Source organism: Natator depressus, chromosome 20 (assembly GCF_965152275.1).
Source record: "Natator depressus isolate rNatDep1 chromosome 20, rNatDep2.hap1, whole genome shotgun sequence".
Lineage (NCBI taxonomy): Eukaryota > Metazoa > Chordata > Testudines > Cheloniidae > Natator > Natator depressus.
In genome coordinates, this window is record NC_134253.1 from 10,458 (window position 1) to 82,178 (window position 71,721).

At 45.3% G+C, this 71,721-nt stretch overlaps 2 protein-coding genes across 3 annotated transcripts; one reads left to right on the forward strand and one right to left on the reverse strand.

Annotated features, from left to right (window-relative positions):
• Positions 1-5,442: 5,442 nt before the first annotated feature.
• AQP6 (aquaporin 6) lies at positions 5,443-12,032 on the forward strand. Its single transcript, XM_074934931.1, has 4 exons — positions 5,443-5,820; positions 7,054-7,212; positions 7,800-7,880; positions 11,668-12,032. Exons 1-4 carry the CDS (start codon positions 5,458-5,460, stop codon positions 11,863-11,865), a joined length of 801 nt encoding a protein of 266 aa, XP_074791032.1. The 5' UTR covers positions 5,443-5,457; the 3' UTR covers positions 11,866-12,032.
• A 6,059-nt stretch (positions 12,033-18,091) lies between these two features.
• On the reverse strand, positions 18,092-42,584 carry RACGAP1 (Rac GTPase activating protein 1). 2 transcript variants are annotated; one of them, XM_074934804.1, is made up of 17 exons: positions 42,474-42,584; positions 37,177-37,265; positions 35,951-36,153; positions 34,653-34,789; positions 33,909-33,978; positions 32,238-32,291; positions 31,273-31,350; positions 30,814-30,931; positions 29,310-29,440; positions 28,154-28,318; positions 27,064-27,159; positions 26,585-26,783; positions 22,910-23,015; positions 22,567-22,699; positions 22,239-22,374; positions 20,915-21,023; positions 18,092-19,442 (listed from the first exon to the last, which is right to left on the reverse strand). In XM_074934804.1, exons 2-17 carry the CDS (start codon positions 37,259-37,261, stop codon positions 19,367-19,369), a joined length of 1,896 nt encoding a protein of 631 aa, XP_074790905.1. In that variant the 5' UTR covers positions 37,262-37,265; positions 42,474-42,584; the 3' UTR covers positions 18,092-19,366. The 2 variants fall into 2 exon arrangements, with proteins under 2 accessions (XP_074790905.1, XP_074790906.1); XM_074934805.1 differs by having other exon boundaries at positions 37,177-37,261; positions 42,474-42,537.
• Between the last annotated feature and the right edge of the window lie 29,137 nt (positions 42,585-71,721).

A 71,721-nucleotide genomic window follows, 5' to 3' on the forward strand; every position in this document is an offset into this window, starting at 1 on the left:
CCCTTAACCCCCCCCCCCCAATCTCCACCCAGGTCGGGAGGTAAAACTCTGCAGATAAACTTTTGAACTCTGGGGCTGCCCTGACCAGGGACAGAGACTTTTGGGTTGTTGGACTTTTGGGACTTTGGGTGATTTTGGGTTGCTGGACTCAAGAACTAAAGGGAAAGGACATGCCCCAATTTGCTTGGGGTGGGTTTTTTGCTCATGGGTTGTTATGAATCCTGTTGGTGGTGTTTCCCCAACATAATGCCACATTGTTCTCTCTTTTCAGAGTAACAGCCGTGTTAGTCTGTTCTCTCTGTTGTTAAAAGGTTTTTTGTTACACTCAGACTATGTACTTGTGAGAGGGGAAGTATTGCCTCTTGGAGGCGCCCAGCGGGGGTGGTATATATTTGTCCCAGGTCACTGGGTGGGGGCTCGAGCCGGTTTTGCATTGTGTTATTGGAATGGAACCCCTAGATACGGAACCCAGCCCTTGTTGCTGCCAACTCTGACAGGCAGAAGGGTTACATGAAATTTCACCAACTTTAAAAAATGTTTTCAAAGGATTTTATATCCTACTAAGGTACTGATTTTGCTGGAGGGTTCTCTTAAAACTAGTTCATCAGATAGCTAGACAAAGAGTTTCTCTTTCTTTACTTCTGACTATCTGGAAGGAAAGGGTGGTTGTTCCTTAAAGGAACCTCTTCAATGGGGGGAGGGGGGTGAAGGGAGAAAGAGGTGGACAGGAAGACTTTGGAAGCAAGTTTTTTTTTTTTTTACTATAGTAATTAGAATGTGTATTTTAGATAAGGGTGGTCTTTTGAAGGATTTGTGTTTTTAAAAAAAAAAGTCTGAAGAGGCAAGCATTTAAGGCTAAAGAGGATTGTGCATCTAAAAATCTATACAGGGATTTTTTAGAGATGTGACTTTATAATCTTCACCGACACACTAATAAAATATTTTTAAAGCAAATTTTAAACTAAGGTCCTGTAGACTGACATGTTCTGAGTAAATATTAAAGTAATGCACAACTGTTTTTGTCAGTAAATTCAGAAACTGACAGTATATACCTGGGGTTTGGCAAATGCCTGTTAAATGGCTTCATTACCCCTTGAATGGCTCTTTAACAGTTTCAGTGTTGTGCTAATAAGTCTGGCAGGCTGCCACAAGTACTCCTTTTCTTTTCACTTTTAACTACTAGACCCCCTCCTGAGGAAAAAGAAAAAAGAAAAGGAGTACTTGTGGCACCTTAGAGACTCAAATAAACTGGTTAGTCTCTAAGGTGCCACAAGTACTCCTTTTCTTTTTTCTTTTTACGAATACAGACTAACACGGCTGTTACTCTGAAACCTCCTGAGGAAGACTCACCAGGTTGCAGCAGCCAGCTGAGGGAGCCTGCAGGAAAGGATAGAAAGTGAGATGGGTGGACACTAAGACCCAGTGGTGCCCCAAATTTTCAGGTGCCCTATGTAGCTGCGTATGCCTAAAGACAGCTCTGCCTACCCCTCACCCCATCCTAACCCTAATCTTAATCCCTATCCCGACCCTTTCCCTCAACCCGAAATTGCACCTGAAACCTCAGAATGCATATTTTATACAATGGTTATTAGACTAGGGTGTAGGATTTGCATACATGGGTATGTCACAGGGAAGTTGTCAACCAATGAACGGCAAGTGTGAGGCTGGAAGACAAAACTAATTGCATCAGCCATTTAGTATCAAATTGTTTAGGACTGTGGGAAATGGTAGCAGAAGGTATAAAAGTATAAATATTTATCCCAGTTCCACCTGCCTTTCCCTTTTCTCCAACTCTTCCCCCACCCATAAAGGTCATTTGTTTAAACCTCTGCCTGTGAGTGATTACAGACTTGCTTGGCAAAGGCACCCAGAGCAAGTTCCCATATTAGTGAGTAGGGGACTCAAGCCAAAATTAAAGAGAATCTCGGACTGACCTTTGTTACTGTTGGGATGTTAGCAGAAGGATTAGCTCGCCCCGCCCCTTAAAAATATCTCACTTGAGTAGATGGAGCAGTGAAAACAGGGAATGCTGGAGAGGGGAAACCCAAACACAGCAGCACTAGGTTTAGCACAGGAGGACCAGGAAGCAAAACTGACCAAACTAGTTTCAGGGTTTGGTTTGCTTCCTTGTTCTCTTGTGATGAAAGCTGTGCTTACATTTTTCACACTTCAAATGGTTTCATTTCTCCTTACCACTACCACCCACCACTTCTACTTATAGATATTTCCCAAAGTTCAGGCAGGTTTGATGCTAAGTTTTGATTCTGCTTTATATATGCAGAAAAGGTTGCAGCATTGTAGCCACAATGATGCCAGTGGTGCAGTAGTGCCAGGACCCACAAGATTATGGGAACCCAACCAACTGGAACAGCACTTCGCCTGGTGTCACTATGCTACTCACTCAAATTTGGCCCCACCACCTCTATTATGATAGGGGGCAGTGGAGCTAAATTTGCCTTAGTGGATTTGCAAGCTGGGGCATGGAGTCACAGTGCCACTCAAATTTGGCCCAGCTGCCCTTAATTATGATGAAGTGTCCAGGCCAAACTTGAGTGGCACTGCAAGCCTGTGTATTAGGTGACAATGCCATTCATTGCTCAAATCTGGGGGCTGGCCATGGGCATGTGCAGAACCTCTGGATAGCTAGGAGCAGGAGGAACTGCCCAAGTTCAGGATGAGAGCAAAGTGCTGGGTGTGGGGTGAGTGGGGGATGAGTGGCCAGGAAAATCCCAGGGTTGGTGGCTGAGGAGCTGGTGGAATGAGTTCTGGCTGTGCTTTGGGGAGTGAGGGTTTGGGGGAGAGGGTGTTATTGGGGGGGGGGGTGAATGAGTTGTGGGAAAACAGAGGATGTTGGGACAGGGGGTAGGCTGGGGGCTGGGATGTTGGGGTGCCTGGGGGCTTTTGAGGACTATGACCTGGAATTGCGATGGGGTCCCTAACCTATTCTTAAAAAGAAAAGGAGTACTTGTGGCACCTTAGAAACTAACCAATTTATTTGAGCATGAGCTTTCGTGAGCTACAGCTCACTGTAGCTCACGAAAGCTCATGCTCAAATAAATTGGTTAGTCTCTAAGGTGCCACAAGTACTCCTTTTCTTTTGCGAATACAGACTAACACAGCTGTTACTCTGTAACCTATTCTTGCATCAGTGCACTTTGGGGCCTTATTACACCTGTGATTCTGAGAAATAACCATGCCAATTCTTGAGGGTGGGTGATATGACTCAGAAAATAGAAATGCCAAGTTTGAGGATGTAATGGATTAGTCTGGTTAGGTGACGCTGAAGACAAATGTCTTACAAACTTTATTATGTTATTACTTAAAACCAAACGGAATTTTTTTTCAAAGTTTCTCATCAGGTCTTTCCTGATCACTACAGCCCTACCAAATTCACATCCATTCTTGTCAATTTCACAGCCAGAGGGTTTTTCAGTTGGTCAATTTCATGATTTCTGATGTTTATATCTGAAATTTCACTGTGCTGTAACTGTGGAGGTCCTGACCCCAAATGGGATCATGAGGGGGGTTGCAAAGTTGCCACCCTCACTTCTGTGCTACCTTTAGAGCTAGGCTCTGAAGGTAGCACCCTCCCAGCTTCATGCAGTTAGAGGCGCTTCCTGGAGGTGGGTAGGATCTCCCCCATGCTGCAGGGAGTGTCCCAGCCAGGGGCTCCTAGCTATTAGTCCAGGCCAGGGACAGATTAAGGCAGGGGCCCCTGCCCAATTTGGGGGGCCCCCAGGAAAAATGGGTGCCCCAGTCCCAGAGAAGCCCCAGGGCAGAAGCCCCTACTGGGTCACCCTGAGACCTGACAGGAGCTGCAAGGGAAGAAGCCCCAAGCCCAAGCTGCCCGTGCTCCGGCTGCAGCCACCAGGAGGAAGCCCTGGGTTTGGTGCCGGAGCCGTGGTAGGAGCTGCAAAGGCAGGGTGGGGGGGAGGATGCAAAGGCCAGAGCCCAGGCTGCCCCAGCTGCAGGAGGAAGCTGGACCTGGAGCTGTGGCAGGAGTCGCAGGGGTAAATGGAAGGCCGGAGCCCAGCTCCTGGGCTGCTGCAGCACAGAAGTGAGGGGATACCACCTTCATTTCTGCGCTGCTTCCGGAGGTGGGTCTGATCTCCCCACCAAGAGTAGCCATGCAGGAGAAGGACAATTCGTGTCCCTCCCCAGCATGACTGGACTAGTAGTTAGGATTCCCGGGCTCCCAGCAGCAGGGGAGATCAGATTTTATGGGGCAGGGTTGATTTCACAGTCTGACATGTTTTTCATGGCTGTGAAATTGGTAGGGCCCTACTGATCACTAGCTCCATATTCCATCAAAGGCATCATGGGAGTTGCAATCTCTGTGTTCTGAACCTCCAGAATGGTGCTCCCCACCAGTTCCCAAGCATTGTGGGAGTTGCAATCTCCAGCTTGCAATCTTCCCCTCCCCCAACCTCCTGCAGCTACCTCATCCTGCTCCCCCCCATTCCCTGGGTCACCCCACAACCCCCCAGGCCCCCAAATTCTCCTGGGCTCCCCAGTGCCTCCCAACCAACCAGGCACCCCCTCCTGAGTCCCGTCCCAGCCCCTCCCAGTCCTCCTTGCTCCCCCAGCCCAGGAATACCCACACAGCCCAAGGGAACTCCACCCTCCCAATCACCCCATCCTGAACATCCCCAGGCCCCTCCATCTCCCTCTCTCCTGCTATTCTTATGCCCCTCACTGCTCCACCACTCCAACTTGCCTGAGTCCATCCTTAATCCCCTCAACCACATCATCCTACCTCACTGCCCCATACCTTCCTGGTCAGCCTGCTTCTTAATGCCCCACCTAGGCACACCCCCCCCACCATATTTCCCTCAGGGTTCCCCCAGCCTCCTGCCCCACCATGAACCTCCACTTATAAAATCTCCCACCTACTTGAGCCCCCCCATTCCCAGGCAACCCATTTCAAGCCCTCCCCAATATCCACAAGGTTCCCCCATCCATATGGTCCCTCCCACCCCAGCTCCTCCACTCCCTCACCCCAGTCCCCACTATCTTCTCCTCTGACTGTCCATTCCCAAACCCCACAAACCCTGTGGTGGCGGTTGGGGGAGGGTGTGCACTGGTCTTGGTCTGTGTGTGAAATTCCAGGGTCCCCATAGGAGTTCGTCTGCCCTGCCTATATTACACTAAGATGACAACTGAGCAATGGAACACACACTCATTTCTGAGGTTCAGAAACTGGGTTAAGTCTAGTACTGGGAGCTAAGACCCTGGGACAGTGGGGAGTGGGGTGAGGCAGGAGCATTGATGTGTACTGAACTGGGTAGGTCTAACACACTCCTTCACTAAAGAATTTCCAGGTTCTGGATTTCCTGGTCCTGCCCAAGTTTACAAACTTACTTATTTACATAGTGTTTCCTCAAATATTCTCCAGTAAAAAGGAGCTCCAGCATTAGAAACTCCCTCTGTCCCTCTCACTGTTGGGCTCATGAGAGGATGTGGAAGGAGGTGCTGTCTGTGACCTTTTATCGGGCTGTTTTCTCTGAGTTCCTAGCCACCTCCATCTACGTCTTCTTTGGCCTGGGCTCAGCCCTCCGCTGGCCCTCAGCCCTCCCCACCATCTTACAGATCTCTATTACCTTCAACTTGGCTGCAGCTACTGTGGTCCAGATTGCCTGGCATGTCAGTGGTGCTCATATCAACCCAGCTGTGACTATGGCCTTCCTGTTTGGCTCTCGTATCTCTTTGGCAAGAGCTGCTTGCTATATGGTTGCCCAGCTGGCCGGAGGCATCGCTGGAGCAGCCACGCTGTATGGAGTGACGCCTGCAGAGGTCCAAGGAAGCTTAGCCATTAACACGGTGAGTTCTTCACCCCTCTTTTTGATAGTGTTGATGAAAGTGAATGACCATTAACATTGCTGTGAGCCAGACATGTGCAAGCTTCCCAACCACACCTCTTCCGGTCCCCTCACTCTTTACCTATGCGGCCCCCCCTGCTAGTCCAGGCTTGGGTTAATATGTAGCTATATGTAGTGACAGATAGCAATGTCAATGCCCCTCAATCCTGACCTGAACCCCGCTGCAGGAGGAGAAACTGCCAACCATGCTGAATTATGTTGTAATTCTAAATTAGGAGGCCAGTGCTGTGGTAGGTATGAATTGAGGGGGATTTGTGATAAAAATCACTGCCATCTGCTCAAGATGGAAACACAAATGGGCTGATCTTTACAGTGAAACCTGCCAAGTGACCAGCTAGAAATGAATGCTCAGTACAGGCAGGTTTTTAGATACAGGTCAAACAAAACTATACTAGATACCTCGTGGATCTGTGCCTATTTAAGTCAAGCCAAAAAAGTGGCTAGTGGAAGTGCTTACCCTTAGTAAAGGTTTGTGCATGTACTAAGCATTTATTACTGTGACTATCGCACTTTTACAGATGAGAAGTGAGGCTCAGAACGAGGAAGAGACTCACCCAAGATATCAGAACAACTTAATGGACTCCACAGATAGGACCTACAGCTGAGCATTCCTGCTGTTTACATATGTTTCAAATAATTTCCACGCATTCCCAGCTAAGTGGATTTTAGTTGCATGAGTACTTGCCTTCCTCTCTGCTTTTTCATGCTCCCAGCAATATAGTACCTAAGCCATAAGGAACAGATTTGCAAAAGAGCTCTGCACCCTAGAGCCCCCATGGTTCTCAATTGATGTGCATGTGTAGAATTCTCCATTGTTCTCAATGAGAGCTGCTGGATGCTGAGCCATTCTGAAAATCTGTCCCCAATAGCCTACAAAAACTGGTTACTACTGTTCCAAAATCTGCTGTCGATGCCTGATCTGTACATTCTGTGCTTATCACTCCTACACTCGGTCAGTTGGTACTGCATGGCTCCAAAATTAAGGATACAAACCATGAAAGATCCCCTTACCCCCATTGTTATACTTAAGTCTCCCAGGAGCTTGTGTTACTGCAGATGCCTGCTTTTGAGGTGGATTGTGTGAGGCAGCAGCATTACCTAGTGTGGCTGGTGGGCAGAAGTCGATGGGCTGCTGTGGTCTCCTAAGAAGTCCCTTTGCCATCCCTTTCCCCAGGTGCGGAGCAACATCACTTCTGGACAAGCAGTTGCTGTTGAGCTCATTCTCACCTTTCAGCTGGTTCTTTGTTATTTTGCTTCCACCGACAGACACAGAAATGCCAACTCCCCAGCCCCATTCATTGGCCTATCCGTTGGTCTGGGACACCTGATTGGGGTAAGCTTGTTAGGCACTGCATAAAACATGGAGAGGTTTGTACCTGTTTCATGGTGTCTGTGTATATAATGTCTTCTGCAATTTCCACAGTATGCATCCGATGAAGTGAGCTGTAGCTCACGGAAGCTCATGCTCAAATAAATTGGTTAGTCTCTAAGGTGCCACAAGTCCTCCTTTTCTTTTTGCGAATACAGACTAACACGGCTGTTACTCTGATACCTAATGGAGTGCATGCTTTTTATTTGTTTCTAATCAACCAATTCTGAACACCCAAGCAGCGCTTTTGGGAGGCAGGAGGAGGGCAGGAGTGCTGGCTGTGGGGAAAGCTTATTGTTATGCCAGGCCCAGTCTCTCCCCGTACAAGATGCTTGCTGTGGGAGGAACTCCCAACTAGGCCAATCCAGGCTTCTCCCATCATACAGCAATAATGACTAAACTATAAATTAGTAGAGAGATTTGTAAATGTCTAACTGCCTAAACTACAACCAGAAAGATATGACAAATCAAACATGAGGTTCATTTGGACTTCATTCATCTTTAGACCATGTCATTCTCCTAATACTTTCTTCCCCATTTCTGTTTACTAGATCTACTTCACTGGCTGCTCCATGAATCCTGCAAGATCCTTTGGCCCTGCTGTCATAGTCAATAAGTTTACTGTTCACTGGGTAATATCATTATGTCCTTTCCCTTTCTGTCCCAGGGGTCTCTACCATCTCCAAAATACCTTGGGTGAGATGTTGAAATTTGGCCTTATTGCACCCCAGGTTTCTAGGAGCTCCTTATATCAATGTACTGAGACCCAACAGTGAGTAACATGGGTTGAGCTTTATCAATTATGTCTGCACTGAATGTGATCAATCCAGCACTTACTAAATCCCCAACTCCTTCCCCAGCAGGCACTGGGCTCAGTGTAAAGTCTGGGAAGGACACATAGGAGTCAGTCTCCTCTTTAGGTTTCGGAGTAGCAGCTGTGTTAGTCTGTATCCGCAAAAAGAAAAGGAGTACTTGTGACATAAGCTTTCGTGAGCTACAGCTCACTTCATTGGATGTAGCTCACGAAAGGTTATGCTCAAATAAATTTGTTAGTCTCTAAGGTGCCACAAGTACTCCTTTTCTTTCTCTTCTTTAGATGTTCCAAAGACCTGGAAGGGAAGGTCCCCAGGAGTCTGAGTTAGCTGGGTGTACCACTTTGCAGGCAGGGACCAAGTTGTCTTCATCTTCTTGTAATCAGTCAGTGTTTCACTGTTAAGGGGCTAGCTACACCTTTTTCCCCCCTCCCACTATCTGGTCTGTGAGTTCACCATGTTGGGTGTTAGGCCTCTTGCCCTCACTTCTCTTGGGGTGAAAGCTTGTGATTCTTCTACTCTTAACTCAGGGTCCCTTGTATACCAACTGCGTGTTGCCACATAGGGCTAGTTCAGTTTAATCACCTGCTTGTGCCTCCCTTCAGGAACCCATGATCAGTGACATTGACCAACAGGCCTCTTAAAACAAAGTTGTTTTTTTATTAGCAGTTGGAAGAAACATAAGAACAGCCATACTGGGTCAGACCTATGGTCCATCTAGCCCAGTATCCTGTATCTGACAATGTCCAATGCCAGGTGCTCCAGATGGAATGAACAGAACAAGTAATCAAGTGATCCATCCCCTGTTGCCCATTCCCAGCTTCAGGCAAACAGAGGCTAGGGACACCATCCCTGCCCATCCTGTCTAGTAGTCATTGATGGACCTATCCTCCATAAATGTATCTAGTTCTTTTTTTTTGAACCCTGTTATAGTCTTGGCCTTCACAATATCCTCTGGCAAAGAGTTCCACAGATTAACTGTGCATTGTTAGTAAGAAATACTTTCTTTTGTTTGTTTTTAAACCTGATGCCTATTAATGTCATTTGGTGATGCCTAGTTCTCGTTTACTTTTGCCACACCCATCATGATTTTATAGGCCTCTATCATATCCCCCCAGTAGTCGAAGGTAAATAGTGATACTGGAAAGGGCTCCAGTTCCACTGCCTCCACAGTTCTTGGCACCAGTTAGCTAGCCCCCTCACCCCCAGCTATAGCTGCCAGTGTCTTGGCACCATCTTTAGTTTGTGTCAAGGGCTTCTTCCTCCAACTAGAGTGCTTCCTATTGAATGTTCCAAGCTGTTCTTGTTTTCAGTATGGGGGGGGCACTTCTCCATTTTGACTGGGAAGGAAAAGGGGATGGAGCCAGGAGTCTTTGCAACAAGGTTTTCGGTACTGAGGTTGACATGGTCAGTGTGATGGATTCCCCATGGGGTGCCACCTGGAACTGGGGTACCACTGAGCCCTCTGACCCACCAGCCTGGGCTTCTTCTCACACTGTGCTGCTGTGACAAGCTGCAAAGCCCTCCAAGCTTGCACTTTCACCAGCATTTATACAGGTAGGGACACACCCAGCTGCAGTTACATGCAGGCTCTCTAACCACCAGCCTAGGACCCCAGAGCAGTACCATCCTTCCCTGGTCAAAATCTGGCCAGTATATGGGTTTAACAGCTGGTCTGCCTCTCCCTCAATGTGAAGAGGACCATGCACGCTTGTGGTATCCAAGATGAGATTTTTTTTTTTTTCCCCCAGACTCCTTAGTCAAATGCACACTGGTTTGGATTAAAACATAAAATAAGTTTAAGTGTTTATAAGTGATAGCAAACAGATTAAAGCAGATTAACTAGTAAACTCAGTTTGTGGTTCTGTTTATTTAACATACTAGATAAGTAGGATATGAATTAGCAAATTCTCACCGTGAGTGATAAACAGGCTGTCAGATTCTTAAGGCACAAGCTGCCTTTGCTTTGCAGCTTGGGTTTCCCAGGTTTTCATATACAGGTTGTATAGTCTGTTAGTCTATAAGGAGGTGCCACAGGACTCTTTGCCACTTTTACAGATCCAGACTAACATGGCTGCCCTGCTGATACTATATACAAGCTGAAAGAAAAGGAGTATTTGTGGCAACTTAGAGACTAACAAATTTGAGCATAAGCTTTTGTGAGCTGAATGCATCCGATGAAGTGAGCTGTAGCTCACGAAAGCTTTTGCTCAAATAAATTTTAGTCTCTAAGGTGCCACAAGTACTCCTTTTTCTTTTTGTGAATACAGACTAACACAGCTGCTACTCTGAAACCTGTCATATACAGGCTGGGTTCTCTGCTGTCAGGACCTCAGTTGTGTACTAAATGCAGGTACTTTGAGGACAGTGGGGTATACATTCACTAAATATTGTACTTGAGGTCCATATTTTTGAGATTTGCCTGTTGGGAACCCACCTGGGCAGACCAGAGACAATGAAAGTGTGGGAGGGTCACTCTGATGACAATGCATATTTACTGAGGTGGGGTAAGAGGCCCTCACAAAAACTGAGGAGCAAAAGCAGAGCTATTATATGTTGCTGTGTTATTGTGGGACTTTTTTGTGATAAGGCATCTGAGGGGATCATAAGTTTAATTCTAGCCAAAAAGGCTATGGGGAGGTAAGGGGTGTGATTCTAGACAGTGATTTCACATGGCAATAGAAAACAGAGCCGAGCAGCAGCTCTAGTTACCTGAGCAACAGGCAGAGTAAAGCAACCCTTGGATTCACCCACAGGGTACAGTCTGTGGCAGAATAACAGCAAAGTGAGAGCGGTTGCATGCACCAGGCTGGGAGCAGAGGAACTCGCACCAACCCTGTGTGTCAGAGTAGGTGTTAAAAGTGTAAATATTTATCCCAACCTGCCTTTCCGTTTTCTCCAATCACTCCCCCACATAAAGGTCATTGGTTTAAACCTTTGTGCTTGTGAGTACAGATTTGCCTGGCAAAGACACCCAGAGTGATTATGGATGCCTAGAATATTGGGTTGGGGGCTCAAACCAAAACTGAAGAGAGCCCTAAAATAAGGACCCAGGCTTTGTCACTGCTGGTACATTGCAGAAGGGTTACAAACCCCATGGCCTTTGAATCCACCATAACTAGCAGTTGGCACAAAACACCTCACTCCACTATACAGAGGGGCATAAAAGGCCCCTCCTGTCTGTCTAACCTGTCTTTTTTTTAATTAATTTATTGGGAGGAAATGGCCACCCCCTCAAAAAAAAAAATCAATAAAAGTGAAGATGCAACTTCACAAGTTTAAAACGTTAGAATTCTGTCAGCCACAATGAAGGTGCAGTCTTGCTATCACAGGTGGTAAGAGGGAACTGAAGGAAGGGCAGGCTTGCTTCACCTTTTAATCCTTTGCACAGGAGCATGAGGAGGCAAAAGGTGCATTCGCAGCCTTGCCAGACATTGAAAGTTTTCAAGCTTATACACATTGAGCTCCATACTGACACACATTCAAAGAATGTAAGTTATTTGGGGCTACAATCATTGCCTAGCACAATGGAGTCCTGGCTTCTAGGCACTATCACGATACAATTAATAATAATATGCTATTTGTCTCCCTCTCCCTATCTCTGCAGATTTTCTGGGTGGGCCCTATGACAGGCGCGATCCTTGCTTCTCTGATGTATAATGTACTTCTCTATCCTGACCTGAAGAGTATCTCGCAGAGGCTGGCAATTCTAAAAGGCACCTTTGACATGGAGGCAGAAGATAAGGAGGAAGCAAAGCAGAACAGGCAGCCTGTGTCATTGATAAATGTCATACAAAGGGTTTAATCACACAGCATCCCAGAGATAAGTGGGTATCTTCTGAATAGGCCTGCATTCTAGAGTTGGCCAGGTACCATCCCATGAGCTGGCAGAGCACGATATTTAATGGTATCTGGTGGGTGCAGGATCATGGTAGGAAGAGACCTAAGCACAGACAACTTGTGCCTTCTGAGGGGGAGGATGTAAAGGGGATCACATGATCGCCCCCCTGTCTCCTCCTGGAGAAACTTCCAGCCATCTCCCTGTTCCAGGGCAGCCAATCCTGCCAGCTCCTGTGGGGGCTGGGGCCACAGCAGCGGGGAGCACATGCCTTTGGAGAGGCCAGGGAATCTGCTCCCAGCACCTTCCCCAGTGACCCCTGAGCCCAGTCCAGGGACTGCTGCGCTCTCCCCACCTCACCAGAGTTACCTGGGGTAGGGGGACACTCTGTCCTTCTCCTGCTCTGCCTCTCCCCCACCCCAGCACATTCATCCACTGTCCCTGGCAGCAGGGCATGGGCGGGGAGTGGGACAAAGCTGCTTCTCACATGGCTGAAGATGGCTGCTCAGGGTCACTGCTCTGTGCAGTGGCTGCCTAAGAGAGCCTGGCTGGGGAGGTGGTGGCTGCAGGTCTGCTCCTCGCTCTGTCAAGATTTTCTAAAAAATATGGCAGGGTGAATTTGGTTGCTTAGGAAATTTAAAAGCTAGTCAGGGAATGCTACTGAGTAGTTCTATTTAGGACCTCAGGCACCATTTGAACCAGGTGTTCCTCTCCCCAATAATGAAAGGCCAATGGAGCGCACTGTATTTATGAAGGCTGGGCTCTAAGCCCTATTGGTTTAATAGAGAAACCCACTGCCATCATAATAAAGAATAAGACTGGTCCCTTTCCTGAGCTTGTGACTCTTGAATTTACCCTGGGTATTTCATCTTCCTGAGAAACTTGAAATCCATCATAAATACAGTTTGTTGAGCAGTGAACCCACTTTATGTCACTCACTGCATCAGGCTGTGGATACATTTTACAATGCACACTTCAGTCACATACTGAGCATCTTTAATGAAGGCTCTAAGATGCCATAATGAGCTAACTACCTATAACTATTAGCAATATAATTGATCAATAATTTAGTAAATAAGATTAATGTATCAACTGAACACCCTCCTCCCTGCCAAATCCTGCTCCAACATGCATGGGGCTCAGTTTAACACCTAAGGTGGATTCTCAAGAGTTAGTGGCTTTTTTGTATGATCATGTCCCCATGACATTACAGTCAATATGGGAGTTTTGAAAGCTTATCCAGGCATTTCACTTATTCATGGGAGCCATACTAAACCAAGAAATTTCCTAGCCCTTCTCCTCCAAGGCTGTTCTTCTAATAGCCATGAAACAGGGAGCAAATGTCTGTCAAGAGCCCTTGATGGTTTCTCTTCTACAGGGCTGCTCAAGCCAGCAGAGTCCAAAAGCCATTGAATGATATTCCATTTGCTGGCAGTTTACATTTCCTTTGTTTGTTTTTCTTGGAATCAGTTCTGTATTTATAACTTTGTAAGTAAATTATTTTGCAAAAGGCTTTTCAGAGTTCTTTACACTGCCCCTAAAAACCTGACTACTAATGTGATCAGACCACTTGTTATGCCAGAGGATAGATGAGAGAGCTAGAAAGTGTATAGGTGCATCCCCTTACCACCAGCAGGCCTAGATCTACAAAAGGACTTGGGAGCCTAGAAAAACACTGGCATAATGAGATCCACAAAACCTGAGTTGGGTGCCTGGCCCCCTGCACAATGACTGGGGGAAGAGAAGCACCTAAGAATGGGATTCACAAAAGCCACCATGCAAAGCGAGGCACTCCGTACATGAGCCAATGGGAGATGCCAACACACAGGAGGATTTGTCCTAAACCTCACTCCTGTCATGAAGTTAGGCACACAAGATGCAAGTACATGTGACTGGATTGCCAGATGTCCAGTTTTCAACCAGAATGCCTGGTCAAAAAGGGACCCTGGCAGCTCCAGTCAGCACCGCCATCCGGGCCATTAAAAGTCCGGTTGGTGGTGTAGCAGGAAGCTGGGCTAAGGCAGGCTCCCTACCTGACTTGGCCCCATGTTGCTCCCGGAAGTGGCTGCCAGGTCCCTACAGCCCCTAGGTGCTTGGCAGCCAGGGACTGGGAGGCTCTGCACACTGTCCCCCACCCCAAATACTGGTTCTACAGCTCCCATTGGTCACAGGGGCTGGAAACCTAAACCAATAGGAGTTGTGGGGGGGAGGGTGCCTGAACCCCCTCCTGCACCCCAAGCCCCTCATCCCCAGCCCCATCAGAGTCTGCACTCCCAGAGCCCATACCCCCTCCCACACTCCAACCCCCTGCCCCAGCCTGGAGCCCTCTTGCACCCCAAACTGCTCATCGTGAGCCTGCATCCCTAGCCTGCAGAGCCCATACCCCCTCCCACACCCAAACCCTCTGCTCCAGCATGGTGGAAGTGAGTGAGGGTGGGGGGGAGAGAGAGCAACAGGGGTGGGGGAGGGCTTGGAGAAAGGGTGGGGTGTGAGCAGGGCCTCAGAGAAGGAGCAGGGCTGTTCAGTTGTGTGTGATTAGAAAGTTGGCAACCCTAAGCAGCAACAACTACTCGCCGTGTACAACCACAACGCTTTCAAAAATGTGCTTGGCTCACTCTCTTCTGTGAGTTGTCGTTTACCTCTTCCAGCTGGGGCCAAGCAAGCTGAGGACTACAACTCCCAGAATGCCCAGCAGGCTATTGCAGCTGCTGTGTGATTCAGCCAGCCCAGCTAGAGTCTGAGGGTTGGGTAACAGCTGCTCCGATCCATGCGAGCATGTACTGCAGATGCCCTGTGGCATCCGAGCTGTGATCCGCAGATATTCACACCCATGGATTTGCAGAGCTCTACGTACACCATCCTCCCTGACGCTTAAAAAGCTTAGCTCCCATTCCTTTGTTCTAACCTCTCTAGACTACCTTCCTTCCCCTTGGATCATGCTTGCCCATAGCTGTATATTTTACAAACCAAGTAGCGAAACTGCCCCTATGAAACTGGCTCATTTGATTTGTTTTATCGATTGATCGCTAGCAGAGAAACAGATGACATAAGCAAAAATTGCTCCTCTCACAATTCTCAATTTGCTTCCCATTGTTTTACTTCTCATGCCTTCTGTTCAGACATCATAATGATGCCAATAATACTTTGCACATCAACTGCTAATAATACTTTGTGAAGCCAATGATCATCAAGTGCTAATTAGTTAAGCCTCAGAACATGACTTATTCCTCTTTGTTTTAACCACCTTCAAGCTTGTCTGGTTCTTGTGAGCATTTTTAAAATCAAAGTTCCTCAGATATTTCTTCAGGCTTTCTGGGATGCTTCTAAGTGGGAAAGTCTAAGCATATTGTGTCCAGATTGCACTACTGAGAGAGCAGAGCCTTTAACAGACCCTTTGCCAGAGCCGCCTCACCTTTGTTTCATACACACAACTCTCTATTACTAAAGAATTTCTCTTTTCATCATGCTTTCCAGTCTTCCTGACCTTGCTATTTCCTCATGATTGCTGCCAATTTTAGACACTAACAGAAAATACTAAGAGCATTAAATAAGATACATTTCTCCAATAAAATGGATGTCTTGTATTTTTTCCACCAAGATACAGAAGAGAGAAGAACGAGAGAGAAAATGTCTGTCTGGGTAAAAATTACCTTGTAAATCTTTTTGTCTGAAGCTCAGCAGATGGCAAATATCCCCTCTACTTGGAACTTTAATGGTCAAGTTTTTATTGCCTTTCAGGATATTTGCAAAAGCTTTTTTATGCAATTTTTACAAGGATTTATATACATCAGACTGGAGCATAAGCATAGGGGATTAAAAGGATGCTGTCCAAAAAAAAAAAAAGCTACCAGCAGAAACCAACTGGACCTGACAGATTTCCCAACTGCAAGGTACTAAAGATGTGTTGATTTGTTAATGCCATGTTTAAACGAAGTCTGTAACAAAGGTTTAGGGAGGCAAATTGTGTTTAAGGGAGGGTAATCTAGATTACAGCAAGGGACTGGAAAACTATGTTTCTATTTTAGGTACTTGTATAGATACTATGGTAATAGGAATTAAATATTTCACAATTGTTAATGTATTTATCTTCATACTACCCCTATGAAGTAGGGATGTACTATTACCCCTATTTTACAAATAGGAATGGAGGCACAGAGAGTTTGTCTACATAGCAACGCAATACCCATGGCTGGTCACATTAGCAAGTGCAGCTATAAGGGGAAACACTCTAGAGTTGAACAGCTTTAGGGTGACAAAAGTAGACACATAGGGTGTCTATTTTAGACCTCCTCTGTGACAAAGTTCCTCCTCTACTTTGGTGGGTCTTGCGCTTATTGGCGGATTTGCTCGCCTTGGAGCTTCACAGTAGTCCTCAGTTTGGCCGTTTTCATGAACCCACAGTCCAGGTCGACTCCTCCTGTCTCTGACCAGGAGTTGGGAGAATTTGGGGAGAACCTGGGCCCGCTCTCTACTCCGGGTTCCAGCCCAGGGCCCTGTGGAATGCAGCTGTCTAGAGTGCCTCCTGGAACAGCTGTGCAACAGCTACAACTCACTGGGCTACTTCCCCATGGCCTCCTCCCAACACTTTCTTTATCCTCACCATAGAACCTTCCTCCTGGTGTCTGATCATGCTTGTACTCCTCAGTCCTCCAACAGTCTGCATTCTCACTCTCAGCTCCTAGTGCCTTTTGCTCCCAGCTCCTCACACACACACCACAAACTGAAGTGAGCTCCTTTTTAAAACCCAGGTGCCCTGATTAGCCTGCCTTAATTGATTCTAGCAGCTTCTTGATTGGCTGCAGGATTCTAATCAGCCTGTCTGTCTTGTCTCCAGAAGGTTCCTGATTGTTCTGGAACCTTCCATTACCTTACCCAGGAAAAGGGACCTACTTAGCCTGGGGCTAATATATCTGCCTTCTATTACTCTCCTGTAGCCATCTGGCCCGACCCTGTCACACCTCCTATAGCACTTCAAGCAAATGCAAAAGTGGAGTAAGATTCCTTATACAAGCTGTGCTATTTAATAGGTTTTCTGAAGTTTCAATATAGAGTGGATTGCTTACCCATAAAAGGCCATCTCCCCTCCTTTCTTTTAGTTCAAGATGGCATCTGCTTCTTTAGTATGATAGCATTTGTAATTATGTCATCCCAATCTCAAGTGACTCAAGCAGAACTCATTGTGTCATGCATTCTATCAGACTTTATGAAGCCCTGAAAGGCACACTTGCCCAATTCTCGATCCTCCCTTCATCTCTAGGAAAATCTAAATAATCTATACCTAAGTTCCCTCTAAACTGCATGGTCGCATGGCTGCGCAGCTGCCTATTAAGCCCTGTGCAGGGGCTCATGGCTACAGCAGGGAGAGGCGCCTCTTCCCCAGCACAAACCTGCCCCGGACTTGCTGCAGCCAGGGGAGAGGCACGTCTCCCCCACCCCCAGCCCAGGTGCTGCTGCCAGGAGAGAGAGCTGGGTGGAGTCCTCTCTTCCAGCCATAGCCCCTAGCAGCCTGCATCCCAAACTCCTAGTCCCTGGCCCCACTCCAGAGCCTGCACCCCACAGCTGGAGCCCTCATGCCCCTGCACCCCAACCCTCTGCCCCAGCCCTGAGCCCCTCATCCCCAGCCCAGAGCCCTCACCCACCCACCCCCACACCAATCCTCTGCCCCAGCCCTGAGCCCCCTTCCCCCACTCGGCCCCCCACCACATGAATTTTGTTATGTGCACCAATACGGAGGTGACACATCACCTCCATATTGGTGCACATAAAATTCATTCCACACGAGTGGGAAAAGTTAGATGGAACACTAATCTGTACTAACACCACAGACTGGGCAAGAACAATTACCATTCGTGTTAAAACAGATCAGTAAGGATGGTCAGAAACTTAACCTGACACACAGATACCACACTGAAGTGTAGGAAAGCCTGTAATAGGCAATGGAGGGCAAGATGATCTCCTGACACTTACAAGATTGTAGGGGCCTCTCCCCTCACCTACAAGTCCATAGACTTCTCTTCTCCCTCAAGTTGTTACACCTGTTTATTTCTAACCTCTGCTGACTCAGAAAATCTATTTTCTTACCCACTTTCTTACTACAGTCATTGATCTATCGGATCACATCCTGGGCAGGCAAGGTAAAAATATTTGTTTCCTGGACTGTTGTGGCAGTATTTCAAAGGGGGTGGGTTTGCTGTGGGGGGCAGCAGCAGAAAGAAAGTAAGAGTGGAGAGAATCTCAGGCCTAGCATGAACTTTGGTCTGAAACATGCCATGTTAAACACACAAATGAGGGAAATGCATTAGCCAAAATACAAAGCAACCAGGGCCTCATTAGAAAACTGTTATTTTACTTTTTTCAGATATACCAACTGTACATGATTCTTATAGGCAGAAGTCAGTACAGTTCAGTTTCCAGGAACTTAACACAGAGAAGCAATGTTTAGAAGCATTGGTACATGTTTAACAAGTCTTCTGGTGCAACATTGGGCTAGGTAAATTAGCATCCCCTCTCATATCCTGGAATTTGGAAAACTGTCATTAACAAACATGTCCATCCCAAAAATCAAGAAGGGTAGTACAATTTTTAAAAGCACCCACAGTACTAATCCAATAATTCTTTGTGCTAGTATCTGCAGACAGTCTTATCTATAAAACTTTTCTTTACAGACAGCAGATATTTTTAATGTAGTTCTGCTGTATAAGTCATATACCAAGTGGCAATTCATTAAGAACAAACCAAACTCACTTTTGTAGAAGCCGAGGCCAAAATTACTGGCCTGTACTCAAGATAGATACAAACTTCAGTACCATATTTACAGGCTGAGCCACTTTATAGTACACAAATAAGTCTCAAGATTTATGGCAGGTTTAGGTGCGTTATGGAACACTGGTTTTTGTAATTTTTCACGTGGCCAAGTTTTAAGAGTTCTCACTTTCTAAAGTCACTGGCTTCACTAAAAATAGACTTGCAAAAGGAAGAACAAGTGTTCCTCAGCATTCACTGCTTCTCAATAGACAGGATTTGTACTCTTTCCCCAAAGGATTATGCTAGTTCTCCTGGAACAAGGTAGGATTACTGCTGGTGCAAAACGCTGCCTTATAGTTTTCAAAAAGTGTTTAAATGGAACTCCAATAAGGTGCTCTTAAACAGATGGAGGCCAGCTTCCCATTGAAAGATATATATTTTCCAAATTAAAACATTTTTGTGGCAATTTGCGCTAACATACTGACTAGATCTTGCCAGTTACTTTTCTTGCTAATGCTAGATGTAATATAGCACTAAATATTTAATAATACACATTGCACAATAAAACTCGATTAAAAATCTCAATTAAGCTAAAAACAAAAGTCATAAGATTACACCCTAGTAAACAGGCTGCTGAGAGTAGTGAAGGGCAGTTAGTCCTTTATTGTAGTCATGCATGTGTGGGCTGTAAACGTTATAAAAGGGCTGAAACTCCATGTCCATTTTACTTCAGCATAGGAGAGGCAAAGAAGTATCCCTGGCGTCCAAGGTTGGTTGCTGACTTGCTTTTGCTCCCAAATCTAAACAAACAGAAATGGTAAGGATCTGTTCTAAAGCAATAATTCCCAGCCCTGCCATTAGAGCACCTCCTTGTGATGGACTAGTGAATTAGCACCTCTACATGTACAGTGACATCTTTTTTCACCATTCTGTGCTTTTTTAACACTCCTTTTTGACTTTGATTTGTTTGTGGTCCCCCCTCCCTGCTCACGATGTCACATACTACTTATGATGCAGCTGCCTTTTGTTGGTTCCTAGAGTCTGAAGTACAGGCATTCGGTTTAACTTAGTGCCATGGAAGCTAGGGAGAGAAGCTTGGACCTGTACACATAAGCTGTCCCTCTGACCAGCTGCACTAAGAGCCACGGAGGAGCATGTTATGAAGTTTGCATTGAGGAAGGGCAGATCCAAGCCCCTGTAACTTTCTCAACCCCTTTAGTTCTCTGCCATATATTCTACCCCACCCATGGAGTAGTGCCCCTCGCCACCGCAGTAAGCAGTTGATTAGTCTCTTATAAAAAAACCCACCATCATAAATACAAAAGGGAAGGGTAACAACCTTTATGTATGCAGTAACATAAAATCCCTCCTGGTCAGGGGTACAGAATCACTTACCTGTAAGAGGTTAATCAGTTCAATTAACCTAGTTGGCACCTGACCAGAAGGACCAATGGGGAAAGAAGACACTTTCAAATGGGGGGGGGGGGGGGAGGAGGTTTTGTTTGTGCTCTCTGGTATATAAACACTCAAATATAGTGTATGATATTATTTGGACTGAGACAGTAGCTCAGATTGTCTACACTACCACTTTTGCCTGTATAACTTATGTCACTCAGGGGTGTGAAAAAAGCACCTCCCTGAACGACATATGTTACACCGACAGATGCGCTGGGGTGAACAGCTTCTCCTGCCAACATAGCTACCACCACTTGAGGTGCTGGTTTTTTTATGCTGACAGGAGAGCTCTCACCCATCGGCATAGAGCGGCTACACAATCGATCTTACAGCAGGTTTCAGAGTAACAGCCGTGTTAGTCTGTATTTGCAAAAAGAAAAGGAGTACTTGTGGCACCTTAGAGACTAACCAATTTATTTGAGCATAAGCTTTCGTGAGCTACAGCTCACTTCATCGGATGCATACTGTGTGCATCCGATGAAGTGAGCTGTAGCTCACGAAAGCTTATGCTCAAATAAATTGGTTAGTCTCTAAGGTGCCACAAGTACTCCTTTTCTTTTTGCAAATACAGACTAACACAGCTGTTACTCTGAAACCTGTCATTATGCAAGGCACTGCATTTAGCCGTATGGAGTGGAAATCTATCAACTGCATGAAAAAACCTGTACAGATACAGACAGACATCTTCCTTTCCAAATGCAAACAGATCTTACAGCAGTGCTGCTGCATTGGTACAGCTGTGCCACTGTAAGTTCTCTAGTGTAGACATGGCCGTAGCATTTGATTTTACTATCCCAAAGTACGCAGCGCCACTTACTTCGGGGTAGTCTTGCTGAGCGTAGATCGGACCTTCTGGGACAGGGAGCTAGACGAAGGAGTCTTTATCAGTTGCTGTTCTGGAGTAGTGAGGGGACCCAGCATGCTCACTTCCGACAGAGGAAACAAGAGTCATATTAGAACAGGTTTCAGAGAAGCAGCCGTGTTAGTCTGTATTCTCAAAAAGAAAAGGAGTACTTGTGGCACTTGGAGACTAACCAATTTGTTTGAGCATAAGCTTTCATGAGCTACAGCTGTAGCTCTGAGCTGTAGCTCACAAAAGCTTATGCTCAAATAAATTGGTTAGTCTCTAAGGTGCCACAAGTACTCCTTTTCATATTAGAACAGGCACACGATAACTCACATACAACGTTTCTTCTTAAACTAAGGTAATGGGATTATATTTTGCCCCGTTGACATACGGTAAATCAGGATAACTCTGCTGAAGTCCATGATGGGACTCCAGATTTACACAAGTGAAAACAGCAGAACTGGCCCAATATGTTCTATAAAAATAGAGAGGCTCAACAGCAAAGCTAAGTGAAGCAGGAGTCACTGCTTAGTACACGTACGTAAAAATGTGTTAGTCTTCCACTAGGTTTGCTGAAGTTTGAGAGAAGCTTGTCTTTCCTGTCATAAGCTACTTCCGACTCCATTCCCCCCAGAAATGCCCTGGTAACATCGCACCAATTGACAATGCCACAGCTAGATATTTAACTCTTTAAAGCTTCTTCGTAGCTTGACATTCAGACTTGCAGCACTGAAGGCAGCAGGTGTTACAGATGCTTGGTTATCACAGTGAATGGTTACAGTTAAGGCCTAGGCTGGGGACTAAGAGCAAAATGTTATGTCCTCACTGTGAAAAAGTAAGACTCCTCCTGAGGCTGGGAGGTGGGTAAAACGGACCAAAGAATGCCTGCTTTGAAATGCCATTAGAGAGATGAGATGGGTGAGATAATCTCTTGTTGGACCAACTTCTGTTAGTGAAAAAGACAAGCTTTCAAGCTACACTGTGTAGCTGGAAAGCTTCTCTTTCACCAGTTGGTCCAATAAAAGATATTACCTCACCCCACTTGTTTTTCTATTATCCTGGAACCAACATGGCTACAGCACTTGAAATGCCATATCAGCGATAAAGAGGCATGACCATCAGTATCAAAGGCTGTATGGTAACTAAGGTGGAAGAGTAGGAGGAGGAATTATGCAGTTTGGCAAGCCTGTTCCAACACAATCTAACAAAAGGCTTTGATCCGAGGTCATTGTTTTAGTTAGAGTGGATGTTTGACCATAGTTGAAGATCTGATAGAGCAACATTCCAGGGCTACCTTTAACATCTGGTGTTCGAGGAGTGGAATAGGCATTGGAGTTTTCAATTATATGCGCTGGGTCAATGTTTTCTTGCTCCACCATCATGAACTGGCTCCAGTATTCCACTGGCAGTGACAGCAGCCGCTCTACCACCTACAGAAATACACTTTAGCACACAATTCCCCACTGTACCAGAAACCTACAACTCATTCAGCATAAAAGTGGTATCAGATGGGCCAGAGGACAACAGCCCCCCAGGTGCCAGTATAATCAGATTCTTTAACAGGACACTTCATGTGTCTTACATCCACATTCTACCTCAAGGTGTCATTGCTAATCACCTACCTTGGGTTGTCGTTTAGTGTCCTGCAAGAGTGTCATGGGGTCAGGATCTGGCACAGCATGGGCAACTATTGTGGGACCAAAGACTTTGGACAGGTTGGTGATGTCCATTTTAGTGTCTGGGCTCTGAGCCACTCTAGACAAGAAAGAAAGAAAAAGAAAAGGACATTGAGTAAATTTTGTTCACAGATAGAAAGCCCTGATATGTAAGCTGATGTCAATTATATGTGAATTTGCAAACAGTCCCAGGTAAAGACTCCCCTGTCACTCAACCCCTGTAGAAACAGAACTACAGCATCATCTCTTTTTCCCCCATTTCCAGAACTCCTAACCTGGCTGAACCCACCTCTGAAGATGAATCATGAGGAAAGCGAGTGTGTCTCTGTTAGCCTGAGGGAGTTCACCAACAGCCTGGTACATGGCAGCCACACTGTTGTCTTCATCCAGAATTTCTTTAAATAAAAAAAGAAAGCGATTAGAGAGGCCTATGGGACCATTTTCCTCAGACAGTAGTATGTTCCATCACAGTGCTGGAGAGTGTTAAGATTCTGGGTCCCATGCTCCTGAGTTCTAATTCTAACACTGATACTGTCTAACCTTGAGCAAGTCATTTAAACACCTGTGCCGTGGTTTCCTTGTCTAAAATGGGGCTAATACCAGTGTCTCAGAGGTTTTGTGTTATGAGGCTTAATGTGTGTAAAATGCTTTGAAATCCTCTGGTGAACAGCACTGTATTGTGATCTCTCTGTTGGACACTGATTTCAAAGATTTTCTGTACAAATGTTAGAATAGCTTCAAGACTGCACTAAACTTGTGCACCATTCCTGCACAGGATACTGACTACCAGGACTATTGATTAGTTCCAAAAATCAAAACATGGAATTATTTAAGGATTAATCTAAAAATATGGGATCTAGAGAGTGAGTATCCACCTAATGTTAGCAGCCTACATGATAAAATCCACAGAATGAGATAGCTGCAGCAGCAAGGCAGATTACTGATCAGAGAAAGTTTGTCAAAGACCTGGATGAGATACTTCACTAACACCAGGCAGGGTTGTAGAGGTAGATCTGCAGTAGGATGGAAGATCAGGGCAGGCAGGGCAGAAAAGGTGGGGGAGTAGCACTGTATGTAAGGGAGCAGTATGACTGCTCAGAGCTCCGGTACGAAACTGCAGAAAAACCTGAGTGTCTCTAGATTAAGTTTAGAAGTGTGAGCAACAAGAGTGATGTAGTGGTAGGAGTCTGCTATAGACCACTGGATCAGGGGGATGAGGTGGATGAGGCTTTCTTCCGGCAACTCGCAGAAGCTACTAGATCCCACGCCCTGGTTCTCATGGGTGACTTTAATTTTCCTGATATTTGCTGGGAGAGCAATACAGCGGTGCATATACAATCCAGGAAGTTTTTGGAAAGCGTTTAGGGGACAATTTCCTGGTGCAAGTGCTAGACGAACCAACTAGGGGGGGAGCTTTTCTTGACCTCCTGCTCACAAACAGGGAAGAATTAGTGGGGGAAGCAAAAGTGGATGGGAATCTGGGAGGCAGTGACCATGAGATGGTCGAGTTCAGGATCCTGACACAGGGAAGAAAGGTAAGCAGCAGGATACGGACCCTGGACTTCAGGAAAGCAGACTTTGACTCCCTCAAGGAGCAGATGGGTAAGATCCCCTGGGGGACTAACATGAAGGGGAAAGGAGTCCAGGAGAGCTGGCTGTATTTCAAGGAATCCCTGTTGAGGTTACAGGGACAAACCATCCCGATGAGTCGAAAGAATAGTAAATATGGCAGGCGACCAGCTTGGCTTAATGGTGAAATCCTAGCAGATCTAAAACATAAAAAAGAAGCTTACAAGAAGTGGAAGATTGGACATATGACCAGGGAAGAGTATAAAAATATTGCTCGGGCATGTAGGAATGAAATCAGGAGGGCCAAATCGTACCTGGAGCTGCAGCTAGCAAGAGATGTCAAGAGTAACAAGAAGGGTTTCTTCAGGTATGTTGGCAATAAGAAAGCCAAGGAAAGTGTGGGCCCCTTACTGAATGAGGGAGGCAACCTAGTGACAGAGGATGTGGAAAAAGCTAATGTGCTCAATGCTTTTTTTGCCTCTGTCTTCACTAACAAGGACAGCTCCCAGACTGCTGCGCTGGGCATCGCAACATGGGGAGTAGATGGCCAGCCCTCTGTGGAGAAAGAGGTGGTTAGGGACTATTTAGAAAAGCTGGACGTGCACAAGTCCATGGGGCCGGACGAGTTGCATCCGAGAGTGCTAAAGGAATTGGCGGATGTGATTGCAGAGCCATTGGCCATTATCTTTGAAAACTCGTGGCGAACGGGGGAAGTCCCAGATGACTGGAAAAAGGCTAATGTAGTGCCAATCTTTAAAAAAGGGAAGGAGGATGATCCTGGGAACTACAGGCCGGTCAGCCTCACCTCAGTCCCCGGAAAAATCATGGAGCAGGTCCTCAAGGAATCAATCCTGAAGCACTTAGACGAGAGTAAAGTGATCAGGAACAGTCAGCATGGATTCACCAAGGGAAGGTCATGCCTGACTAATCTAATCGCCTTCTATGATGAGATTACTGATTCTGTGGATGAAGGGAAAGCAGTGGATGTATTGTTTCTTGACTTTAGCAAAGCTTTTGACACTGTCTCCCACAGTATTCTTGTCAGCAAGTTAAAGAAGTATGGGCTGGATGAATGTACTATAAGGTGGGTAGAAAGTTGGCTAGATTGTCGGGCTCAATGGGTAGTGATCAATGGCTCCATGTCTAGTTGGCAGCCGGTGTCAAGTGGAGTGCCCCAGGGGTCGGTCCTGGGGCCGGTTTTGTTCAATAATTATACATATTATTATATATATCATATATATATATATATATATATATATATATATATATATATATATATATATATATATATATATATATCATATATAATGATACAATAATGATAATAATGATCTTCATAAATGATCTGGAGGATGGTGTGGATTGCACTCTTAGCAAATTTGCAGATGATACTAAACTGGGAGGAGTGGTAGATACGTTGGAGGGCAGAGATAGGATACAGAGGGACCTAGACAAATTGGAGGATTGGGCCAAAAGAAACCTGATGAGGTTCAATGAGGATAAGTGCAGGACCCTGCACTTAGGACGGAAGAACCCAATGCACAGCTACAGACTAGGGACCGAATGGCTAGGCAGCAGTTCTGCGGAAAAGGACCTAGGGGTTACAGTGGACGAGAAGCTGGATATGAGCCAACAGTGTGCCCTTGTTGCCAAGAAGGCCAATGGCATTTTGGGATGTATAAGTAGGGGCATAGCGAGCAGATCGAGGGATGTGATCGTTCCCCTCTATTCGACATTGGTGAGGCCTCATCTGGAGTACTGTGTCCAATTTTGGGCCCCACACTACAAGAAGGATGTGGATAAATTGGAGAGAGTCCAGCGAAGGGCAACAAAAATGATTAGGGGTCTGGAACACATGACTTATGAGGAGAGGCTGAGGGAACTGGGATTGTTTAGTCTGCAGAAGAGAAGAATGAGGGGGGATTTGATAGCTGCTTTCAACTACCTGAGAGGTGGTTCCAAAGAGGATGGTTCTAGACTATTCTCAGTGGTAGAAGATGACAGGACAAGGAGTAATGGTCTCAAGTTGCAGTGGGGGAGGTTTAGGTTGGATATTAGGAAAAACTTTGTCACTAGGAGGGTGGTGAAACACTGGAATGCGTTACCTAGGGAGGTGGTAGAATCTCCTTCCTTAGAAGTTTTTAAGGTCAGGCTTGACAAAGCCCTGGCTGGGATGATTTAATTGGGAATTGGTCCTGCTTTGAGCAGGGGGTTGGACTAGATGGCCTCCTGAGGTCCCTTCCAACCCTGATATTCTATGATTCTATGATCTCTTTACAGTATACTCAGTACTGCCAATACATTCATACCCGAGAAGGACTGCCAATTCAGATGGATCTGTCTGAGAATGTTCCCTCAGGCACGACAGCTGCCAATGGCATTTGGCTCGCCTCACCTGCTGCCTCCATAAAAGTTTTGTTTAGCCGGAATGTGAGAATGGGTTCCTTTAGGCTGCGCAGGAAGTCTTTAAGAAGGCCACAGATGGCATGGATATCATCCACTTTGCTGAGCAAGGGCACAGTCTTCCCTCGAAGGAACTTCTCTTTCAGCTCTTTCACTGTCCGGTCACAGCCAGAAATTCGGTATAGGCCTGTCTGTTAGAGAGCAATGCCTAAAGTCAGGACTTCACCTGCCCAAACATCTTGAGAAGGCAAAGTCTAGATTCTTCAGTAAAAGCAGTCTCCTGTCCCCATTGTAAACTGTGAGATCTCTGAGTAGGGACTGTAACTTGCTCATCATGACTCATGTATTGAACAGCACTGTGTACATCTACAGCATCATAAACAAGAGATCCTCAGGTTAACCAACTGTGGCTCTAATATCACAGCCAAATTCATTTCACTAGCACCCCCACTGATCTCAGGTGATTCTTACCTCACGTAGCCCCCGCTGCTCAATCTCATTCACACAATGAACTATAATGGAAGGAATCATTGGCGGAGTCATGGGCACAAAGTCCACCAGCGTCCCCTAAAAGAAGGAAGAGGCTGATTTTGCAACATTGACATTTACAAGCTTCAGGACACTGGAAGTGCTCAGGAGATACCATCAGATATAAGCTTAGGAATAGTCACTAGATTCTCATTCCCCAGACCCACAGAGGTAGGTGCCATGGGTACAAAGAGAGGACAAACACTATGTAGTCTGGTAGAGAGCTAAACAGTATCTACCCAGAAATCCTCCATACAACACATTCTTACTCTATAGGAAATGGAGAGCCAAGAACTGAGTTTCACTTAACTCCACAGGTGCAACATGTCTTACCATACACTAGAAGCTTGGGCAAAAGACTCCTGCTTCACAGGCCAGTGGAGAATGGACCACGCAGCAGATATGAAGGGAAAGGAGGGCAAGTAATATTAACATTTAATAAATCAGATACTCTGGCACCTATATATCAGGATCTTAAGTCCACTAGAAATGTCTAGACTGCATTCAGCTCTTTATAGCAAACGGAAGGACTACTACTGTGAGTGGCCAAAAAAGAGGGATCTAGCCTGAAACAAGCAGGAGACGCCTAAAGACAAGCTTAGCTGTGCCATCATTCACCAATCTGAAAACATCTTAAGGCTCCAATTTAAGCAAAATAACTTTGCCAATAACTTCAGTTGACAGATGAGGCTGCACTGGAAACACTGATACATGCAGAGCGAGAAATAGTTTGTGACCGCTTGCAAAATCAGAACAAAATGCCTCCACCACATACTTTCAGAACCACCACATACAATTCTCCTCCCTCCAAAAAACCCACATTCCTACTATTCTTGGCTTTATTTAACAGTCTCATTTATGTATTTCTATTAGATCTGTAATAAAGCAGACAATCCACATAATGCAGCAACAAGTTAACCAGTATATAAGATTCCTGGAGTCCTTAAGCAAGGTCTAGTTCTCACAAATGGGCATTAGCCCATTTGTTGTTGGCAGCTACAGGGTTTAAAGCTCATCTCACATAAAGCCATACCTCTCCAATTCTGACAGGAGTTCCTGTTAACGTTGGGATGCAGGGAAGGGGACAGCGGTCCCGACATTCTGGGTGAGTCACCACACGGCAGTCCCTGCACTTTAGGGACAGTTTCCCAAACTTTATCCGCTTTCCACATGGAACACATGACTCTGGTTTGATAACCTGGAAATAAAGAGCCTGTGTGTGAGGAAGTGGTAATAATGCAACAAAACAACAGATACAGTTTAGCTGCACAGGTATATTGAATGAGTGTCTTGTTCTATATTGATGGCAAAGCACAGATACCATCATGTCAAATTCGTAGAAAGAATAATGGGGTTGGAAGTTAAATAGGCCCTTGTCAATGGTTGGTGATTTTGCTTCTAGCAAACCCTGCTCCTTTATTTTACCTTCTTAGTTCCAGCCATCATGACATCTGTTACAGTCACTGGGACATGCATGAGAAGTTTAAACTCTGGATCTCAAGGGCTTAACTGTCAGCTGTTAAACTTCAGCATAGCAGTACAAGAGGTCTTTCACAGCAGAAACTAAAAGATATATGCCTGCCTACAGGGCAGTATCTAGGGGGGTGCAGGGCCCAAGACATTAGAAACTCGGAGCCTATCTGCCAGGGGGTGCTCCCCCCAACCCTGGCTCTGCCCAGGCCCCATCCCCACTCCACCCTTTCCCCCAAGGCCTCACCCCCACCCAATTCCACACACACACCCCCGAGCACGCTATGCCCTTGTTCCTCCCCCCTCAGCGCCTCCTGACACCATGAAACATCTGATCCGCGGCAGGCGGTGAGAGGGAGGTGGTGGTGGTGGTGCTGGAGGGAGGTGGAGGTTCTGGTAGGGGGGGTCCTCCACCCGCCCGCTCACCTCCTCACCACATTCACCTGCCTCTAGCCTCACCTCCCCACTTCACCCTGATTCGCCATACCCAAGGGACGGCTCTGCCTGCATATATTCCAGGGCATAGCTGAGGACTCCGGGTCAGAGCCCAGAGCTGAAACTGGCAACATCAGATTGATAACTGACACTGTGCACCAGCCTGCACTAAGAGGGATGTACAGCAGTAGGTCCAGTGAATCTCTTTCAGGACTGACTATAATCCACCCACAAGAGAACTGAAAGGGGAGAGCTGCTCAAGTTCCTACTGCCTGTACACATACCGTCTTTGATACAAATTCATGCAGCCTCATCCCCCCATTGCTCTGAGGAGTGTTAGATCCATCAGTTTCAGATCTGGGTTCCAGTTGCCTACTGCCCAAGCTCGAGTCACTATTCCAGGGCTGTAAACTGGCTGAAAAAAGAGAGAGAGAGATCTGTAGAATAATTTTCCAGTCTTCTGTTTTCAGTATAAAGACTATATAATGATTGAGACAAGTGTCCTGGAACCGGCAGGAGATTATTGTGAATGACAGAGATATCCATGGCCTAACAAGTACTACCAGTTGCACCTGGCATCTGTGTTATGCCAAAGGTAGTGCATCCAGCAGAGGCTGTTACAAGATACAACTGGCAATTAATGGTTAATTATGCAGTCTTGTGTTCCTTTCTATCTCACAGGCAATCACTCTTGCAGACATGCTTTCCAAAGCCAAACAAGAAGTATGGTGTATTAGTGTGTTAAAACTGAAAGCTTGCCATGTTACTTTTGAAAGCAATTAAAATCAGAGAATAAAGGGCAACAAGCTTCAATTATTATTGCCCAGGAGCAGCACATCTTGAGTTAACTGAGAGAATAAGCATTAATACAGGCACATAGTTCTTATATTGGATACACATTGAGTTACCTCTAATCACTCTAGTATACAAAACTTCGAGCTATTACTTTGCTTATGAATATATAAAAGCAATGCTAGAACCCCCCCCACTCCCTGCGTTGCATTGATCAGAATACCTCCACACAGAAGATTTATGAAAGAAGTTTTAGCGGTTAAAGTCATTTATTTGGAGACGGCCAGGAAGAGAAGGCTAAAAGCAAGAAGTTCAGCTTTTGTCTTTCAGTTTGATTTTCTCTGGGCTTGAAATAACTATGGTCTGTTTCAGAGGGTCTGAAAGGAAAATGCCCCCATGTTTAGTTTTTTCTTTTGCCTTGATCCCATTTAAAGATCCTTCTGTAACCCAACTTTCAAAGAGAGGTTTATTCTTTTTAAAGAACAAGCTAAATTTAGAGTTTCCCCAATAGCCAGGATTAGGACACCTGAGAGAGACTATTATTTGATTACTAGCTTTCAAGATACCAGTTTAATGCTAATTATAGGAGAAATGGGAAGCAGCAGGTGGAGGGAACAAAGATTTTCTTGGAATTTTGTTTCCATCCTCCTTACTTCATCCTCCTCTCCTAGATATTAACACTTACTAGCCCAGTTAGATTTAACAAATAAAGAGATGGCAGAGAAAAACTGTGTGCCTAGTTTATTTATTGTGAAGTTGGTCATTGTGAAGTGTGGTTCAGCAAACAAGTTCTGGTCTTTGCTGTTAACTTTACTAGTAGCCATTAAGATCCCTCAGACTACCCTTTTTCAAAATAACTTTTCAACATAATCACCCCCATTTCTATCACTGTCTGCAGAGACAGGCAAATAAAGATTCATGAGAATTAATGACCAGTAACAGCATTGTGCGTTAAAACCAGGATAAGGGACAGCCTGCAGACATACATGTACCTACCTGTCTTCCTCCGGCTTCTGAGATGATAAGGTATAGTCTGAATAGTGGAGATAGCTTCAATTGGGCCACCATCATTAGGGACCATAAGTGTCGTTTTTGCAACTATAGACTCGTTTCCCTGAAATGAAAGAGCTATATGATTAGTGATGGCAATATGATGTGGCAAGGGATATATAGCTTTTATTGGCCCCAGCAGATCAATTATATTGCATTAATGTGTACAACTTAACCAGATGTCTAATTTAATCTTGTGTCAAATGCCAGAGGTACAGAAAAGGAAGATAATTTCCAAATTATGTGACTGGCATTAGCAGTGACTCCATGAGATGCTGTCCTGTGAAACTGTTATACTAGCTCTAATTTCAAAAAGAGTATCCTACTGCATTTGGGGGCTACACAAATACAGCCACCTCTGACAACAGATTTTAGATGCACACAAACTCAGCTGGGTTTACATACCTGGTCCACTGTGGAGCCAATTGATCGGGTTTTTTTTAAAGGACCTGGAGGGCCTTCTATGAACTGTCTGGAAGAGCGCTGAAAAGAAAATGTGTGTTAAACAAGATTGGGGGTGTCAAACCTAGAGCATCACAATGCATTTCCTGAAGGTCTGGGGTAAATTCCATTGCAGTGTTTGCAGATATTGAAGTCCATAATGATTTCTATTTAGGAAGGATATGAAGACTTGTGAAATAAGGCAGCCTAACTGACCAGTAGAAATGATTTAGCACACATTCTTCCCAAGAACTGTGACTGGCCAACTCAGTGCTCTACCACCAAGACCTTCAGGGGAAGTAATTTTCCCCCTTCAACATGAGGAATGCTATTGGAAAACACGGAGCAAATACCAAATCCTCCCCCAATAAGACAGTCATCTCTTCTGATGGTTCAGTCCCCCTTCCCTACCCAACCCACATGCTGACTGCAGGGTAGTAGGACAAATCCTGAGCCCACTATTATAATGGAAACACCTAACTTTGATTTCCCCCTATTTCATGTTACCAGAATGATGCAGTAGATCCACCAAGAAGCTTCACTCCAAGTAACTTCCGCTTGTAAGCTACAGGTGAGACTAGAATGGGATGTGGAAATTCACTCCATCATCTCCAGCTGACAAGTGAAAGTTACTTCCAAAGCTTTCATCTGAATCCACACAATAGTGATGAATTTTTGGATGCAAAGAATTAAGGATTTATTCATCTAGATAGTCCAGTTCTATAAACTAAGTCAGAAGAAGCCTTCCATCTCTTGCCCATGGTGCAGATTAGAGTGCATTTCTGGGTGGTCTGATCTGACTAAGCTTGGACAGTGACCACCAGATCAGAGTGTCTATTATAATAGCTGAACTACCACATGTAGCCACAGTGCTACCTATGGTTAATCCTGACTGCTCCAACCACTTAACAGGAAAGAATGTAACATACCCGTTTCTCTCTTTTCTTCAGTCTGACAGCCTTCACCAAAGAGGAATCCCAATCCTATAGGTAGGACAAAGTATTGTTAGCATACTGCAAATATCTTTCAGACTTTAGCCATGTCTTTCATTAAACCAATTTTAAAGAACGGTGGAGCAGCGAGCTTAGGACAAATATAATACAGGTTCATCTTATCATCCAGTTATGAATCTAGTGTTTCCTCTGGCTCCATTTGTGATTTCTGAAGGGTTATAACCAGGGAAGTCAGCTTCCCTGCAGTTCCCTCACCTCTGTGCTCATTAAGATTCTGATAGCAGGGATAGAAACAGAGGTTCAGAATTCTCACTGGCCTCTACTACCTCCTCCACCCCTCATTAGTCATTTCTTACACTCACTGCTCCCTTTAAATTTCATACTGGAATTACTAAGGCTCAGCCAGAAGGGACCATCATGATCCTCTAGTCTGACCTCCTGCACATTGCAGGCCACCCATTCCTGTAATGGGCCCCTAGCCTCAGGCTCAGTTACTGAAGTCCCTAAATCATCTTTTAAAGCCTTCAAGTTACAGAGAATCCACCATTTACACTAGTTTAAACCTGCAAGTGATCACTGCCCCCACGCTACAGACTAGCAGGGGTGGCCAACCTGTGGCTCCGGAGCCACATGCGGCTCTTCAGAAGTTAATATGCAACTCCTTGTATAGGCACCAACTCCGGGCTGGAGCTACAGACACCAGCTTTCCAATGTGCCAGGGGGTGCTCACTGCTCAACCCCTGGCTCTGCCACAGGCCCTGCTCCCACTCCACCCCTTCCCTTGAGCCTGCCATGCCCTCGCTCCTCCCCCTCCGAGCCTCCTGCACATCATGAAACAGCTGATCAGGAGGTGCGGGGAGGGCGCTGATTGGTGGGGTTGCCAGTGGGCAGGTTGCTGATGGGGGGGGGAGGAGACATGGGACGGGACACTTCCAAAGCTTGGTGGTAGAGCACTGAAATGTGGGGGGGCTGCGGACATATTACTGTGGCTCTTTGGTACATTGGTAAATTCTGGCTCCTTCTCAGGCTCAGGTTGGCCACCCCTGCTACAGAGGAAAGTGAAACCCCCCCAGGGTCTCTGCCAATCTGACCCAGGTGAAAATTCCTTCCCAACCCCAAATATGGCAGTTAGACGCTGAGCACGTAGGCAAGACACACCAGCCAGACACCTGCGAAAGAATTCTTTGCAGTAACTCAGAGGCCTCCCTATCTAGTATCCTATTACCAGCCATTGGAGATATATGCTGCTAGCAGTTGCAGATCACTACATACCAGTGTAGGCTATCTCATCATACCATTCCCTCCATAAACTTAACAAACTTTGTCTTGAAGCCTGTTAGGATTTTTTGCCATTCCACACCAGACGTGAATCCCTAGTTATAACATCACAGTACTCGGTTTCTGTAGACAGAATGGTAACTAGAGACTAGAAACCTGATCTTGTGGTATCACACCCCCCCACACTGATTAGAACGCTAAATTAGAACACTCATATCATAGGTCTGTAAGGAGAATCAACATATAAGGACACTATTTAACTTTGCTTAGCAGTGCAGTGTTTTTATGGTTGATATTGCAAGACAATGAGCTGCTGAAACAATATGGAGAGTAAAGACAGATAATTCTCAATGTTTGGAGTTACATTACCAGTGACTCGTCAGTCTTGTCAAAGCTGATGTCTGATAGAATTGAGCCAGATTCATCTATTGTTGAAAGTCTAAGAAGTAAAGTAAAAAACCTATTAGTCTGTGGGTTTCACTTCCAGTTGACCTCATGATTCCAGGGCAAGTTTACTGACCAGGCAATAGCTATGTATTCCAGTTAGGAACAAGGCAAGACCTTGATGCTATGAATGTAGCACTAATGTAGTATAAACATAATAATGATTTTTGCAATCATTTTAGTGCCTCTTGAGCCCCCTTATTTCTACTATAAGGAATATTTCAGTGCCATTATATAAATCAGTGACATGACCTCATCTGGATCACTGTATTCAGTCTCAAAGGATATAGCAGAAATATATTTTTGTAATGATTTTGAGAGGATATCAAAAACTTGTAACTTGTAAATGCAATTACCTGCTTTAATTAGATTTAGTGAGAAATATGAAATTCTTATAGCTTTCGATAAGAACAGTTAAAGTTCCAAATTTTTCAAACTAAAATAATTTATGTTATGCATTAGATCACTTTGAGGAAGAGGTCATGTGAAAGATCCTGGAATACAGGATCACAGGAGAAAAAAGCTGATAGCTTTGGGGTATTGCAAAGGAAAAGTCAAAAATCTCTACCAAAGTCAAAGATTACTGTAAATCTAGGGAGCAGATATCCAAGAGTAAGTATTTGTGCTAATCAGTTGTTTCCCTTATGGTCAAGTTGCTACCTTCCCTACCTTCTGTTCCCAGAACCTCCAGTGGAAAGGTGAGGCCTGTTAAGGAAGGCCAGGGCAGATTTCTGTTCTTCACTTAGCTGAATGCTTCCAGATGCATCACACATCAGTAGCTCCCGAATCAGTTGGATCTGCCGCTCCTGTAAAGCGGAAAACATCAGCTGTAGCTAGGGGAGAAAGCTTCACTTCAGATTTATGGGAGACAGGCAGACCATAAGACATTTAATACAGCTAATGCAGGTAGGCTTTGAGGAAGTTTGCTACTCCAACACCATATTAAAAGCCCATAAAGCAGAAACTGGTGTCATAGCTTCCAACAGGTAACAAACTCAATTTAAAGTAGCAGCAGTGAGATTCTTCTGAATTAAATCGCTATTCAAATGAAGGCTATACTCTCTTGCAATAGAAAACAATTTATTGAGGTCTTATTAGGTGCCAGTTATTGTCTTCATAAATCCAAGTAGCTTAGACCTTTTTAGACTGCTGAGAAACGCACAAAAGAATTATAGAGTTGAACAATTCCAGTCTGCTGAGGAAACCAATATGGAATCTTCCAAACAATACATTAGGATGAATTAAACTCCATATTAATCTTGCCAATATGCTTCAATTCCTACCTGCAGGGTTATAAATGTCTATAGTTACTAAACCCTAAAGAGCTGGAGAGACACTACAGCAAAAGGCCTCACAGAAAGTCACAAGATTCCCAAAAGAACTTCCTGAAATTTGTTGATGTCTCACAATGCTGCAGTGACGCAAGTAGTCATGGTTTTGTGGCTCTCTGCAAATCCATGTAATATAGAATTTCTCTTCATTCCTGCCTCACACATGCCATTGGTGGGAGGCTGCCTATGTCCTCTCTACCTGAGACCAGGAGAGTGAAAAGAGTTCCTATCAGGCTCATTAAACTCCCAGAAGAGCTGCATGTAGCTTTGAAGCTACAAAGTGAACTCAAGCAGTCAGAACCACACTGAACACTCCTAATACTCTAATCAGATGAAGGTGCTTCATGTGCCATTTCCTATTGCCCAGTGTCATTAAAATCAGTGGAGTCTTCCATTTTGTTATATTTGAAGGTGATGGTACCATGGAAAACATGTATAGCTATTAAATATAGTACAGGAATTAATATTTTTGTGCCAACACATTTAGGTACATAGAGGGCTCTTTTGTAACTTTCCACATCCTTCTCTGAGTGGACTTATCTATAGCATGGAAACACTCATTTAAGTGAACCTCTATGGAATTAAGGCAAAGCCTGTTCCACACACAAGTCACATCACAGGTAACATGATACCCACCAGCTTCTCACAGTCTGCTTCAGCTCGCTGTCTTCGCTTGATCTCCACATCCACCTGATTGCGAGCATGTTTCAGCTTCACATCCAGTGCACTACACTCAGTTTCTGTTTTCATCAGAAGATCCTTGTACCTGGCCAGCTCATGATCTGCCTTCTGCCACTTCTTTCTGAACTCTTCAAAGTTCTTTGCCAACTGGATAAACTCTGAGAAGAGGACGCTTAGTCTTAACAGTGAATCAACTGTCTTAACAACTCTAGAATCAACCAGTCGATTGTTGGTGACCACTGGTCTAGCTGATGTCCCCAGCAGTTACATCAGTTCCCCATACCAGAATCATGGATTCCTGTTTTACTGGCCATCCAGTCTCTAGCATGTAATGTAGACTTCAATATAAGAGAGTCGCTCCCCAGGTTTCATATGTTATGCTATATCAGCTTAAAGAAAAAGATGACCTTCCTGGCAAGTTGTCATACGTCCGGCCAAAACTACTGCTATTAAAGTAACATGAAGACAGACTACATTATGGTCACAGCTTAGTACACCAGAAAGACTTTCAATAGCAGATTCAAATATAACTGCTGTAATATGCTCCAGTAGATGTAGATTAGTATTATGGATGTCCGGAGCTGCAACTACATTCAGCTAGATAATTTTACTTTCAAATCAATATTTGTATAAAGCCAATTTCCTTTAGCTGTTTCACACTGCCCTAAGGGGAATATAAATGTTCCACCCTGCAAAGCTACAGCAAGAAGAGATTTCACAAGTTTGCCTTCAGCCAGTGTTTTCCCCCCTGCTATTTATGGAAGCAGTTAGTCCCAGACAGTGTAAACTCTCCTTGGGCCCATGTCGAAGAAAGTTAACTATTGGGCCCCCCCTAAGGTTTTCACCCCCTCCTTTGGTACTAATTAGCTTACTCTCCACACACACGCACACGCGCACACACCTTACAAACCTTGTAAACTCCAACTTTGAAATTCTGTGTGCAAGAAAATCAGGATGCTACAGCATGATGCATTCCTTCCAGAAGTTCAGCTGGTCACTTCAAGCATCCAGTCAGAGCAAATGAACCAAGTTTGCTCCCAAATCTATGTACCTGGAAGAGCACCACTACCTACAAAGCCATCAGTGGGCTCTTTAGTACTCGGGGCTGAAGTTGAAATGAGCTAGTAGTTGTCTATTCTTACATTGAACAACATACATGAGTTAACTGTGACTTGACTTACGGTATTCATTTCCTTCATTTAGAAATTCTGACTGGTGCATGAGTTGATCAAACAGATTCCGTAAATTCAGCATTGCAGTCTCCATCTTCCTGCCAAGAAATGAAAAGAGTTAAAGTGATCTATCCAGGTTTTTCCACTCCTCCAGACACAGGAGTCATTCATTGCCAGCCTAAGAGAAACCTGTGCTCTAAAGTCTCTGACTTAACATTTGTAGCCAAATACAAAAGTCTCTCAAGAATGCAGTTTCAAACAGCTGTATGTTTCTGATCTTATTCCTTGAAGAAAAGGTCTTCAAGTGTCCCCATAAATTGAAGATGGTCGAGACAGCTTTGTACAGAACCACTACATTTCCCCCATACACACCCCCACAAACACTCCAATGCTTCAGATAACTTGCAATATACTGTAGGGCCTCATACCCCCAACAAGACAATCAGGGATTTCCTGCCAATTTATAATTTTGAAGGTATACAAAATGTTCCAATTCCGGACTAGGAAGAATATAACTCTTCAAAGGACACCATTATCCATACAGTTTCAGAGCTACATACATAAAAAATTAAACAAATGTCCTTGGGAGATCTTTGGGTAGATTTGGATTTTGCTTCATTTTTTAAATTACTGTTCTTATTGAAAAGATCTTTTAAAATGATGGCCATGGCAGTACCAGTTACATCACAGGAATGATCAAGACAGAAATTGCTAGCTCAGCAGTGCAGAAATTACTTCTCTAATGCAGGTTTCTGTTGGAATGCTTATGAGAACTCTGGCTAATATGTTAATACCAAGTACAGGCAGATGATTACATTGTAATATGTCCTGGCATCCAAGCTACACAACACACCACCTCCACAATTAGAAGGGTAAAAGCAGTTTACATATAAAGCACTGTGAACAGGCATGCTTTAATTCCATTCGGCAGGGAAAATTCAAACTCTTTAGAGACCTGCTGATGCCTCAGAAGAAAAATTCTACTGCAAGAATGTTATTCTATATTTCTGTTCTTTCACTCTACACTCTTCATTAGTAGGGACACCTAAAAGAAAGGGGGACATCAGTTTTTAAATGTTCATATGTTCTCCTGCTTAATTCTGTTCATTTCACCATGACTGATGTCAAACCGGTGTTACAGTGCAGAAAAGCCTTATTAGCAAGTAATCTTTAGTTACAGGAGTAAGGCTTTGCAAGGACTGGACCTCGATTACGAGTTCAGATACCAAACCAGCATCAGAAGCAGATGAATCCTCAGATCTAATTTTCATGAAAATGTTCTTAGTAAGGGTAAGGGAAGAGCGTAATATGATAGCAGAATTGTTTTGAAATGCTTTCCAGTGGACTGATTCTCATAACCATATTCCTGGACTTCAGCAAGGCTTTTGACACAGTGCCACATGACATTCTGATAAGTAAGCTGGAAAAATGCAGGCTCAGTGGAACTACCATTAAGTGGCTACATAATTGGTTAAACAACCACAATCAAGGAGTAACTATTGATGGAATTGTGTCAGATTGAAGGGAGGTCTCCAGCGAGGTTCCACAGAGATTTGTTCTGGGTCTGGTGTTGTTCAGCATCTTTATTCATGTTTTGGATGTAGGAATACAGAGCATACTGATCAAATTTGCATATGTCACAAAGCTGGAGAGGTTAACAGCATTTTGGAAGATACAGCTAAAGTTCAGAGTAATCTTGATAAATTGGAGAACTGGGCTATTGACAACAAAATGAAATTCAACAAAGATAAATGTAAGGTGTTACGCTTAGGGAAGAAAAACAAATGCACAAATAGAGAATGGGGGATAACTGACATGGCGGCAGCACTGCTGAAAAGGATCTGGGAGTTATGATGGATCACAACCTCAACACAAGTCACTAATGCAATGCTGTTGCATAAAAAGAAAATGCAATTTTAGGTTGCAACAACAGAAGCACAGCATGCAAGTCACAGGAGGTGATAGTACCACTGTACTCAGCGCTGGTTAGGCCTCAGCTGGAGTACAGCGTCCAGTTTTGGTCTTTATAGAAAGGATATAGAGAAACTGGAGAGGATCCAGAGGCGAGTGACAAAGATGATCAAAGGGATGGGATGCAAGCCATATGAGCAAAGGCTGAAGGAACTGAGTATGTTTAATCTGAAAAAGAGGAGACTGGGGAGACATGATAGTGGTCTTCAGATATTTGAAAGGCTGCCATAAAAAAAAGATGGAGAAAAATTCTATCTTGCCACAGACAGGACAAGAGGTGATAGGTTCAAACTACAGCATAGCAGATTTAGCTGAAAATTTAGGATTAAAACTGTAAGAGCAATAGGACAATGGAACAGACTGCCTAGGGAGGTTGTGGAAGCTCTTTCACTGGAGGTTTTCAAAAGGAATCTGGATAGCTATCTGTGTTGGATGCTTTAGACACAACAAAATTCAGCATCTTGGCAGGGGGTTAGACTAGACCTGAACTCTTTGGTTCCATATCCAAAATGATATGCCTCTTAAGAATCAAGCACTAACCAAGAAACTGTCTACAGCAATCTCATTACACCAATAAAGAGCACTAGTGGGTTAAATGTCCTTCGAATCACTTCAGCAGCAGTTCTTTTTATGGGTTCTTAATGGGCAAGTCTCCTGTGGTTATAAAAATAAGCGTAAGAAAAAAATTGAGTACAATTTTTTGTTACTTAAAAAATTTAGAATCAATCAGACATGACATCACTGGCTACACAACGGGTCCCTCCACATCAACCAACGGAAGTTGGAAAAAAATTCAAACAGGCTGCAGGCAGTAGTGCCAGCTCCTCTATTGGGAATCCAAAGACCTTTCTCCCCCCACTATCCATTTAACTGAAATGCACACTTTACTATTCCCTCATCCCAAAGCAACTTTACAGACATAGGAAGCAGTACACCACCGCCAGTCATTCCTGTCCTTGGCTTTTTCCTCTGCTAAGCCCAACCTGGCTGTGTTCTTGCATACAACATCCTGCCATCTAGCTGGTGGTCAGACTCTAAGTCAGACTGACCTTAGTTGTGTTTGCTAATTTTCTTTGCCATCCTATCATCTGTTTGTCTTCTACAGGCTCCACACTTTACAGTGATACCATTTATTTATACCTCACCTGACATGTTGCTAGTCAGCCCTAAGAGAATCCTGGGATTCAGGTCCCCATGTTCCAAGGTTTATGTAATAGGATGTAGGTGGCAATTGTGTTTACTTACAGAAGTGAGCACTCTTGCAGCAGAAAATCATTACTGCATCACCAGCCAAACTGTGCCAGCTCTGCAGAACTATCTGAAACCTTCTTATTTAACTAAAAGTGTCTCAAGCACCTCTTGGAACTTTGCAGTCACCTCAATAGTTGGCAAGCCTCTCTCATATTTCTGCAGGTGAAGGATTGTTCTCAGTAGAGAAGGATTAACAACAAGTCCACCACTGGACGATGACATGGTATTTGAACATTCCTGTTCTCACCATGAGTGCTTAGTGCTTCACTGTACAGTTCTCTCACCAGTAACACTTATGGGACAACATAAAGGTATACTAGCAAGCCCTCCAGTACATCTATGAGAGCTGCATTCTTAAAGTGTAAATAGATACACCCATTCCACCATAAATAGAACCCTAACATAGTCTAAATCCTACTTTCCTTATTCACAAGAGCAGTCCCACTAAAAACAATGGGATTACCTCAAACAGCGAATACAACCCTGATTTACATAGGAATAGAGTACAGATGTCTAAGAAAGAAAGTTTGATTAAAATTTAACTGTTCCTCCCCCCACCCCCATAAAATTATTAACTTCAAGAGGTACAGTGTTTTTCAGCTGGTTAAATGCCTTTTACCTCAACACCTAAAAAGTATGTAGGCAGCAAGTACAGCTGCCTGGGCAGTAGCACTTAAAATCTACATTCACCAAGTTATTTTCTAAAGGTACAATAATCCAGGTTTAGAGAGGAATGAGTGAAGAATTTCAACCACTTAAAAATATAATAGACAATATGGGGTGAGAGAAGAGTCTGGAGAAGGCAAAATGCAAAACAACATTTTAGAAGGGTTGATACAGTGTATTTAAAGCATCAATCACCCAGGCACCTTCCTAAAATATGATATTTACAGTGCTTTCATTGAGATCCAGACCTAAACATGAGACAGGAGATGGAAGCCAAGCAGTCCTAAGGGGTCAAAATTAATTTTAGTTCTCTCACAGGCTCATTTCAAGGTAATCCATGTCCTTAAAACAAAATACCACAATGCTGGGCAACTCTTCTATTCCACAGTTAAAAGGGAGGTGCCTCTTCCAGACTATAAATCACTCTTTCTCTACACAAGGTAGAGATTCAAAAGGTCTAACTTAAGCCTTCTCATACATTTACAATGTCAATTGCAAAGATGCCTCTAAGTAAGAGGAGTGTATCTGAAAGAGTCATTAGGATATAAATCTCCTCACTGCATTTTACACTTTATGCATCCGATGAAGTGAGCTGTAGCTCACGAAAGCTTATGCGCAAATAAATTGGTTAGTCTCTAAGGTGCCACAAGTACTCCCTTTCTTTTTGCAAATACAGACTAACACGGCTGCTACTCTGAAACCTAGGATCCCACTGAAAGAGCTACAAGTTTATTTAAACCCAAGGATCTAACAGAATTTCAATTATGCCTCTAGACAAAAACACCCATGCAGGGGATCCTAAACATCCCGTTGACAGGTACAGGCTCACTCTGGGACGTCCAAAACACAACTGTCTTCCCCTACCAGGAATCCAGCAATGCCCACCACGCAAAGGGGCGTTCAACAGCAAGGCTCTCCCCAAACAGGACCCCGCCTGAGGACAGAGGCGGCTATTGTGGTCATGAGGCTCCCTGAGGTTAATCCACCATTGCCTGATGCGGGGAGGAAGGGTCAGTACAAAGAAGAGTCGAGTCAGGGCACGTTCCAGCTGCGTGGAAGGCATCGCCAGCACCCGGCATCGCCCTCCCGCCGCCAGGGCTTCCCGCCCCCTCGGGGCCGCGATACCACGGTGACGGGGCCTAGCCGTGCTGGGAGATGCCAGCATCAGAGCGCGCGGGGCTGCTCCGGCCAGCTCGGACCGGTTCCTGCCTGACGGGCACCGACCCCGAGTCTCGGAGGGGCAGTGCGGCGCGGCGGCCGGGGGGAAGGCCCGCCACCACGACACAGGGGAAGCCGATGGGGCGACCCCTCCCCACTAGCCTGGGGCTCACTCAGCGCGGGTACTCGCCCCCACAGCGTCAGCCGGGAGGGGCCCCATGCCCGCCAGACAGGGTGACCCCGGGAACCCCGCTACTCACCCTGGCCGCCTCACACGCTCGGGGCGGCGGTTCCTCACCAGCCGGCAGGCGCTAACTGTAGTGCAACCACCCAGCTCCGCGCGGCAGCCTCGCCCTCTGATTTGAATCCTCACAGCTGGCGAATCACAGAAAGCTATCCGCTCCTTCTCTGCCACTCATTGGTTCCGCTTCTACACGTAGAACTGGCACGCTGAAGCTGACCTGAACACCATCTTTGTTGAGGGCCTAGCCTCCCGGCTCCACCCCCTGGTTTCTGAGAGCCGCAGGGCGGCGTTTTCGTCAGTGAGGGCAAGTGTTGCAATGGGGACCTCAGCACTTGGGACACACCTAGAGGCTTCAGTGGGCTACAGCCTATATGCAAACAAGGCATAGTACCCACCTCAAGCGTGTTGCAGTCTAAACCAGTGATTTTCAAACTTTTGTACTGGTGACCCCTTTCAAATAGCAAGCCTCTGAGTGCCACTCCTCTTATAAATAAAAACACTTTTAAATATATTTAACACCATTATAAATGCTGGATGCAAAGCGGGGTTTGGGGTGGATGCTGACAGCTTGTGACCCCCGCTGTAATAACCTTTTGACCCCCTGAGGGGGCTCGACCCCCCAGTTTGAGAACCCCTTACCTAAGCTAATCTCTCAGTTCTACAGCTGCAGTAACTGAGGAAGGGCAAACCCAGGCTTGCTGTGTGGGGACTGGTTTCAGAGTAGCAGCTGTGTTAGTCTGTATTCACAAAAAGAAAAGGAGTACTTGTGGCACCTTGGAGACTAGCCAATGTATTTGAGCATAAGCTTTCGTGAGCTTCAGCTCACTTCATCGGATGCATAAAGTGGAAAATGCAGTGAGGATGTTTTAGGGTTGCCTTTTGGAGCTGTTGCTCTTCAGATGAGACATAAAACTGAGGTCATGTGCGCTTGTTGTCATTGCATTTTCCATAAGAGTCAGGCTGTTAGTTCCAAGGACATGGCCATATTTCAACATGGGATAATTATAGTCTGCGTCTTTCCATTCACATCTTTTTCACTGGATACAGTATTTTCCAACCCAAACCAGCTGTTGTACAGACATATGGTGAAAGACAGACCCTGCGCCATAGTTTAGAATCTTAGGATCCAATTCTGTAAACACACATGCTTAACTTTACTATTATTATTATTTGTTTGTATTACCATAGCTACCATCTATCAGAGGTATCCACAAAAACAACGAGGAATCTGGTGGCACCTTAAAGACTAACAGATTTATTTGGGCATAAGCTTTCGTGGGTAAAAAAACCCACTTCTTCAGATGCATGGAGTACTCCCATCAGTACTTCCACTGAAGTGAATGGAACTGTTTGTGGTAGTAACGTTAAGCATGTGAATGTTTGCAGGATCCAGCCTTACAATGTTACTCTATGAGAGTGAAACAGCAGTGTCTGCATTTCAGTCGTGGGTAATGAGAAGGTATCCTTACAATCTGTTTGTATACTGGAATTCCACAGAATGCTCTAAGGCTTGCAAAAGGTGCTCTATAAACCAGGCTCTCCTAGGCGCCCCTGCAGTTCAGGCTACAGGGTATGTAGCAGGGTGCACCAGAGTGCTGTGCTGTAACACCCCCATGTGGACACTGCAGGTGCAAACTAAGCCCTGGTCTACACTAGGAGTTTAGGTCGAATTTAGCAGCGTTAAATCGATGTAAACCTGCACCCGTCCACACGATGAAGCCCTTTTTTTTGACTTAAAGGGCTCTTAAAATCGATTTCCTTACTCCACCCCTGACAAGTGGATTAGCGCTTAAATCGGCCTTGCCGGGTCGAATTTGGGGTACTGTGGACACAATTAGATGGCATTGGCCTCCAGGAGCTATCCCAGAGTGCTCCATTGTGACCGCTCTGGAGAGCACTCTCAACTCAGATGCACTGGCCAGGTAGACAGGAAAAGGCCCGCGAACTTTTGAATTTCAATTTCCTGTTTGGCCAGCGTGGCAAGCTGCAGGTGACCATGCAGAGCTCATCAGCAGAGGTGAGCATGATGGAGTCCCAGAATTGCAACAGAGCTCCAGCATGGACTGAACAGGAGGTACGGGATCTGATCGCTGTATGGGGAGAGGAATCTGTGCTATCAGAACTCCGTTCCAGTTTTCGAAATGCCAAAACATTTGTCAAAATCTCCCAGGGCATGAAGAACAGAGGCCATAACAGGGACCTGAAGCAGTGCCGTGTGAAACTTAAGGAGCTGAGGCAAGCCTACCAGAAAACCAGAGAGGCGAACGGCCGCTCCGGGTCAGAGCCCCAAACATGCTGCTTCTATGATGAGCTGCATGCCATTTTAGGGGGTTCAGCCACCACTACCCCAGCCGTGTTATTTGACTCCTTCAATGGAGATGGAGGCAACACGGAAGCAGGTTTTGGGGACGAGGAAGATGTTGATGATGAGATTGTAGATAGCTCACAGCAAGCACGCGGAGAAACCAGTTTTCCTGACAGCCAGGAACTGTTTCTCACCCTGGACCTGGAGCCAGTACCCCCCAAACCCACCCAAGGCTGCCTCCCGGACCCGGCAGGCGGAGAAGGGACCTCTGGTGAGTGTACCTTTTAAAATACTATACATGGTTTAAAAGCAAGCATGTGTAATGATTAATTTGCCCTGGCATTCGCGGCTCTCCCGGATGTACTCCCAAAGCCTTTGAAAAAGGTTTCTGGGGAGGGCAGCCTTATTGCATCCTCCATGGTAGGACACTTTACCACTCCAGGCCAGTAGCACGTATTCGGGAATCATTGTACAACAAAGCATTGCAGTGTATGTTTGCTGGCGTTCAAACAACATCCGTTCTTTATGTCTCTGTGTTATCCTCAGGAGAGTGATATCATTCATGGTCACCTGGTTGAAATAGGGTGCTTTTCTTCAGGGGACACTCAGAGGTGCCCGTTTCTGCTGGGCTGTTTGCCTGTGGCTGAACAGAAATGTTCCCCGCTGTTAGCCACGGGGAGGGGGGAGGGGTTAGCCACACGATGGGGGGAGGCAAAATGCGACCTTGTAACGAAAGCACATGTGCTATGTATGTAATGTTAACAGCAAGGTTTACCGTGAAAGAGTGTACCCATTGTTCTATAAAATGTGTCTTTTTAAATACCACTGTCTCTTTTTTTTTCTCCACCAGCTGCATGCGTTTCAATGATCACAGGATCTTCTCCTTCCCAGAGGCTAGTGAAGATTAGAAAGAGAAAAAAAACGCACTCGTGATGAAATGTTCTCTGAGCTCATGCTGTCCGCCCACACTGACAGAGCACAGACGAATGTGTGGAGGCAGACAATGTCAGAGTGCAGGAAAGCACAAAATGACCGGGAGGAGAGGTGGCGGGCTGAAGAGAGTAAGTGGCAGGCTGAAGACAGGGCTGAAGCTCAAATGTGGTGGCAGCGTGATGAGAGGAGGCAGGATTCAATGCTGAGGCTGCTGGAGGCTCAAACCAATATGCTCCAGTGTATGGTTGAGCTGCAGCAAAGGCAGCTGGAGCACAGACGGCCGCTACAGCCCCTGTGTAACCAACCACCCTCCTCCTCAAGTTCCATTGCCTCCTCACCCAGACGCCCAAGAACACGGTGGGGGGGCCTCTGGCCAACCAGCCACTCTACCACAGAGGATTGCCCAAAAAACAGAATGCTGGCATTCAATAAGTTTTAAAGTTGTAAACTTTTTAAGTGCTGTGTGGCATTGTCCTTCCCTCCTCCACCACCCCTCCTGGTCTACCTTGGTAGTCATCCCCCTATTTATGTGATGAATGAATAAAGAATGCATGAATGTGAAGCAACAATGACTTTATTGCCTCTGCAAGCAGTGATCGAAGGGAGGAGGGGAGGGTGGTTAGCTTACAGGGAAGTAGAGTGAACCAAGGGGCGGGGGGTTTCATCAAGGAGAAACAAACAGAACTTTCACACTGTAGCCTGTCCAGTCATGAAACTGGTTTTCAAAGCTTCTCTGATGTGCACCGCGCCCTCCTGTGCTCTTCTAACCGCCCTGGTGTCTGGCTGTGCGTAACCAGCGGCCAAGCGATTTGCCTCAACCTCCCACCCCGCCATAAACGTCTCCCCCTTACTCTCACAGATATTGTGGAGCGCACAGCAAGCAGTAATAACAGTGGGAATATTGGTTTCGCTGAGGTCTAACTGAGTCAGTAAACTGCGCCAGCGCGCTTTTAAACGTCCAAATGCACATTCTACCACCATTCTGCACTTGCTCAACTTGTAGTTGAACAGCTCCTGACCACTGTCCAGGCTGCCTGTGTATGGCTCCATGAGCCATGGCATTAAGGGGTAGGCTGGGTCCCCAAGGATAACTATAGGCATTTCAACATCCCCAATGGTTATTTTCTGGTCTGGGAATAAAGTCCCTTCTTGCAGCTTTTGAAACAGACCAGAGTTCCTGAAGATGCGAGCGTCATGTACCTTTCCCGGCCATCCCATGTTGATGTTGGTGAAACGTCCCTTGTGATCCACCAGAGCTTGCAGCACTATTGAAAAGTACCTCTTGTGGTTTATGTACTCGCCGGCTTGGTGCTCCGGTGCCAAGATAGGGATATGGGTTCCGTCCATGGCCCCACCACAGTTAGGGAATCCCATTGCAGCAAAGCCATCCACTATGACCTGCACATTTCCCAGGGTCACTATCCTTGATATCAGCAGATCTTTGATTGCGTGGGCTACTTGCATCACAGCAGCCCCCACAGTAGATTTGCCCACTCCAAATTGATTCCCAACTGACCGGTAGCTGTCCGGCGTTGCAAGCTTTCACAGGGCTATTGCCACTCGCTTCTCAACTGTGAGGGCTGCTCTCATCCTGGTATTCATGGCAGGGGAAAGCAAGTCACAAAGTTCCATGAAAGTGCCCTTACGCATGCGAAAGTTTCACAGCCACTGGGAATCGTCCCAGACCTGCAACACTATGCGGTCCCACCAGTCTGTGCTTGTTTCCCGAGCCCAGAATCGGCGTTCCACCGCATGAACCTGCCCCATTAGCACCATGATGCCTGCATTGGCAGGGCCCATGCTTTCAGAGAAGTCTGTGTCCATGTCCTCATCACTCACGTCACCACGCTGACGTCGCCTACTCGTCTGGTATCGCTTTGCCAGGTTCTGGTGCTGCATATACTGCTGGATAATGCGTGTGGTGTTTAATGTGCTCCTAATTGCCAAAGTGAGCTGAGCGGGCTCCATGCTTGCCGTGGTATGGTGTCCGCACCGAAAAAAGGTGCGGAACGATTGTCTGCCGTTGCTCTGACGGAGGGAGGGGCGACTGACGACATGGCTTACAGGGTTGGCTTACAGAGAATTAAAATCAACAAAGGGGGTGGCTTTACATCAAGGAGTATTTCAGGCAGGACTTCACGGAGGGTTCCAATAAGAAATGGTGCACCTAAGTAATTGTTCTTATTGGAACAAGCAGGTTTGTCTGGCCTCTGATTGATACATGGCTAGATTTACCTAGCTGCACCTTCTCTGTGAGTGACTGCAGTGTGACCTAGAGGAACGAGTCCCCTAGACGGGGGGGTGGGGAGGGGGAACAAATGAGTACAAATCAAATCTAGTCTATTTCTTGTCTATTTCTTGTTTTGATCCACTCCATCTATCTTTTACATCTTTGGCTGGCAGCAGACGGTGCAGGACTGCAAGCCATCCACGTCTCATGGCCGCTCGGCAGAAGATGGTTCAATAGGACTGACTGCAGGACTAAAGAGAATGACCTGGTCGAGTCACTCCTAATTTAGTCCCTGCACCCATGTTTGCCCAGGCGCTCCTGATCGACCTCACAAAGGCGACCAGGAGCACCTCGGACACGACGATGACGGCTACCAGTCCTATTGCACCGTCTGCTGCCACAAGGCAATGGGTTGCTGCTGCTGTGTAGCAATGCAGTACCGCATCTGCCAGCACCCAGGAGACATACGGTGACCATGAGCTGAGCGGGCTCCATGCTTGCCGTGGTATGGCATATGCACAGGTAACTCAGGAAAAAAGGCGCAAAACGATTGTCTGCCGTTGCTTTCACAGCGGGAGGGAGGGAGGGAGGGCCTGATTACATGTACCCAGAACCACCCGCGACAATGTTTTTTTACCCCATCAGGCACTGGGATCTCAACCCAGAATTCCAATGGGCAGTGGAGACTGCGGGAACTGTGGGATAGCTACCCACAGTGCAACACTCCGGAAGTCGATGCTTGCCTCGGTACGGTGGAAGCACTCCGCCGAATTAATGCACTTAATGCACTTAGAGCATTTTCTGTGGGGACACACACAATCGAATATATAAAAACAATTTCTAAAAAAACTACTTCTATAAATTCGACCTAATTTCGTAGTGTAGACATACCCTAAAAGGTTCCTACTTTGGACTAACGTAATCCTGTTTGCAGGGCCCTAAGTTAATGCAAACTAGGAACTGTTTAGTTCATGCGCACACCATTCACACAGGGGAGCTACAGCGCAGGACTTTGGTGCACACTGCTATTCACACCCCAGTAGTCTGCACTGCTGAGCAGTGTAAAAATTCTCCGAGACATGCCCAAACCCAAAGTCCTCTGTGGAAGCTTTCTTCCACAAATAGATTGATCCCATAATAAAAGATATTACCTCACCCACCTTGTCTCTCTAATGCCCTACGTAATAATTCTGAGTGTTGATACTGTATTTTACTGGTGTGTACAAAAAAGTCCATTCTTCCTGGTAAAACTGTTCTAATACCTCACTTTATAATGAGTCTAAAGCAATGAAAAATAGTGATATGGGATAGTAAAGGGAAAAAATGCACTGTGATAGGACAAGTGCTCATTAAACTGAACAGGAACAGTGTGATATTTTACCTGCTTGTGAGGTCACAAATTCTGGCACCTTCTGAGTCAGGAAAAAAAACCAAGATTCATTGGCTCTGAGGATGATAATACTGTCTTTTTCATCTGATAACTCCAAGTGCCTCACAGATATTTAGATCAACATTTTGAAAAGTAGCCACCAAGTATGAGTGCCTTAATTTTTGGGTGCCCCATTTGAGACATTTTGGGCTTGGTTTTCAGAAGACCTAGTCACCCACTGCTCTAGCTGAAGTCAATAGGAACTCAGGTGTCAGGACCTCTGAAAATATGGCCTAAAGTGGCTCAAATTGGGCCTGACAACTCCTAGTGAAGTCAATGGGAGTATTTCCATTTACTTCATTCGGAGCTGGGTCTGACTCTAGTTGAGGCACTCAAAATCAGCGTCCACTTTTGAAAATGTTAACCTTCTTAATCAGCATTTAGATAACACAGGAGCAAGCACTATATAAAACAAAAAGGAGTACTTGTGGCACCTTAGAGACTAACAAATTTATTAGAGCATAAGCTTTCGTGAGCTACAGCTCACTTCATCGGATGCATACAGTGGAAAATATAGTGGGGAGATTTTATATACACAGAGAACATGAAACAAGGGATGTTACCATACAGACTGTAACAAGAGTGATCAGGAAAGGTGAGCTATTACCAGCAGATGGCCCAGCACTTTACAAGGACAGTAGGAGGGAAAATAAACAAGGGGAAATAGTTTTACTTTGTGTAATGACACATCCACTCCCAGTCTTTATTCAAGTCTAAGTTAATTGTATCCAGTTTGCAAATTAATTCCAATTCAGCAGTCTCTCGTTGGAGTCTGTTTTTGAAATTTTTTTGTTGAAGAATTGCCACTTTTAGGTCTAGGAGTACTAGTGGCACCTTAGAGACTAACCAATTTGTTTGAGCATAAGCTTTCGTGAGCTACAGCTTATGCTCAAATAAATTGGTTAGTCTCTAAGGTGCCACTAGTACTCCTTTTCTTTTTGCGAATACAGACTAACATGGCTGCTACTCTGAAACCTGTCACTTTTAGGTCTGTAATCGAGTGACCCCCTCCACCTCCGCTCTCCTGCTGGTAATAGCTCACGTTTCCTGATCACTCTTGTTACAGTGCCACAAGTACTCCTTTTCTTTTTACGGATACAGACTAACACGGCTGCTACTCTGAAACCTATATAAAACAAAGTAGATAAATTAGATAGATTAATTCAGATTAGATATACACTTAGTTTAGGTTAGATTAGCCCCATTTTACAGATGGAGAAAATGAGAGATACAGGTGAAGTAACTTGCTGAAGGTCTATCTGTCTTTTTAGATACTTATTATAAGGCCCACATCAAATTAGCATCTAAGATTCTCCCAGTTAGTTAAAAATAACAGTAGAAATCTCTTTTCCCTTCTCAGCTTGTCAAAGAAATAGCTTGACTAGTTTATAGGTTGGTTTGTGTGTGTAAGTAGGTTGTGTGTCTTTGATTGTGAAGAAATTATTGAGGGAAAGCTGAGCAGAAGAGGACACAGTAAATCAGGAATAGAACCCAAGAGTCCTGACTCTCACCCAGCACCTCAGCTTTCAGGGAGGTAAACTGGATAATCTAAAATTCTTTTCCATCTGTTGAGTCTACTATTTTAATCACTAGATAAAACTGCCTCCCAGAGTCCTTTAACATACAAATTAGACCATTTAAGGGCTCCCAGTTTGGAACAATGATACCTTAAGAGATTTTCCCCTTAAACCTTGATCTGAAAAACAGTTTAAGATCCGTCCCTTCTGCTCTAAAAAGCAAGAGCACGTTTCACATCCTACGTGTGTGATCCTGTAGGGAGCCAGGCTCCCCTCCGAACCAGAGGGTAAGGAGCCACCCTCTGGGCCTGGAGTGGGTGGGGCCAGGCCAAGCTTCCGCCAATCCCCGGAAGGGGAAGGGTGGGACAGGAAGTACAAAGGGCGGGGCCCTCTGCCCAGTGAGGAGAGCACCAGGGAGGGAGGCAGACGCAGGCTGCCGGCTGCTCCCTTGCAAGCCTGCTGCTGACCCAGGCGAACCCCTGGGCAAGGAGGAGCTTTACCGGGGGGAAGGCCTGTGGCAACCAGGGCTGCCGGCCGCTGAATATCCGGAGGACCCGGGGCTGCCTGCAGCAGATTATCCGGAGGAACCGGGGCTGCCCACAGCGGATTATCCGGAAGAACCGGAGCTGCCCGCAGTGGATTACCCAGAGGAGATGGAGATTCAAGAGCTGCCCGCCGCGGAATACCCGGAGGAGATGGAGGGACCGGAGCGACCCGCCTGAGAGAGACCGGGTAGGAAGTAGCCCAGGGGCCCAACTACACCGTGGGATGGGTGTGTTTTGTCAGCGGGTGCGGATTGCCCGCTGACCCAGCGGCGGGACCTTCGCCCCCGCCGCTGTCAGGGCCCTGGGCTGGAACGCAGTGGAGTCGGGTGGGCCTGCGTTCCTCTACCCCGGCGCTCCCCTGCCTGAGGGGCGCGCTATTGACTGTTGCTGGCGCTCCCCTGCCTGAGGGGCGCGCTATTGACTGTTGCCGGCGCTCCCCTGCCTGAGGGGCGCGCTATTGACTCCGGCCGGCCCACCTCCCCGCTAATTCCCCAACGCCCGGGAGGTGGGGCCGAGGCCTGCTACAAAGACCACTGCTCTCCATCGCCCCTACGGGCTCGGAGGACCGACACCCGTCACAGATCCATTCTGAGACATTTAACAATGTGCACCACGTTAAAATAAAAACAAATAAAAACCAACAATTGGACAAAACAAACTCACATAACCATAAAATAATTATGCATTTTAATCTCTTAACGCTGAAACAAAACAGTGGGTAACTGAAGGATGGATATTAGCAATGATAAAGCAGAACTAAATGCTCAGAATTACTAAGTGGAGAAGCGAGTTCATAAAGTATATTACTGTGTATAATAGAGTCTGTTTCACAAAAACCTGTGTCTCGTAGGTTACAGAGCCTTGTCTAGCTTAATAATAATAATTTACTATTTTGCACTTCTATAGTATTTTCCACCTGAGAACCTCAAAGCCATTTACAAATATTAATGAATAAAGCTTCATTACTTCACTCCCCATGAAAGTAGGTCAAAATTATCCATATTCTATAGGGAAACCGAGGCACAGAAGGGCAATTACTTGCCCAAAGTCACACTGTGAGTCAATGGCAGAACCAGAAATAGAAACTAGCTCTCCCAGCACGTGGTCCTGTGGTTTAACCACAAAATCATCCTAAAGCCCCATCTACACAGGCCTTTAAACCAAGTTTGGGATCAATAACAACATTTTGCCCTTCTGTAGCACCAATCACCCAAGGAACTCAAATCATTTTACAAATATTAATGAACGAAGCATCACAATCACTCCTGTGAAGTTAGCGAGTATCATAAACCCCTTTTACAGAGGGCTAAATTGAAGTAACTTGGTTAAGATCACACAGGAAATGAAGCCAAGAATAGAACCCGCATCTATGATGAGATTACTTGTTACATAATTACATGATTACTCATCTATGATGAGATTACTGGTTCTGTGGATGAAGGGAAAGCAGTGGATGTATTGTTTCTTGACTTTAGCAAAGCTTTTGACACGGTCTCCCACAGTATTCTTGCCAGCAAGTTAAAGAAGTATGTGCTGGATGAATGCACTATAAGGGGGGTAGAAAGTTGGCTAGATTGTCGGGCTCAACGGGTAGTGATCAATGGTTCCATGTCTAGTTGGCAGCCGGTATCAAGTGGAGTGCCCCAAGGGTCGGTCCTGGGGCCGGTTTTGTTCAATATCTTCATAAATGATCTGGAGGATGGTGTGGATTGCACTCTCAGCAAATTTGCGGATGATACTAAACTAGGAGGAGTGGTAGATACGCTGGAGGGCAGGGATAGGATACAGAGGGACCTAGACAATTGGAGGATTGGGCCAAAAGAAATCTGATGAGGTTCAACAAGGATAAGTGCAGGGTTCTGCACTTAGGACGGAAGAACCCAATGCACAGCTACAGACTAGGGACCGAATGGCTAGCAGCAGTTCTGCAGAAAAGGACCTAGGGGTGACAGTGGACGAGAAGCTGGATATGAGCCAACAGTGTGCCCTTGTTGCCAAGAAGGCCAATGGCATTTTGGGATGTATAAGAAGGGGCATAGCCAGCAGATCGAGGGACGTGATCGTTCCCCTCTATTCGACATTGGCCTCATTGGTGAGGCCTCATCTGGAGTACTGTGTTCAGTTTTGGGCCCCGCACTACAAGAAGGAGGTGGATAAATTGGAGAGAGTCCAGCGAAGGGCAACAAAAATGATTAGGGGTCTGGAACACATGACTTATGAGGAGAGGCTGAGGGAACTGGGATTGTTTAGTCTGCAGAAGAGAAGAATGAGGGGGGATTTGATAGCTGCTTTCAACTACCTGAAAGGGGGTTCCAAAGAGGATGGCTCTAGACTGTTCTCAGTGGTAGCAGATGACAGAACAAGGAGTAATGGTCTCAAGTTGCAGTGGGGGAGGTTTAGGTTGGATATTAGGAAACTTTTTCACGAGGAGGGTGGTGAAACACTGGAATGCGTTACCTAAGGAGGTGGTGGAATCTCCTTCCTTAGAAGTTTTTAAGGTCAGGCTTGACAAAGCCCTGGCTGGGATGATTTAATCAGGGATTGGTCCTGCTTTGAGCAGGGGGTTGGACTAGATGATCTCCTGAGGTCCCTTCCAACCCTGATATTCTATGATTCTATGATCTCTCTTAATTTGTCATTTATTTTAAATACAAGACCATCCAACACAGTTTCCAGCTAGCCAGATTTCCAGCAGAGCTTAGTTCTAGGGTTTTGATTCATGTCTTGGACCCTATGCAGCTCCTGTCTGCACTGAATTAATCTCACCTTGCCAAGGGTGCCCCTAATGGCTAGACCATAATTACCTCTAGGCAAGTTGTGCCACTCTCAGGGTATACTTTAGAGCAGTGGTTCCCAAACTTGTTCCGCTGCTTGTGCAGGGAAAGCCCCTGCTGGGCCAGGCCGGTTTGTTTACTTGCCACGTCCACAGGTTCGGCCGATCGTGGCTCCCAGTGGCCGCAATTCGCAGCTCCAGGCCAATGGGAGCTGCTGGAAGAGGTGCGGGCCGAGGGACGTACAGGCCGCCACTTCCAGCAGCTCCCATTGGCCTGGAGCAGTGAACAGGTAAACAAACCAGCCCGGCCCGTCAGGGGCTTTCCCTGCACAAGCGGCAGAACAAGTTTGGGAAACACTGCTTTAGAGGAATTAAAGGTTTTTTTTCTCTTGTAACAAACTGAAATCTCTTTTAAATTGTAGCCCATTATTCTATGTTTTTTTATTAGTCTCAGTTGTAAGTAATTTCTCTCTCTTCCTTTATATTACTGTCCTTTAGGTGGTTTTAAAGAGTGACCATGTTCATCTCTTGCGTACTGGTTTTCAATGTTACACAAATTAGTTTTCTTCCATCTGTCTTCATATGTAACTTTTTCGAGTTCTTCTCAGGGAGCCATTGAACCAGATTTGAGGCAGAGTCTGGCACTTTGGAGGAATGAAAGGGTAACCTGCCACTCCACACCCAAAGCTTTGAGTCGCAGAGGGATAGATCCACAAAGGGATTCAGGCACCTAAGACCATCATTTAGGTGCTACTGAGATCCTCAGAACCCCTGCTCAGCTCCTCCCTATCTCTGTAGGCACCTAAGTTCCAGATGATGGACATTCCCAAAACCACCTAAATCCTGATGCTGTGGAACTGCTCAGTGTCCTAGCTCACACCTAAATCCTAGTTGGATTCACAAACTAGGCATTCCTCCACCTATCTTGACTGCAGGGCCCAATCTGGTAGGCCTTCTCAGAGTACACCAACCAGATAAAGACTTGCACAAAAGACAGATCGGGGAGGGAGCCCGTGCATCCAACCAGATCAGGAATTTTCTGGACTGGGTGTGTCTATGTGTGTCCCAGAATACTTAATAGCATTTAGGGCATTCACCTGGGCGGTGCAAGACCTGTTTTCTGATTTAGGGCAGGGCACTGATCTTGGGTCTCCCATATCACAGGTACGTGCCCTAATCCCTAGGTTATTAGCTATGCTTACATGGATCTCTCTCAGTCCTCTCCTGTTGGAACTGTTCCACTTTGTATAAATAAATATTTGTGAGAAAGGACTGGCCTAACCTGGCTTAGGCACCTAATTCCAGGAGCAGGTTCATGGTTATGGGGATAGGTGCCCCAGCATTTTATACTGCCACTTAACTCAGGGCTGAGGATTCCACTGGCTGGCAGACACCTAAAAGTTCAGCATTCCCTTTGTGGATTTAGCTCAAAATGCTGTTCATGCTTTTGAAACCTTCCAAAATCTTGCTGCAATGTAATTCATAGACCTCCTCTCTCTCTCTCTCTCTCTGATTCTTCGCCTCTTCTCTACTCCATCCACGAATCTCTCCACTGCAGCACAAGAGCCTTCTCCTCTTCAGCTCCCACTGTCTAGATCAGCCTTGTATCTTTGTGCCACATTGTCTCTCGTCTCAACTCTCATCTGATAAAGGACAGTCTTGTGGTTAAGGCATTGGACCAGGACTCAGGAGAGAGTTTCTGTTCACAGCCATACCACAGATTCACTGTGTGACTTTAAGCAAATCTGTATCTTTAGGAATTATGTCCAATGTTATGTAAATAGCACTGTCTGCAATGAAAGCTTCCTTCTGTGATAATATTCTAGCACAGAGAGTTACAGTGACACAGTACGGAGTAGGCATTGGCACCCTGACAGCAGGATTGTCTGGCTATGTGGACTCTCTCCTCAGGCCCTACGCTAGCAGCACTCCCAGCTATCTTTGAGACACCACTGACTTCCTGAGGAAACTACAATCCATCGGTGATCTTCCAGAAAACCCCATCCTGGCCACTATGGATGTAGAAGCCCTCTACACCAACATTCCACGCAAAGATGGACTACAAGCTATCAGGAACAGTATCCCCGATAATGTCACGGCAAACCTGGTGGCTAAACTTTGTGACTTTGTCCTCACCCATAACTATTTCACATTTGGGGACAATGTATACCTTCAAATCCGCGGCACTGCTATGGCAACCCGCATGGCCCCACAGTATGCCAACATTTTTATGGCTGACTTAGAACAACACTTCCTTAGCTCTCGTCCCCTAACACCCCTACTCTACTTGCACTACACTGATGACCTCTTCATCATCTGGACCCATGGAAAAGAAGCCCTTGAGGAATTCCACCATGATTTCAACAATTTCCATCCCACCATCAACCTCAGCCTAGACCAATCCACATAAAGCGGTCCATTTACTGGACACTACTGTACTAATAAGCGATGGTCACAGAAACCCCACCCTATACCGGAAACCTACTAACCACTATACTTACCTACATGCCTCCAGCTTCCATCCAGGACACAACACGATCCATTGTCTACAGCCAAGCTCTAAGATACAACCGCATTTGCTCCAATCCCTCAGACAGAGACAAACACCTACACGATCTCTATCAAGCATTCTTAAAACTACAATACCCACCTGCTGAAGTGAAAAAACAGATTGACAGAGCCAGAAGACTACCCAGAAGTCACCTACTACAGGACAGGCCCAACAAAGAAAATAACAGAACGCCACTAGCCATCACCTTCAGCCCCCAACTAAAACCCCTCCAGCGCATCATCAAAGATTTACAACCTATCCTGAAAAATGATCCCTCACTCTCACCAATCTTGGGAGACAGACCAGTCCTCGCTTACAGACAGCCCCCCAACCTGAAGCAACTACTCTCCAGCAACTACACACCACACAACAAAAACACTAACCCAGGAACCTATCCTTGCAACAAAGCCCGATACCAATTCTGTCCACATTTATTCAAATGACACCATCATAGGACCTAATCACATTAGCCACGCCATCAGGGGCTCGTTCACCTGCACGTCTACCAGTGTGATATATGCCATCATGTGCCAGCAATGCCCCTTTGCCATGTACATTGGCCAAACCGGTCAGTCTCTACGCAAAAGAATAAATGGACACAAATCTGACATCAGGAATCATAACATTCAAAAACCGGTAGAAGAACACTTCAACCTCTCTGGCCACTCGGTAAAAGATTTAAGGGTGGCAATTTTGCAACAGAAAAGCTTCAAAAACAGACTCCAATGAGAAACTGCTGAGCCTGAATTAATATGCAAACTAGATACCATTAACTTGGGTTTGAATAGAGACTGGGAGTGGCTGGGTCATTACACATTTTGAATCTATTTCCCTAAAGTTAAGTATCCTCACACCTTCTTGTCAACTGTCTAAATGGGCCATCTTGATTATCACTACAAAAGTTTTTTTTCTCCTGCTGATAATAGCGCATCTTAACTAATTAGCCTCTCACAGTTTGTATGGCAACTTCCAACTTATCTGTATGTGTGTATATATATCTTACTATATGTTCCATTCTATGCATCCGATGAAGTGGGCTGTAGCCCACGAAAGCTTGTGCTCTAATAAATTTGTTAGTCTCTAAGGTGCCACAAGTACTCCTGTTCTTTTTGCGGATACAGACTAACACGGCTGCTACTCTGAAACCAGTACAGAGTAGGGGGACTGAAGGTATAACTTAGTTAAGGACCACAACACCCAGTCCTGGACAACCTAGCTTAATTCTGGCCAGCCAGTTCTAGTTCTGGAAAATAAGACTTGGTCCTGGATGTAATTTTAATCTCAGGAATTAATTATAACCATTTGGAGATACTTTCCACTACTTCTGACAGCACTTTGAGTTATTGTATAATATTGCTCTATGCTTCTCAATAGCACCTTTCATCCAGAACTATCACAAAGCATTTTGAAGACTATACATAGAGATCATCTCACTAATGAATTTCTGAAGAGACTCTGCTTCCAAAATGTATCCACCTCTGGGGTGGAATATGCAGCAACAGTTTAGGACAGGCGGTGAATAATAGCAAAGTTCAAGGGAGCTTAAGGAGGAAGAATATGATTATGCAGATTGGAAAGTGACTCCCATATTGGGACAATACTTCTGTTCTTGTGAATAGTGACATGGGGTCTTTGATAGCCACAAATGCTCATGTTCTTGATTTTACACCTAATCCAGCACTTACAGCAGCACATTATTCCATTGTCAGGGCACCATGTTTGTACTGACTTAAAGACAGTGAAGAGTGCCACGTATTGAATGACCAAAGAGGAGCTTCCTACAGCAGCTGGAGATCATCTGGTCAAGTACTGATCAGGTCTACCCATGATTAGTTTAGGAGACAAAATGATATCAGTCAGTGGTGATACTGCTGGATAGGACAAATGTATCTTTCATTAAAAAATTGTCATATAAGATTGCAAGAAGGCATCAATGGGGCCCAAGAAGAACAAAGCAGTCAGAAAACTCTTACAGTTTTGCCTAGACAGGTCAGTAGCCATCAAGGGCTTTGACTACTAATCAGTCTGGCTCTGGTTAGCTCAGCCCCACCCAACACCATGGAGAATTTATAGAATTCCTCTTCTTTTCTCCTTTTCAGTAGCAGCACGATTGATTGTTGCAAGATGAGCATAGAGGAGCTGGAGGTCCCTTTCATGTACATTGTTATTTCAAAGGAGAAAAAATAACTGGCAACTAAGGCCCTTTTGCCAGTCGCTTTATTGCAAAGTAATTATCTTCCCTTTTGTTTGCAGTGGGGGAAACCTTGAAATGTCTTGTCTGAGAAACTGCTAATAGAATCTATGCTAATTTGATGATTACAAGAGGAAGTGCCTTGTATTTTCAGGCAGTAGAAATTTCACCTGTAGTGCTGCCACAATCTAACTCTGTTGGGCGGCTCATTCCTTTAAAACCCCCACCCATGAGCCTGGGGGACTCCCTCACTATCTTTGTTTTGTGGGGTCTCTCTGAGACAGAACCTGTGCCTGTTGGTATCATCAGTGTCCTTGTGTCATGACACTATTTGACTGTATGACAAGGTTATACCCTCAGGCCATGACTCAATGGCATGGAGTACTGTGTGGTATCACAAGGTGGGTGGGGGTGAGAGTTTTGTGCCACTGAAAGTTTTGGACTGTCATTCAGACTAAATGTTTCGTAGTAGTAATGGGGGACTTTAATTACTCATACATCTTTTGGAAACGTAATAGGGCAAAACACAACATTTCCAATAAGTTCTTGGAATCTTTTTGTTTCAGAAAGTGGAGGAAGTAACCAGGACACAACCATTTTAGACTTGATTCTGGCCAACAGAAAGGAATGGCTGTGAATCTGAAGGTGGAAGTATACCTGAGGGCATTCTGCACCAAAAATATTAAAATTCTGCACACGTTTTAAAATTCTGCAAATTTTATTTGTCAAATAAATGTGGAGGCTCTAGCATGGTATTGGGGAGTACAGGCCAGTGGCTGCACAGAGGTGGGAGATCACCAACCCTGACACAGCGCAAGGACCGGCCTGCCCCAGAAACACCCCAGGGCAGGCAGGTTCCAGATATGGAGCGGCTTAATCTGAGGGGATCCAGGTGTGAGTTGAGGGATCTGGATGCACAGGGGCTTGTTGGGGGGTTCTGGGTGCAACGGTAATGGGAGTCTGCAGGGGAGTCCAAGTGAAGGCGGTTGGGGCTCAGCAGCAGGATGTGCGAGGGGGGGATAGAGCTGAGCAGGAGGGTCTGGGTGTGGGGGGCTCAGTGGGGAGTTCAGATGCACGGGGAATGGGGCTCAGTGGGCTGCAGATCCAGGTGTAGCTGGTTGGGGCTCAGTGGGGTGGGTCCAGGTCCGCGTGGCTCATCGGGGTGATCCAGGTGCAGGGGGAGTGGGGCTCACCGGGGGGGGGTTCTGAGTGCGGGGGGAGGGGTGAGGCTCGGCAGGAGGGTCTGGGTATGAGGGGGTCTGGACGCATGGGGGTTGGGCGGATGGAGGGGAAGCTCCCACTGCAGCTGAGGAGCAATGGATGCAGGGGGAGAGGGAGAGTTTGCAGAGTTTACTGCAACCATGAGAGAAATCTGGGGGTGGATCTGACCCAGCCCTGGATGCTGTGCAGGGGAAGAGGAAGTCCCATCCTCTCCAGCCCAACTGGGACTAGCAGCTGAGCCTGGTGCAGGGTAGGAGCCACCAGCCAGGTCTTCCCCAGTCCCACCTCCTGCCCCACAGTGATTTACCTCTCTGCCAGCTGCCCTGGGCACCTGAAACATACTGCTGGGGAGGGTTGCATGACCGCTCTTGTGGCTTCCCTTTGCTTCCCTATCAGAAAGTCATTTCGGGGGGAAGGGGGGAGATGGGACACACATAAATTCTGCACATATTCAGTGGCACAGAATTCCTCCAGGAATAGTGAAAGGCAATTTGGGTGAAAGTGATCATGAAAAAGGCTAAGATTTTGTCACGAATTTCTTGGTCAAGATATTGTCAAGGTCCAGACTCCAGATAAAATAATACAAAAATAATAACAATAATGAAAATAATAATAATTAAATAAAAAGATTTTGTGGTCCATTCAAAGTATCTGGCGGTCCGGATTTGGCCCGCAGTCCACCTACTGACTACACCAATCCCACTCTATTCAGCACTGGTGTGGCCTCAACTGGAGTACTGTGTCCAATTCTGAGCGTCATGCTTTAGGAAGGATGTGGACAAATTGGAGCGTGCAAAAGGGAGCAATAAAAATGATAAAAGGTTTAGAAAACCTGACTTATGAGGAAAGGTTATAAAAAACTGGGCATGTTTACTCTTGAGAAAAAAAGACTGAGGGGAGAAATGATAATAGTCTTCAAATATGATAAGGGCTGTTATAAAGAGGATTGTGATCAATTGTTACCCATGTCCATTCAAGGTAGGACAAGAAGTAAATTGGCTTAATCTGCAGCAAGGGAGATTTATGTCAGATATTAGGAAAAACTATAAATACAAGGATAATTAATTCTGGAATAGGCTTCCAAGTGAGGTCATGGAATCCCCATCACTAGAGGTTTTTAAGAACAGGTTAGATAAACAACAGTCAGGGACAGTTTTGGTTTACTTGGTCCAGCTCAGCACAGGGGGACAGACTTGGTGACATCTCAAGGTCCTTTCCAGCCCTACATTTCTATGATCTACGTTGACTTTTCTGAATGGGGGGGGGGAATATAGGCAATTATCCAGATCTCCTGAGCACCCCTCCAATAACAAACTATTTATGCACAGTCCCACACTCAGGAGCAACCTTACAAACACAAAAACCAGTGTGCTTAGCTGCATACTAATCAAATCTACAGTAACAAACCAGTGTGTATAGCTTAATGTTCACAAGTGACCTTATAATCATAGAATATCAGGGTTGGAAGGAACCTCAGGAAGTCATCTAGTCCAACCCCCTGCTCAAAGCAGGACCAATCCCCAGGTTTTGCCACAAATCCCTAAATGGCCCCCTCAAGGATTGAACTCACAACCCCAGGTTTAGCAGGCCAATGCTCAAACCACTGACCTGTCCCTAATAACAAATTGACCTGCATAGTTCTACATTAACCAACCTACAATTATAAACAGGACAGTCTTTGAGTGACCTTTCAAAAATAACAAAGCAGTGAAGGGAACGCTATAACAACAAACTAGTGTGTATGGCACTGCACCTATGAGCAACCCCACAAAAACAATGGAGAAAAAGAGATTTTTAGGGTCATATTCTCAATGGGTTATTATTACAAACAACACTTAACAAAAATATGATTTAAAATTGTGAAGTTAAGTTTGGTGGAACACAATGGTTTCAGAGTGGTAGCCGTGTTAGTCTGTATCAGCAAAAACAACGAGGAGTCCTTGTGGCACCTTAGAGACTAACAAATGTATTTGGGCATAAGCTTTTGTGGGCTAGAACCCACTTCATCAGATGCATGGAGTAGAAAATTCAGTAGCAGGTATATATATACATAGGTTTCAGAGTAACAGCTGTGTTAGTCTGTATTTGCAAAAAGAAAAGGAGTACTTGTGGCACCTTAGAGACTAACCAATTTATTTGAGCATAAGCTTTCGTGAGCTATATCACTTCATCGGATGCATACTGTGGAAAGTACAGAAGAGGTTTTTGCATACTGTGGAAAGTACAGAAGAGGTTTTTATACACACAAACCATGAAAAAATGGGTGATTATCACTACAAAAGGTTTTCTCTCCCCCACCCCACTCTCCTGCTGGTAATAGCTTATCTAAAGTGATGACTCTCCTTACAATGTGTATGATAATCAAGGTGGGCCATTTCCAGCACAAATCCAGGATTTAACAAGAACGTCTGGGGGGGGGGGGGTAGGAAAAAACAAGGGGAAATAGGTTACCTTGCATAATGACTTAGCCACTCCCAGTCTCTATTCAAGCCTAAGTTAATTGTATCCAATTTGCAAATGAATTCCAATTCAGCAGTCTCTCGCTGGAGTCTGGATTTGAAGTTTTTCCGTTGTAATATCGCAACTTTCATGTCTGTAATCGAGTGACCAGAGAGATTGAAGTGTTCTCAGACTGGTTTATGAATGTTATAATTCTTGACATCTGATTTGTGTCCATTTATTCTTTTACGTAGAGACTGTCCAGTTTGACCAATGTACATTGCAGAGGGGCATTGCTGGCACATGATGGCATATATCACATTGGTAGACGTGCAGGAGAACGAGCCTCTGATAGTGTGGCTGATGTTATTAGGCCCTGTGATGGTGTCCCCTGAATAGATATGTGGGCACAGTTGGCAACGGGCTTTGTTGCAAGGATAGGTTCCTGGGTTAGTGGTTCTGTTGTGTGGTATGTGGTTGCTGGTGAGTATTCGCTTCAGGTTGGGGGGCTGTCTGTAGGCAAGGACTGGCCTGTCTCCCAAGATTTGTGAGAGTGTTGGGTCATCCTTCAGGATAGGTTGTAGATCCTTCATAATGCGTTGGAGGGGTTTTAGTTGGGGGCTGAAGGTGACGGCTAGTGGAGTTCTGTTATTTTCTTTGTTAGGCCTGTCCTGTAGTAGGTGACTTCTGGGAACTCTTCTGGCTCTATCAATCTGTTTCTTCACTTCCGCAGGTGGGTATTGTAGTTGTAAGAATGCTTGATAGAGATCTTGTAGGTGTTTGTCTCTGTCTGAGGGGTTGGAGCAAATGCGGTTGTATCGCAGAGCTTGGCTGTAGACAATGGATCGTGTGGTGTGGTCAGGGTGAAAGCTGGAGGCATGTAGGTAGGAATAGCGGTCAGTAGGTTTCCGGTATAGGGTGGTGTTTATGTGACCATCGTTTATTAGCACTGTAGTGTCCAGGAAGTGGATCTCTTGTGTGGACTGGACCAGGCTGAGGTTGATGGTGGGATGGAAATTGTTGAAATCATGGTGGAATTCCTCAAGGGCTTCTTTTCCATGGGTCCAGATGATGAAGATGTCATCAATATAGCGCAAGTAGAGTAGGGGCGTTAGGGGACGAGAGCTGAGGAAGCGTTGTTCTAAGTCAGCCATAAAAATGTTGGCATACTGTGGGGCCATGCGGGTACCCATAGCAGTGCCGCTGATTTGAAGGTATACGTTGACCCCAAATGTAAAATAGTTATGGGTAAGGACAAAGTCACAAAGTTCAGCCACCAGGTTAGCCGTGACATTATCGGGGATAGTGTTCTTGACGGCTTGTAGTCCATCTTTGTGTGGAATGTTGGTGTAGAGGGCTTCTACATCCATAGTGGCCAGGATGGTGTTATCAGGAAGATCACCGATGGATTGTAGTTTCCTCAGGAAGTCAGTGGTGTCTCGAAGATAGCTGGGAGTGCTGGTAGCATAGGGCCTGAGGAGGGAGTCTACATAGCCAGACAATCCTGCTGTCAGAGTGCCAATGCCTGAGATGATGGGGCGCCCAGGATTTCCAGGTTTATGGATCTTGGGTAGTAGATAGAATATCCCTTGGGGTTCCAGGGGTGTGTCTGTGCGGATTTGATCTTGTGCTTTTTCAGGGAGTTTCTTGAGCAAATGCTGTAGTTTCTTTTGGTAACTCTCAGTGGGATCAGAGGGTAATGGCTTGTAGAAAGTGGTGTTGGAGAGCTGCCGAGCAGCCTCTTGTTCATATTCCGACCTATTCATGATGACAACAGCACCTCCTTTGTCAGCCTTTTTGATTATGATGTCAGAGTTGTTTCTGAGGCTGTGGATGGCATTGTGTTCTGCACAGCTGAGGTTGTGGGGCAAGTGATGCTGCTTTTCCACAATTTCAGCCCATGCACGTCGGCGGAAGCACTCTATGTAGAAGTCCAGTCTGCTGTCTCGACCTTCAGGAGGAGTCCACCTAGAATCCTTCTTTTCGTAGTATTGGTAGGGAGGTCTCTGTGGATTAGTATGTTGTTCAGAGGTGTGTTGGAAATATTCCTTGAGTCGGAGACGTCACCGAGAGTTACCAAAAGAAACTACAGCATTTGCTCAAGAAACTCCCTTTGCCAACCCGTTGCCAACTGTGCCCACATATCTATTCAGGGGACACCATCACAGGGCCTAATAACATCAGCCACACTATCAGAGGCTTGTTGACCTGCACATCTACCAATGTGATATATGCCATCATGTGCCAGCAATGCCCCTCTGCCATGTACATTGGTCAAACTGGACAGTCTCTATGTAAAAGAATAAATGGACACAAATCAGATGTCAAGAATTATAACATTCATTAACCAGTCGGAGAACACTTCAATCTTTCTGGTCACGCAATTACAGACATGAAAGTTGCGATATTACAATGGAAAAACTTCAAATCCAGACTCCAGTGAGAGACTGCTGAATTGGAATTCATTTGCAAATTGGATACAATTAACTTAGGCTTGAATAGAGACTGGGAGTGGCTAAGTCATTATTCAAGGTAACCTATTTCCCCTTGTTTTTTCCTACCCCCCACCCCTTCCTCAGACGTTCTTGTTAAACCCTGGATTTGTGCTGGAAATGGCCCAACTTGATTATCATACCCATTGTAAGGAGAGTCATCACTTTAGATAAGCTATTACCAACAGGAGAGTGGGTTTGTGTGTGTGTTGGGGGGCGGGGGGGGGGGAAAACCTGGATTTGTGCTGGAAATGGCCCACCTTGATTATCATACACATTGTAAGGAGAGTGATCACTTTACATAAGCTATTACCAGCAGGAGAGTGGGGTGGGGGGAGAGAAAACCTTTTGTAGTGATAATCACCCATTTTTTCATGGTTTGTGTGTATAAAAACGTCTTCTGTACTTTCCACAGTATGCATCCGATAAAGTGAGCTGTAGCTCACGAAAGCTTATGCTCAAATAAATTGGTTAGTCTCTAAGGTGCCACAAGTACTCCTTTTCTTTTTTTATATATATATAGTACATGAAAAGATGGGAGTTGCCTTACCAAGTTGGGGGTCAGTCTAACGAGACAATTCAATTAACAGTAACATACCAAGGGAGGAAAAATCACTTTTGTAGTGGTAATGAGGGTGGCCCATTTCAAACAGTTGACAAGAAGGTGTGAGTAGCAGTAGGGGAAAATTAGTATGGAAAAATTAGGTTTTGTAACAACCCATCCACTCCCAGTCTTTATTCAGGCCTGATTGATGGTGTCCATTTTGCAAATTAATTCCAGTTCTGCAGTTTCACATTGGAGTCTGTTTTTGAAGGTTTTTTTGTTGAAGAATTGCCACTTTTAAGTCTGTTTTTCAGTGACCAAGGGAGGTTGAAGTGTTCTCCGACTGGTTTTTGAATGTTGTAATTCCTGATGTCAGATTTGTGTCCATTTATTCTTTTGCATAGAGACTGTTGATTGTGGCCAATGTACATGGCAGGGGGGTATTGCTGGCACTTGATGGCACATATCACATTGGTAGATGTTCAGGTGAATGAGCCCCTGATGGTGTGGCTGATGTGGTTAGATCCTATGATGGTGTCCCTTGAATAGATATGCGGACAGAGTTGGCACTGGGGTTTGTTGCGGAGTTTGGTTCCTAGGTTAGTGGTTCTGTTGTGTGGTGTGTAGTTGCCGGAGAGTATTTGCTTCAGGTTGGGGGGCTGTCTGTAAGTGAGGACTGGTCTGTCTCCCAAGGTCTGTGAGAGTGAGGGATCGTCCTTCAGGATAGGTTGTAGATCCTTGATGATGCGCTGGAGAGGTTTTAGTTGGGGTCTGTAGGTGATGGCTGGAGGCGTTCTGTTACTTTCTTTGTTGAGCCTGTCCTGTAGTAGGTGACTTCTGGGTACCCTTCTGGCTCTGTCAATCTGTTTCTTAACTTCAGCGGGTGAGTATTGTAGTTTTAAGAATGCTTGATAGAGATCTTGTAGGTGTTTGTCTCTGTCTGAGGGATTGGAGCAAATGCGGTTGTATCTTAGAGCTTGGCTGTAGACAATGGGTTGTGTTGTGTGCTGGATGGAAGCTGGAATCATAGAATCATCATAGAATATCAGGGTTGGAAGGGACCTCAGGAGGTCATCTAGTCCAACCCCCTGCTCAAAGCAGGACCAATCCCCGACTAAATCATCCCAGCCAGGGCTTTGTCAAGCCTGACCTTAAAAACTTCTAGGGAAGGAGATTCCACCACCTCCTTAGGTAACGCATTCCATATAGGTAAGTATAGTGGTTCGTAGGTTTCCGTTATAGGGTGGGGTTTATGTGACCATTGCTTATTAGCACAGTAGTGTCCAGGAAATGGACCACTTGTGTGGATTGGTCTAGGCTGAGGTTGATGGTGGGATGGAAATTGTTGAAATCATCGTGGAATTCCTCAAGGTCTTCTTTTCCATGGGTCCAGATGATGAAGAGGTCATCAGTGTAGTGCAAGTAGAGTAGGGGTGTGTCAAGGTTCCTTCCCCACTCTGAACTCTAGGGTACAGATGTGGGGACCTGCATGAAAACCTCCTAAGCTTACTTTTACCAACTTAGGTTAAAAATTCCCCAAGGTACAAACTATTTTACCCTTTGCCCTTGGAATTCCACTGCCACCACCAAACGTTTTATCTGGGTTTATTTTATTAGGAAAGAGCCCGTTTGGAAATGTCTTTCCCCAAAAAATCCTCCCAACCCTTGCACCCCACTTCCTGGGGAAGGTTTGGTAAAAATCCTCACCAATTTGCATAGGTGACCACAGACCTAAACCCTTGGATCTTAAGAACAATGAAAAAAGCATTCAGTTCTTGAAAAGAAGAATTTTAAAAGAAGTAACAATAAAAAGAATCACCTCTGTAAAATCAGGATGGTAAATACCTTACAGGGTAATTAGATTCAAAACATAGAGAATCCCTCTAGGCAAAACCTTAAGTTACAAAAAGACACACAGACAGGACTATCCATTCTATTCAGCACAGTTTATTTTCTCAGCCATTTAAAGAAATCATAATCTAACGCATATCTAGCTAGATTATTTACTAAATTCTAAGACTCCATTCCTGTTCTGTCCTCGGCAAAAGCATCACACAGACAGATGGAGAGAGCTTTGTTTTCTCCCTCCCCCCAGCTTTTGAAAGTATCTTGTCCCCTCATTGGTCATTTTGGTCAGGTGCCAGCGAGGTTATCCTAGCTTCTTAACCCTTTACAGGTGAAAGGATTTTTCCTCTGGCCAGGAGGGATTTTAAAGGTGTTTACCCTTCCCTTTATATTTATGATGTGTTGGGGGACGAGAGCTAAGGAAACGCTGTTCTAAGTCAGCCATAAAAATGTTGGCATACTGTGGGGCCATGCGGGTACCCATAGCAGTGCCGCTGATTTGAAGGTATACATTGTCCCCAAATGTGAAATAGTTGTGGGTGAGGACAAAGTCACAAAGGTCAGCCACCAGGTTTGCTGTGACAGTATCGGGGATACTATTCCTGATGGCTTGTAGTCCATCTTTGTGTAGAATGTTGGTGTACAGAGCTTCTACATCCATAGTGGCCAGGATGGTGTTTTCTGGAAGATCACGAAAGGATTGTAGTTTCCTCAGGAAGTCACTGGTGTCTTGAAGGTAGCTGGGAGTGCTGGTAGTGTAGGGCCTGAGTATAGAGTCTACATAGCCAGACAATCCTGCTGTCAGGGTGCCAATGCCTGAGATGATGCAGCGTCCAGGATTCCCAGGTTTAGGGATTTTGGGTAGCAGATAGAATACCCCTGGTCTGAGCTCTAGGGGTGTGTCAGTGTAGATTTGTTCCTGTGCATCTTCAGGGAGTTTCTTGAGCAGATGGTGTAGTTTCTTTTGGTAGTCCTCAGTGGGGTCAGAGGTTAATGGCCTGTAGAATGTGGTGTCAAAGAGCTGTCCAGCAGCTCTCATTCATATTCCGACCTATTTATGATGATGACAGCACCTTCTTTGTCAGCCTTTTTTATTATATGTCAGAGTTGTTTCTGAGGCTGTGGATAGTGTTGTGTTCTGCACGGCTGAGGTTATGGGGCAAGTGATGCTGCTTTTCCACAATTTCAGCCCGTGCACGTCGGCGGAAGCACAATGGTTTCAGTCCTTATGAGTTTTGCCTGCTTTGGAGTTTAATTCACCTCTTCCTTCTGAGGATGATTTCTGTCACAGACCATTAGGGGGTGCCACAGTCCACTGTATAAATCTTCAGGCAGGATTGTTCCCTACAGTATGTTTTTTTGTAAGGTGTAGTCTAGACTTATTTTAAACAACTGTGTCTATGGAGAGGTTTTTGCTTTGCGTTCTGTGTTATTGATTTGTTTAAAGAGCCTAGAGCCTGATTCTGATCTAACTCACACCTGTGTAAATCAGAAATAATCCCACAGAAGCGGAATTAAACTGGTATAAATATTCTAAATAGCAAAATTGCTTGTCAATATCAGCAGAGAAGCAAGGGCCCAGTCCAAAGCCCATAAAAGACAATGGGAATCTTCTTATTGACTTAACTGGCTCTGAATCAGGACTTTTACAATAGAATCCTTGTCAATAGCTGCATGCAGCATCAAAGGAACGTGGTGGGTAGTTTTTTAAAATTAACTTACAATTTAACTCCAATCAAAATATAACTAAGTGGAAGAGGAGGTATAAAAATTGATGAGTGAAAGCTTTCTGTTTTAAACTCAGCGGATCCATAGATTTTAAGGCTAGAAGGCATGATTATGATCATCTAGTGAGTCTGACTTCCTGTATAACCCAATCCATAGAACCTCACCCAGTAATTTCTGCATCAAGCCCATAACTTCTGTTTGCACTATAAGTTTATACAATATTTTAACATGTTAAAGAAAATTAAGAGTTTTTGTTAAATACCAGGATGTAGTATGTGTATTATTGACTGATCCAAACTCAATTTGACATCTACCAGAGATCATTCATCTTTTACTGAGTCCAAATGGACATAAGCAAGCAAGAGAATACTAACAGGCTGATTTTGCTACATGCACCATATAAAGCCATCCTCACCAAAGGCCTTTTTACCCATTTGAACTTGTTTACTCAGTTACTTTTCCCTCTGCGTTTAACATCAAACAATACTACCAAGTAACAGTGTATTAAGGGATCCCCATCACAAATGCAAGATATTTAGAAACGACAGCAAACTTTTGTATGGTGACCCCTTTCACATAGCAAGCCTCTGAGTGCGACCCCGCCACCTTATAAATTAAAAACATTTTTATATATTTAACACCATTATAAATGCTGGAGGCAAAGCGGGGTTTGGGGTGGAGGCTGACAGCTCATGACCCCCCCATGTAATAAACTCACAACCCCTTCAGGGGTCCTGACCCCCAGTTTGAGATCCCCTGAGCTATAGCAACTGAAGCTGTGATGTTGGAAGTCCAGAAGCTGACTGAAGTCTGCTGTGATGATTAGAGATCTTCAGGAAAATCCCAAGTGCTGAAGAATGAGATAACGGTGGTTCAACAGAGGGTATCCTCTCTTCTGAGCCATACCAAATCTGGTAGTAGGGTGCCCTTTGTAGCAGGGAATGGTGTGGGTTAACTCTGTACGGGGTGCTATCACCACTGAGAGAGTATTGATTCCAATGCTACAGTGCAGTACTAATTCTGCAGAGAGTGACATTGGTGACTCAGTAGGGAGTGCTCTTTTCTTTGCCTCAGTGTTGACGTCCCAGTGCTTCGAGTGTGCTCAGTGCAAGAAATGGAGTAGGTGACAGTAAAAGGCACTGATCTCTCTGGGGCAGTATTGACCCCAGTGCTCCAGTATGGTCCTGGGAACACTGTTCTGCTGGAGGTGCCATCTTTCAAATGAAATGCCTTCCCAGGACTGTTATTTCAAATAGTCATTGCACATCATTGGCAGGATCTATAGCACATCTTTTTGGAAGAGCAGGGGCATTAGCATCAGTGTTCTGGCCAAATTCAAGTTTCAGAGATTACATTCTACCAGTCGTAAAATGCCTCTGTTGTTTCAAGTACATATAGTGTTGTTCCTCTGTCAGCTGTTCTCTAGTGTTGCTGCATTTCACCCCAGACATGTCTGATTTCAGAGGTGAGAGAAGTGATTTCTATATACAGTCTGCAAAGCACTTTGGGATCCTTGTGGATGAAAGGCACTATATAAATGTAAGATCATTATCATTGTGATTAACATAGCTCTTAAGCAACACAAACTATAGCCGTGATTTATTGAAATGTGGCATAATGATACCTTATTAACTAAATTCCAGATTTCTGTAAGAACTTTAAATAACTCCCCAGCAGATACTTCTTTTGCAAACACTTCCACATTTTGGTGGGTTTGATTTTTCAGATTGTTGCACAATAACTGCACCTTTCCAGATGGTCACTGAGGTGCCCATAAATAGAGGATTTAAGTATGCAAGTCATTTTCAAAGAGAGACATACAGCATATAGTTCAGGCAATGATAGACAAATGCAGCATCACTCACAGCAGAGAAGAGACAGTACTCAGCTGTGATGACTATAAAAGAGACTCTTTATTGAGGTTGCTGGTCACAGGCAGACCCCAGGGTTCTCTTTGACTGTCTAGGTCCCAGCCACTGCTGACAAGTGTCAGCACATAGGGTTTCTCCAAGTCCTGGCCAGCATTCAGCTCCAGCCTACGCTACACAGATTCTGTCTAGGCCATAAACTTTATAATGGGCCAAACCAAAAGCTGAGACCCCAACTTACTGGAGTGTTTGAAATATGGACGCAAATTTTGCACCTTGGGCCCCCATCTGAACCTTAGATTCATTTCAGAAAAGGATTTGAACATGGGTATTTATCCAAGTCAAAAGGAATCTCAGATCCTGATGAGTTTTGCTAGGTACTCCCCATTATCTTATCGTGTTTCCTACAGCTCCTTTTGTCCTGCTAAAAAGAACAGGAGTACTTGTGGCACCTTAGAGACTAACAAATTTATTAGAGCACAAGCTTTCGTGGGCTACAGCCCACTTCATCGGATGCATAGAATGGAACATATAGTAAGATATATAGATATATATACACACATGCAGATAAGTTGGAAGTTGCCATACAAACTGTGAGAGGCTAATTAGTTAAGATGAGCTATTATCAGCAGGAGAAAAAAACTTTTGTAGTG

Bases quoted from the DNA above. Each gene is read 5' to 3' on its own strand.
- RACGAP1 (XM_074934804.1), bottom strand. From the start codon at position 37,261: ATGGAGACTGCAATGCTGAATTTACGGAATCTGTTTGATCAACTCATG. The intron at 29,441-30,813 runs GTAGGTACATGT...CTCTTTTTTCAG, and splicing joins CAGAAGCCGGAGGAAGACAG to CCAGTTTACAGCCCTGGAAT. The intron at 19,443-20,914 runs GTAAGTGGCGCT...CTGTTTGTTTAG, and splicing joins CTCAGCAAGACTACCCCGAA to ATTTGGGAGCAAAAGCAAGT.
- AQP6 (XM_074934931.1), top strand. From the start codon at position 5,458: ATGTGGAAGGAGGTGCTGTCTGTGACCTTTTATCGGGCTGTTTTCTCT. The intron at 7,213-7,799 runs GTAAGCTTGTTA...TCTGTTTACTAG, and splicing joins GTCTGGGACACCTGATTGGG to ATCTACTTCACTGGCTGCTC. The intron at 7,881-11,667 runs GTAATATCATTA...CTATCTCTGCAG, and splicing joins ATAAGTTTACTGTTCACTGG to ATTTTCTGGGTGGGCCCTAT.